Genomic DNA, 71,614 nt, shown 5'->3' on the forward strand with positions numbered 1-71,614 from the left:
TCACCATCGAAAAGTATAACAAAGACTTAACTATTACTACTAAGATTTAAAATTTTTACTTTGAACACTCAAATATCACCAATCAAGATTTGAAAACTTAGACTTTGAACACTCGGATATCACCACTGAGTGTTGAATAAAGTTTGAAGTTTTGAGTACTCAGATATCGTCACCAAGATTTGAAAACTTGAAACTTGACCACTTGGATATCACTATCAAAGAATCCTACAAAAACTGTCATAAAAAAATTTAATGAAATTCATATTTGAATTCTCAAATGTTACCATTGAGTACTTTTGAAAAAGCTCGAATATCACCACTAAGAAATTTTAAAGATATTCAAACATGAATACTTGGATATCACTACCAAGTGATTTTGAAAAAGCTAGGATATCACTACTGAAAAGTTTTAATAAAATTCATGTCCTCACCAAAACATATAAAGAGCTCGGATATCACCTCTGACTTATTTTGAAAGCTTAGAGTTTGAACATTCAAATATTACCACCAAGAAAAATGAATAAAATCATATAAAAACATGTAGAAAACTCGAATATCACTATTGAAAAAATTGAATAAAAAATGGTATTATCATAAAAAAAAAACCTTGACACTTTTTTTTAAGAATTGTTGTTCATTATTTTTGCTTCCATTTCCATTCTTCTTAATTTCTCTCTTTTTTTAACCTTTTTCTTAAAAACTTCCTTCTTTACCTTTTTATAACTTAAAGTGTTTATGTAATGAACTTCCCTTCCTCAAGGGTATAAAGCACGAAAGGTGTATCTCAATCCCTTTTCAAAAGAGAAAAAGTCTTTGTCTATTTCTGTTGGTGATGATAAGCTCTTATTTTTTTTTTACCTAGATGTCGAAAGTGAAAGTGAAATGCAATCTTTATCAACAAATGAAGAAAGCCAATTTCTTCTTCTTTTGTGGGCTATTAAAGTAACTTTTCTTCTATCTCATTCCTGTGGCATAAGATAAATTTCTTTCTTCTTTGATTGAATATCATCCATATATCGACTTTTTTTAGGGCTGGATACATAAAAATTCTTTCTCATTATTCAATATTTACAAAATTGGCAAATGCAACCATGACACAAATGTCAATTCTCAATAAATGATGCGAATGCACGTCTTTTTGCAAATACAAAAATCCATGGTAGACTTTTTCATGATGCAAAATACTTAATGGAAATGCTAGTGACTTTTTTATGATGCGAATGCCAATGTTCTTTCAATGTAGATGATCTACAATGATTCAAATGCAAATTTCTTTTTATGACACCAATGTACTTTAAAAGATGCATGACAAATTTTCTTATCAGCAAACTTATTTTTTATGATGCAAATGCCAATGTTCATACATGATAAATGCAGATTTTGTAAGTTCAAATATTTTTTAATGACGCAAATGCTATTGTAGAATTTCATTTAAAAAATACCAATGCCCATACTAATGTAAAAACTCCTTGATGTATATGCCCCAATCATGGATGCAAACATAAAAAATACTTCTTTTTTCAAAAGGAAGTTCTTTTTCAATTCAGTTGATCTCTCATTGCCCATTTAATCAGATATTTTATTTCTTTCTAAAATGGTTTCAACTTACCATTTTCCTATTCCTTCATTTACTTCATCTTGTTTCTTTACTAGTTTCCACCTTGTTTACTTTTAGACAAGTTCTCTTGACTTTTTTTTCATTTTCAACATGCTTTCTTTTATTTCTAGTTTCAACACACAAACAAGCAACATGTAACACGCAACATGTTTTTGGATTTTAATTGTAAAAACAAGAAGACAAATCATCATTTTTATAAATATTTTTCCTTTTCTCTTCTCTTTTCTTTTTAACACCATTAATTCTTTAATGAACTACAATTTTCTTCTTTGAATCCAAACTGGTCTAAAGACTATTACAATTCAACAATTTTTTTTTTACACCAAATATGATTTCTTTATTTTTCACAAAAATGCATAATCAGTTATTTAAAAATTTTCCAAAATGGTCAATAAAATTACCCCATAATTAAATTCCTTAGTCAAAGAGATAGAAATATCTAAACAAACTATAACTTTAAGAATATCTTAAAAATTGGCATTCCTTATTAGAAATAAAAAAGGTAAAAATTTTTTTTTAAATGGATTAAATGGTTCAACACGTGAAGCTTTTAATTCATTAAAAAAAGGCTTCAACATTTGAAGGGATAAAAGAGATGTATACTTTTTAATGTAAGCTCATAAACTAAACATAAATTTTCCTAAAAAGCATAAATTCTTTGAAAACCATAGCATGTTTAATAGTTTCTTTAGTATCCAAATGTGAAATTTAGATAGATGTTAAAGTCAATTGTGATGGGCTCAAAATCTAAGGTCATTTAGGGATAAGAGAAGAAGGCTCAAATTTTCAAAATCAACCCCTTTAGTATCAGTAGTGACTTTAAAGCCTTAAGGTTTGCTTTAAACTATCTTTTTTCAAGGTTTTCACCCTAAAGCCACATTCATCCTTATTTTTTTTATTATCACAACATGCATTCAAGAATTCAAATTTATCCACAATGAGTTCATGGTTCAAATGAGTAATTAGGTAATAAATGGAGACAAAATGGTTCATGGGTTTTATGGTCATTCCTTAAAGAAAAGCTCTTCAATTTTAAGCATCCAACTTGATCCAATATAAACTTTTCTTGGGATGTAACATAGGCCAAAGTTCAGAGTTTTCAAGGAAAAAGATAGATATACCCAAAATAAGTGTTTAAATGTGATTTAATTCAAAGATCATTCTTTCTCATTTGAAGAGATCACTTTAGGGTATTTGTTCTTTCATTTTCCAAATTTTCCACTATCATTCATTTTTTTTCCTTCTCTTTTCTTTTCCTTCTTTTTTTGTTCTTTTGGTCTTTTATTTTCTTTCTTTCACTTTCTTTCCCAATTCTTATTTTCTCATCCTTTTTTTTTCCTTTTTCTTAAATGGATTTAAAACTTTGGCAACCTTTTTATTGGATATTTGCCCTCAATATATAGGCTTTCCCCTAAGTACATTTCTTTTGCCTTCTAGTATGGTGGGTGATCCTTGATCAGGGCTTATTGTGGAAGAATTTTATTAGGCTTAAAAGGGTAGCAAAAGATAAATTTCTATAAATTTCTATCTCTTAAGCACAGTTACTTAATTTTTAAGAACTATTCTTTTTTAAAAAAAATTTTTTTGATTTTTTCTTTCTTTTTTTTTCAAAATTTTCTTTGTTTTGGACTTTCCTAGTCTTTCTAACTTTCTTTAAACTCTTTAGTTTTCTCTCCTTAGTCTTTTCATAATTTTGTTGAAATCTTTTCATTTTTAAATTTATTAAAATGCTTCAAGTGCATGATGTCATAACCAAATATTGATTTTTTCTTTTTCTCTTCTTTTTTTTTCTTTCTTTTCATCTCATTTTATTTTATTTCTTTTTATTTCTTCTCTTTTTTTCTTTTTTTTTCTTTACATGCCTTTTATCACAATTCGAGAAAAATATCTTATTTTGACAAATCAACTCTAATGAAGGTTAATGTGCAAAAAAGTCATGTGAAATGAACTCGTTTAAAGTATCAAATGGTTTATGTCACTCACCAAAAAGGGAATAAATGTGTTAATCAAAACTCAAGCTGTCTTAAGGAAATGAGGTCTTTTTTTTTTTTTTTTTTGTTAATATACCCCATGGCACTAGACAAGGATAATTTAGGTGTAGATAACTGAAAGGCTGTATGTTTGAAATCATTTTAAAAGATTGAGGTGCCTTCGATTTTAAAAATTTTTGAAACTACAACATACCCTTGACACATCAAATCACCATATTCGAATTCTTAAAAAATTATCGTGTTTGATTGATTTTCTAGGGATCCTAATTTTTTTTTTGTTTGAAATTGACTATCTCATTATTCATTACCTAGGAAAATATTATTACACTTTTACATCAAATACTGTCAATCAGAAGCAAGGCTTACAAATTCAAGTTCATGTCTTTGGAGGGGTTATGGATGATAAGTGACATCATTTAAGTGGTTTAAAAAAAATGTGAAGGTATTTGATGAGTTCATCTCTAATCGAGATTGCCAACTCTTTTGAGATTCTTTTCACCTTTTATTACAAAAGAAAACTTTCTTTTCCTCTCTTATTTTTTCTTTTCTTTCTCTTTGTTCTTTTTTTTAAAACACTTTCTTTTCTTTTTTATGACTTTGTAAATTAATTATATGGTGTTATATTCTTATCCAATTATTTTTTTCTAGGAAAAATCCTACAAATCTAGAATTTAAAAGGAATTAAAAACCTCAAATGACAATATTCACAAAGTTATGAGACAACATGATGCACTATGTCTATTTATTCAAAGCAAACATTCAAACTTAATTCAAAATTCACATCCTCAATGGTGCTCTTGAGATGATATACAAGCTTAAAAAAAAAAGAACCCCTACCCAGTGCCTTACCTTTAAAATCTTAACCCTTAATTCTATTACTATCAATTATCATAGCCACCAACCATTTTTTTTTTTTAATTTTGTAGGATTAGAATCTATCAAAGACTAAATTGTATCCTTAAAAGTAGAGCAATTTCTTATGGAGTGTTATTTGACCCATCATGTTATTCACATTTAGCATTAGGATCATACCACTTTATGTATGGAGGTTTCATAGGCTTTGAAGGCACGAGGGCAACAAAATGTGCTTGGACTAGAAAGGGAAAAAGTTCTCCATATGAGATGGGAATAGAATCTAACTAGGAATTTTTTTTTTAAGGTACCAAGCAAAATAGATAGTTCCATTTGGGATACAAAATATTGTTACTTTTGTTTACGAAAAGAATTGCAGACAGGATGAGGCAAAAGGTATAAAGCTGGAGTCAGAAATGAATATCTAATGGAGGCAAAAAGGTTTTTGTCAAAGTTGTGTTGCAATCAATGCCATCATATGCAATGTCATGCTTTATGTTTCCAAAAGGGCTAAGTAAAGAGATAAATATGACAATGAGCAGCTATTTGTAGAGTTGAGGCACGGAAAGGAAAGGAAAGGAATACATTGGTTGTCTTGGAGGAAAATGTGCAGCGGGAAATGGGTTAGTAGTATGGGGTTTAGGGATATGGGGCATTTCAACAAAACCTGATTAGCCAAGCAGGGTTGGCGTTTGCTGCATAACACATCATCATTGGTGCATAAGGTACTAAAAGAAAAATACTTCCCCAAGACGTCATTTCTTGAAGCAAGTGTGGGACACTCCCTATCGTATATATGGAAAAGTATTTGCATAGGGAGAAAACTGTTACGGCATGAAGTAAGAATGGAGAGTAAGAATCGGGGAAAAGATTAAAGTATGGAGTAACCTATGGATACCGAGGGAAGGTAGCTTTGTCCAAATCCCAAAAAAAAAAAAATGTCAACCTAGTGGAGACTAAGGTAAACAAGTTGATAAACGAGAGCACCAAACAATGCGATGTGTATGATCCCAAAAGAAACTATTACATATATCATGGCGATACCACTCAGTAGCATTAAAGCCCAGGACGAGTAGATATGGCACTATAACAAGGATGGAAAGTACAATGTAAGAAGCGGTTATCAGCTCCTAATATCAGAGGAGCTTGTATCTCATGCAGGCCACGAAGCTAGAGGCAAAGAAAATAGTGTGGGTGGATCTGAACTATGGAGGAAATTATGGAAGACTAATCCCCCAAACAAAATAAAGGTTTCTGCATGGAAAATGTGACATGAGATTCTACCGATGTATGCTCATCTGAAGAAAGAAAGATACTGGATGCAGCGACATGCCCGTGATGCATTCAAGCAGAAGAAACGGTTCTGCATTCAATAACAGAATGCACGTATGCGGCTGAAATATGGAGGGAAGCAAGAATGAGCTCGAGTGAGGAAGGGCAACAATGTAGGATGCAAGAGAGTGGATGGCTTCAACGGTCAAGATTGTTGATACAGAAAAGGTGGAAAAGGTCACAACACTATCCTGGGCAATATGGGCTAGCAAAAATGATGCAATAATAAACAATGGGCAGAGGACATATCAAGAAACTAGTAAATTCTCAAGTAAATATATGGAGGTATACCAGTAGGTACAAGAACGACAAGATAAGCCAGAACCGAAGCAAAATACAACGTGGCAAGCACCCTCCGATAGCGTAATTAAACTAAACTTTGATGGTGCACTTGATACGGAAGAGGGTTTTGAATGGACAGGAGGGGTGGCCAGAAATTATAATGGGATGTGATGGGAGCTAGGCACAAGCAAGTAAGAGGGTGCAAGGATCCTACAATAATTGAAGCACTAGCAGTAGTCGAGGCAGTGAAGCTTGCAACTAAGTTGGGATTCTAGATAATCATAATCGAAGGTGATACATTGGGGATTATAAAGCAGATCATGTAAAAGGATAAAAACTTGCCTCCAATAAGTAATTTTATTGACGAAATAAAGTAAAGGTTGAATACTTTCGTAAATTGGAAATGCAAGTATGCAAACCATGAGGCAAATATGGGCTCCCACCTTTTAGCAAAAATGACTTTAAGATACAACGAGATGATATACAGGGTAAAGGAATGTCCAGATATTATTACTGTAGTTGTTGAACAAAGACAATCTTTGCATATGAGTAATGAAACTTATTCTGTTTCAAAAAAAAAATTTAATGGATTTAAATTAATTAATCGGATTACTTCAATTTTATCCTTCTAGGTTTAATTATCATGAGCGAGTTAAAATAGGTTTGAGTTTAGATCCAATTTTTCAAATCTAATGGTAATAGATAATTTTTCGGAAAAATCAAAACAAGTCCACCATGTCGTGAAGCCCATAAACAGATCGGCGGGTCTCAGCCCATTGGCATCTTAAACTTTCTGGCGCATATTTTCCGCATTAAATAAATAAATAAATCAATCGACGTTAGTAATAATTTAGCGTGATTAAAATTGGGTTTGGGGTTGGGTGCCAAGCAGTGAAACTCTGAAAACCATTACTCCGATTTGTTTCACACTCTGCTTCTTCAAGCTCAAGGTTAGTTCTTTCATATCCCTTTACTCTCTTTTCTATTCTCTTTTTCTTGGGTTCCATTTTCTTTACTCTATTTGTTTGTTCATTCTTATAAATGCCAATCATCATTTTTCTAGACAATCTTAGGGTTTATCTATGTCTTAAAAATCCAGACATTGCAACTTATGAAAACAATTAGAATCAAAATTGCTCAATTTTGATGCATTTAGAGACTTAAAAACATGTCTCTTGATCCCAGTGCACCAATGAATTATGTGGATGACGATGCTTCTTCGGGCTCTGCTGATGATGTGAACATGCTAGATGGGCATAACAAGCGTCAGTCTGTGACGCCATCAACTTCTGGCCGGCGCAAGAGAAGTCGTAAGGCTACTGGAGATGCCATTGTCGATGCTATGCTAGAAATTGCAGCTGCTTCAAAAATGAGGGCGTCCACGATTATGAATAATGAGGACCGATTTTCTATAAGCAAATGCATAAAAGTGTTAGATGAGATGCAAGGTGTTGATCAACGGATTTACTTTCTTGCCTTGGATTTGTTTGAGAACCCAAATGCTAGAGAAATATTTATCTCTCTTAAAAGTGATAAAAGGTTGCCATGGTTGCAGGGCAAGTGTAGTTCATTGTCTAGTTGATTGATGAATAGTTAATGATATTATTAGTTGTGCAACCTTTAGTTTGATCATTTGGTTTTGTTTTGTAGGATTGTAGAGCTGCTTATGTAGTTCTATCAATGTAACACTTTCACTTCATGGTTTCTTGATTTGGATTAGTGATCTTAAATGATAATTAGCAGTTTATTGTGTTAAGATTTTTTTTTTTTTAAAAAAAAATCATTACTTGGTTTTGTGGATTGGATGTGTGATTGGTTTTCTTTTAAGAGTGATTCACTGTTTGTATTGCATTACACAGGCTTCATTTGATTTTATTTCACAGATATGTCAACTGGCTTGGATGACCTTGATTTAGAATTGGACGAAATGGAACTAATTGCAGCAGCTGCTGGTTGCTATTACTATAATAGCATAACTAGGCAAATTCGTTGTAGTTCATCACCTAGTGGAAGTAGTTTTATGAATGAGGTGCTAGAAGGACCTGATGATCTGTGTCGTGAAATGTTTCGGATGGATAAGCATGTTTTTCACAAGCTATGTTACACACTCCGACATAGAGGTATGTTACGTGATACAGCTGGTGTTATGATCGAGGAGCAGCTGGCCATTTTCTTAAATATTGTGGGTCATAATGAACGCAACAGAGTAATCCAAGAGCGGTTTCAGCATTCAGGTGAAACCATAAGTCGGCATTTTAATAATGTTTTGAAGGCAATCAAGTCATTTTCGCGGGAATTCTTACAACCCCCAAATATCAGTACTCCTAAGGAAATTCTTAACAGTGCTAGATTTTTCCCATATTTCAAGGTTCATATCTATAACCCTGTTTCTTTCTCATTACATCTCTATCATTGGTGATTTCCTTAACTTTTGTGCACTCAGGATTGTGTTGGTGTCATAGATGGAATGCATATCCCTGCACATGTCCCAGCAAAAGATCAGTCTCGTTTTCGAAATAGGAAAGGTGTTTTATCACAAAATATTTTGGCAGCCTGCACATTTGATCTACAGTTTATATTTGTTTATCCTGGTTGGGAAGGATCTGCTGCTGATTCACGAGTATTAAGAGCAGTCTTAGATGATCCAGATCAGAATTTTCCTCACATTTCTGAAGGTTTTATGTTTGACTTTTATTCTTTTTCTGGAAAGCAGGGTTGGAATGGGCTGTGGTTTTGTGTTATGGAAATATAAGCTGCAAGTTGAAATTGGATGAAATTTATGATTGTCTCATTTCTAATGAATAAATATTAATATAATGGTAAGGATCTACATTGCTGTTCGATTCCATGTCCAATCATTTGTTACATGCACAGAAAGATAGCTAAATTTTCTATTAATCTTTATCTTTTTTTTGGCCAAAAGTTTCTATTTATCTTGCATGTCATGTGGATGGAAGTGAAACCAACTTACACTGGACGTTTCGCTTTTACAGGAAAATATTATTTGGTTGATACGGGTTACTCCAATATGGAAGGATTTCTTGCTCCATATTCAGGAGTTAGGTATCACCTGCATGAATATAGAGGTGCCAATCAACTACCCAGAAATGCAAAGGAGCTCTTTAATCATCGCCATTCTTCTCTAAGAAATGTCATACAGAGGTCTTTTAATGTGCTGAAAACTCGATTTCCTATTCTCAAACTTGCCCCACAATATGCCTTTCATATTCAAAGGGATATAGTTATAGCTGCATGTGTTCTACATAATTACATCCGACGTGAGGAAAGACATGATTGGTTGTTTTCTAGCATTGAGGGGGTTATAGTGGATGAATTGCCTGCTTTTGATGAGCAACCTGAGCTGCAGTTTGCCTCCTCAATTCAGGAACAAATTGCTTCATCTTTACGAGAATCAATAGCAGCAGCGATGTGGAATGATTTCTTAAATAAATGGGATCAGTGGTGATGATTAGCTACAATATTTAGAAGATTGTAGAATAGTTGTGTACATCTTTGTGTTTCCTCTCTTTCTTTGGTTGCCCGTTTGGAAATTTCCTTATCATTCAACGATGATCGATGCCAGATCTTTCTGGAGTAGAATCAACGGTCCAAGATGTTTGATGTAGTGCATAAAACGGTGTAGTTCTCTCCAAAAAGTAACTGCAGCCGTCTGATCCAGGCATTAACCTGCTTCTGTCCTCAATTTTGGTATACTTTTTGTGATGGAACGTAGTAGTGGTGAATTGTAGCATACAGAAGTTATCAACTGACTACTATGGTGTCTTCAACAGATAAAATTACTACGCGAGACTCTACTTTCTACATTAGCCCTTGTCAGTTGTTATTTAGAGATAAAAAATAGATATAATAATAGTACTAACAAGCTTTAAACTTCATTTTGGAAGGATTTCCATCGGGTTGGGATGCTAAAAGGGCATTAGACCTATGTGGCTTTTGTTTATTTGAGTATATATTTTTTTAACAATCTATCATTAAATTTAAAATTTAACTCAATTGATTTATGCAGACATTCTTAAAAGATTGTATTAAGTAAGTTTTGAGTTTAAATTTTAATTTTTATAATTTTTCTTCTTATTTTTAGACTACAATTCTTTTTAAAAGAAGTATGAATCTATCATTACAAAGGTTATCTTCACTTGATAATATAATTTATGAAAAATTTACATTAATAAATTGGCAAGTTATTGCAAAACAATTATGAAAAATTATATTGATGAAGTGGTTATTTATTGTTTAAAAAAAAAGGATAGTGACTCACTTATAGTAATGTAATTTTTACATTTTTTTAATCATTAGATTAAAATTAAATTTATGACTCATTGGAATTAAAATAATATTTTAAAATTTATTAATTTTGATCTAATGGTTTAAAAAAATGTAAGTGAATTTTTCTTTAAAAACTATATGAGTAAACGTAGAAAAAGAATAAATAATTAAAAAAAAAAGAAAAAAAGAAAAAGCAAGACAAAATGAAAGAATGAAAAACGAGTTAAAAGAGAACAATCTCGTAGGAGATAAGTGTGTCAATATCCCATCATGTTATAGGGTAGTAGTATAATTTAATAATGTATCATGGTAACAAGCTATCAAGCTTGTCACTTCTTTTAACAGCTAAATTCCAGTTATTATTATTGATCAAATTATGTTAATAGTCTTTGTATTTTATCAAAATTTTAATTTTAATTTTTTTATTGTAATTCATACAAATATAGTCCTTATACTATTTTAATTTAATAATATTAGTCTAACCATTAACTTTATCAAATTTTTATTGTTAAAAATGCTAGCATAATTGCTAACTTGATGATGTGGCATTGATTTTCCTAAAAAATGTAGACTTTATTAATGTAATTGACCTTATTGACGTGGTAATTTAAATGGACGAAATTAATTATTAAATTATGTAAATAATTTTGTACTTATTCAAATTTTGCTAATAGTTTATATACTCACACAAAATTTGAATTTTAGTGCCTCTAATATAATTCATAAAAATCATGTTTTCATATAAATTAAATTTGATAATGTTGATCCAATTACTAATGCAACCAATTACTCTTTGTTAACTTTTTAGCGTGATTGTTGAAAAATTTTAAAAATTAAAAAATCCAAAACTTAAAAAAATCTTATTTTTAAAATATTTCTAGATTTTCTAAAAATATTAAATTTAATTTTTTTCCAATATTTTAATTTTAAAAAAATTTGTTTCTTGAATTTTTTTAAAAATCAGATTTCCAATTTTTATAAAATTTAAATTTTAAATTATTTAGAATTTCCCTAATTCTTTAAAATATTAAATTTAATTTTTTGTAAAATATTTTAATTTTTGTATGTAATATTTCCTTTATTCTTTAAAAAATAAAATTTCAATCTAAAAAAATTCTATTTTTAATTTTTTTTAAAAAATTTTCAAATTTTCAAAGATATTAAATTTAATTATTTACAAATATTTTTATTTTTAAAAAAGAAATCATATTTTTTAATCATTAATAAAATCATAATTTATTTTTTAAAAATTTCAATAGTACAATTTTTTAAGAAATTTTAAGATTATTTAATAAAATTAAAATTAAAATTTTTCAATATTTTAATTTTTTAAATATATTTTTTGTAATTTTCAAATTTAAACATTTTTATTTAATCAAAATATTTCATTTTTGGTCAAAAATTAATTGTTTTTTAAAAAATAAATATTGAAAAAAATTAAATTTAATATTTTTAAAATTAAAAAAATTAAATTTTGTAATATTATTAAATTTAGTATTTTTAAAAATTTTAGAAAATTATAAAAAATTTTAAAAAATGACTTTTTATAAAATTGAAAACTTATTTTTTTATTGATCGCATTAGTAGTTGGACTAATATTATTAAATTCAATTTGTACGAGAATAAGATTTTTATAACTTATATTAGATTAACTAAAATTTAAATTTCATATAAGTACATGAATTATTTGTATAATATCATAGTTAATTTCATTCATCTAAGTTGACACGTCAGTAAAATCAATGTCATGTTAGCAAAATCAATATTATGTTAGCTAGTTAATGCCTATGTCATTAAATCAACAGTCATATTAGTTCTTTTAACGATAAAAATTTAACTAAATTAGTGATTAAACTAAGATAATTAAATCAAAATAATATAAGTACTACATTTATATAAGTTACAGATGATGGACAAAATTTAAATTTTGGTAGAGTATAAAGATTATTGACATGATTTGACCTTCATTATTAGTATGCTTTTGACATTTGAACAAAAATAGAGATGACAAAATTTGATTGAACCCGAAAAAAAGTTGAACCTAAGTTAATCCAAGTTTGAAAATATTTCGAATATGCAACGAACTAAAATGTAATTATTAAAGTAATTAAGTGGTTGATCTTTAAAATCGAAATCAAATTGAGTTCTATAGATCATTTCTAATTAAACCAAAATTTATCAATTATAATTAAATTTTATTTTAAAAAATTTATTTGCAACCACAATATTACTTGTTACAATCACTTTACTGATTACATTTATATTTTAAACTAGAATTTTTTCTTGGACAAATGCATTTTAAAATCTTTATTCTTAAAATATAGATATTTTAATTTTATTTCTCAATCCAAGACATTTTAAATCATGTCATCATCAAATCATTTTTATTTTGAATTTGAAAATTAAAAAAATTACAAATTAAATTACATTTAATTTTCTAAATAAGCATTTTTGAAAAACATTACAAATAAGCAAATAACATAAAAACAAGTAAAAAAGAGCAAATCCCTACAAAGAAGAAAAAATAAATAAAGTGAAGTGGTCTGATGAAACTTAAAATTGTGATTATGAAAAAGCATACTAGATGAAAGTTTTAGTTGACTCTCAAAAGCTTTTGGATTGGATGAAAGCCGAATGAGATTTTATGCGATTGGAAGCTGATAGATTGGTTTAGGAAATTGAAGCTTGCTAGAACTGAATGTTTTGGGTATTGATTATTCAATCAATTGGATTTGGAAATTGAAGCATATAGTCGGTTTAGGAAATTGATCGGTCGGCTTTATATCTTTTGGTGAAACTTCATCTTAGTGCAATGCTTTTATTTTTACAATATTAATCAATCAAATATTCTATTGTTGCTGATTGTTGGTGCAGTTTGGATACTTTTCTTTTCTTTTCTTTTTTAAAAAAAAAAACATATAGGACTGATTCTTTGTAATTGAGTTGAAAGAATGTAAAGAAAATAAAGAAAGAAAACTAGTTTCAAGAGGAAAAAAAAAAAAAAAAAGGAAAAGACTTCCAAATCTTTGTTGAAAAGTCTTGTTAATTTAACTTTAGATAAAAAACTGAAGTGTTGATTGCCTACTTTTTTAGAGATTTGCATTTGATTTTTCCTTGAAAAACGTATACTGGTTTTATTGCTTTATTTGAATGAAAATTTCAATTAAATATGCGATAAATTTAACAATTCCATTCATTTTTATATAAATGAATAATTATAAAAATGACGTGACATGTTAACACTGAGTCGTTTCTCAAACTCAGGTCTTTTTTAATCTTAATTCTTTAACTAGAACATTCAAAATATAAGTACTTTTACTCAATTAAATTTTATGTCAGTATTTTATTACAGGTTAACCTCTCCATCTTTAACTCCTCTCTCCTGCCTCTCCTTATAAGGTTGTGCTTGCAAGCTAAAGTCAATGTACAAAAGTATCTGAATCAAATCGATTTACAACTTTCATTAAATGCGCAAAAATAAAACATTAACTCTTCTAATTCCATCAAATCTCCCACAAATTTTCGTTTCAATTTAAATCCCCTAAAATCAATTCTACGGTCCATATCTCAATGCCAAAATGCAACCAAAAATTCTTTAAAAAAGAACCAAATTGGCATGGCTTTTTTCAACCTGAAGAAGCCCAAATAAATGGCATAGGTTCCTTCCCATTTCAAATCCTTTTCTTCATCTTTTTCACAACCTACAACCCTAGCCAAAACCCATTTCAGAATGGCTAAACACTCCCCTGAATCCACCATGAATGATAGGCACTTGTCATCTTTGTTAGCCTTGAATTGATAAAATATTTTAAAATAACAAAACAAAAATTTACTAAAATTGAATTTAAATTATTTGAACTTAATTTGAATAATTTTTCAATTTTGTATCCAATTAAAAATGTGTTCAATTCATCTGGCATAGTTTAAAAATAAAATTGGGCAAAATAATATAGAAGGGATCGATCCCTTTTTAAAAGGATCGATTGATTTTTTGGCCATAAAGAAATTCATGCAATTTTAATGAAAGCCAATCAATCACTTCCTTGTATAGATCGATTGGTTTAAGACTTTTAAAAATAAGATAGATCCCATCATGAAGGGATCGATTGATTTTTTACACAAAATGAAATTTTGGTTCCAAACTTTGAAAAAGGACCAATCACCTAGATTAGGGGATTCATCACCTGAAAAAGGGATTGATTGGTAACTTGCATAGATCGATTGGTTGCGACTTTTCATGCATGAATTTGTTTGAATTCTAACTGATCCAATCGATCCCCCATATGAAGGAATCAATCCTCTTGTGCCTCGAAAGCTTGCAACGGCTATTTTTATTTAAAATTTTGCAAAGCCTCCAAACAATTAATGCAAGCAATGACTATCTTCCACTCTCAACATATAAATGAGGGTTTTCCATTGCATTTGAAGCTATGAAGAGCCAAGAAAACTTATTGCTTTCATTTACCACCTTCTACAAGCATTAAAGAGCTTTTTACTGTGTTAAATGTGTAGAACTCTTCTTGTATTTGTTTTTGTGTTGATATTCTTCTTAATATTGATTTGTACTTCATATTAGCAAACACCCAACTTTAGAGAGATTCTTTGATTTTGCAAAACACTTAAAAGTTTGTATTGTGAGGTTATGAGCTTAAAGGGGAGGATAACCCTTAAAAGATTGTGTTGTTGATTGTTTAGAGCCTTAAAGAGCTAGGTTATAACATTCAACACATTGTGAATTAAACTCCTTAACAAGTGAGGCTAACGAAAAGGATGTAGGCGTCTAAAGGAAGGGTCGAACCTCTATAAATTTTGTTGTTTGATTTTTTATCTCTATCTCTTGCTTTTAAAATTATTAGTATACTCATATTTGTTGAGTTTATTTGCTTAGAAAAATTGATTTGTAAATTTTTTGATTATTGGATATTGAATTTGAAGAATTTTATTATCAACCAATTCATTACCCCTATCAGTTATTTCAATTCTTTAAGCTAACAATCTTGTCCCGTTTTAACTAAAACCTATGAAAGTTCAAAACTTTAATAGTAACCTTTTTTTCAAATTGCATTACCACCACAATCACTGCCACTCCTTCGGTAGTTCACAATTGGTTATTCAAAGTTCTTCATAACTATCATATTGTCGTTGAGAGAAGCAAATTAGTAAGTATTTGTTTATGGAGACGTTGGCTAAGATATTTTTGGTTGCTAATGAGGTTAAGAAATGTAAAAGGTTGGATAAGTGCTTATTATGCTTGTTGGCTTTCTTTAAAACAGGTCTAGTAAGCTTGTGTTGGTGTTTTTGTTAGTTGTGAAGTGGGAGGATTGAGGAGTAAAGAATGAAAAAGGTTTAGGCATCTTTACTTCAATGGCGAGCAAAGGATTATTATTTGTTTTCAAGATTGAATATTTTTATGTATTTTTTTCACCAAAGACTTTTATTTGATTTGATCCAAATATTTTTTTAGCATTTTCAATTCGCAAGTGACTTTGCAAAGGCAGTCTGGGAAAGGAATGAAGAAGAAGTAATTGACATGTAATAAAATACTGATGTGGAATCTAATTAAGTGAAAGTACTCATATTTTGGAATAAAGTTTTAAAATATTTTATTTAAGGAATTAAGATTAAAAAATATCTAGGCATGAGAAAAAAACTATGTTAACATCGTTTAAATACATTAATTTAAAAAAAAAAGATTAAAAGTACCTTATTTTAGGAATAAAAATTTTATAATACTTTGATTTGAAAAATAAAACCTCTTTAAAACTAACGAGCATTTCACCTACAACTCTGTTTATTATAATATTTCAATTAGCTAATCACAATAAAAAAATTATATAAGAGTTCATTATTTAAAAGTGTAGGTTCCATATATTTTTTATAGACCATATACGATACTAACTTGTTCTTTCTTAATTGCACTACAATAAGTGATATGCTCTCTTTAAAATAACTTTTAAAAATTACTCAACATAGCCAAATAAATATTTTTGCACTTACATTATATCTCTCACAACTAAAATCAGCACTCTTGCACTCACACACTAGAACACAAAAAATTTTCATAGGCAAAAGCATCCAAACTTTCAATGATAGATGACATCTATAATGCTTTCCAGTGGCTAAACACACAATAAAAAATTGAGATATTTTTTCCTCTTTCAATTTTTCTTATGAATATTGAATTACAAGTTGGGGATATAAGTGTGTTAAAAGTTGATAAAATGTGATTTTAAATAAGAAAAATTTATTTGCCTAGAGTATAAACTTTTCGAAATCTAAATTATTGGAATAAATAACATTTATGGACCCATAGTTTTGGACATATATCATTTTGATTTCTAAACTTCAAAGAATAACCTATTGGCTTCTTGTTGGTAAATATAATAATGAATTAATCTTTCCATCAATTTATCCACTAACTTTATAGTTAAGTTTCCAATAAATAGCATTTGTGGTTTCAAAATTTAAATCCATCATATTTCTTTTTGCCTTTATAAACAATGAGTCCTATTAATGATGAGATTGATTGCCAATTAAGGCAAAATTACACCAACGTACCAAATTTTACCATATTATCAATCTATACTACTTATCTAAGAAGGATCCCAAAAGATTTTGGGGCTACCACATGTATGATTTTTTGGGTTTAGTTTCTATGATTTTTTTTTTCTCTTTTTTAAAGAATTGTTTTTTGGGTTTTATCAATTTAGTTATGCAAAAGTTTCCTTTTACTTTCTTTGCATAGTTCATACGAAAACATTTGTTTTTTTTTTTTTTTTTGCTTCTTTTAGAATTTTTTTTAACTAACATTAAATGAGATATGACCAACATTAAATGAGATTCGACTAAATTCGTATTTTAAGTTCATTTCAAAGACCTATACAAATCCACTTCTTGAAAAGTTCATACTTTAAAGCCAGCTATCCACTTAAAAATTATTTAAATTAGTTTAAACATTAGCATGGAATGAAATTTGGCATTCATGGAAGATATTAAAAGGTCACGTGGCAAGCCAATGAAAAAAATGTTAAAAGGCTTAGGAGAAAGTAAAAAATAGGATACGTGCAAAAATAAGAGTAAGAAAATAAGAAAAAAAAAAGAGTAGTTTTATGTTTAAAAAGCTTTCTTTAAAGTTTTTTTTTTTTTCTCAATCAAGTCATCTTTAAGAAAATAAAGAATTCTTTTTGTTTTTTTGTTTCTTAAAAAGACTTAACTAGTGATTCTTGCCGAAAAAAACCACATGTAAAAATATGGTAAATTTTATAATCAAAAGAACACCTAAGAAATAGGGTTTTTTATGGTTTTGTTTTCTAGGTTTTTTGGTGAAGAAAATTTAAAATCAAAGAGAGAGAAAAAAGACCTAGATGTTAAAATGGTGGTGTTTCCATTGTTAGATTGACCAAAGCCAAAAAAAAATTTGTACTTTGATGGAGCAAGAGATGCGATAATGGATACTTTAATAGATATGCATAAAAGTGGATTATATTATTAGCATTGTTATTTAATAGAAAAAGTAGTTTTGGGGTGGTAATAAGGGTGGCGATGGCAACTTGTGCAATGGCAGCATTGGTCATAGGAAAGAGAGTAAGGAGTATAAAGAAGTGGAAGAGAATAATTGGGGTTCTGAAATAGTTGAAAGAAATTTGTGAAACCACAGTTGGGAGGTTAAGATAAGTAGTGGATGCTATGGTTATTGAGATGCATGCTACTTTAGCTTCTAAAGGAAGATTCAAACTTAATATTGTCGCTCACTTTTGTTGATAATTTCCCTTCTAAGTAATCAAAACTCATTTTTTTTATTTTTTTAAAATTTTTGTTACTTTTAATTTTGTTGTTTTTTTTTTTTTTTGTTATTATGGTGAATAAAATTTGTAGTTTTTAAAGAGATTAAAAATGTGTTCATATAGGTTTGGTTATTGGTACATTATTCAAATTGGTTGATTCAGCATTCAATTTAAAAACCATAAGAAGCAAAAACTTTTACCCAAAAACAAAATGCAAAAGAAAAAAAAAAGAGAAAACCAAATTTGAAAGAAAAAGGTATAAAAAAACCTAAGAATATAACTATCTGAAAACTTAATTTGACTTCGGTTTATCGAAATTATCATGTTTTTTTTTTAAAGAAAATAAGAAAAAAAAGGAGAAGATTGTTTGAATATGGAAGAAGGTAATTGGAAGATCATTCATCGCTTACGTAAATATTCAAAACATAAAGCCAACCTATGTCTTTAATGCTGTTGGTTTGATTGGTAGACCCAATGTTAATTGGTGTGAGTCCCACAAAACAGGAATAATTTACACCAATGTGGCTGGAACCTTAACCTCGGTAAATGTTTGCAATGAGAATGGGCTTTTGATGATGAATTTCATTACTGGGTGTACATTTAAGTATGATGTCACACTAATGGTTTTGGCATTGGCTTTAAAGAGGAAGACAAACCCAATTTCATTGGTTTCTTTTATTCAAAAACCAAGGCTATGGTACCTACATTGGATATCTTTAGTTTGATTCACATTTTGTTTGTTAGTTTATCTTTTAAGTACTCATAAATTTCCTCCATATATTTTAGGTTGGTTGCTGGAAGAATATGACAATGTCAAACCCTTAGAACTTGAATGCCAATGTTATTTGACCTAAGCAACCCACAAAAATTTATCACTAAGATTTACACTATAATAGGGTAGTCAATATTCCCAATAGCATGACAATCTTGGATGAACTTATACCGATATCCATTAAGATGGCAAAAAGGAACATGAGGGGCTTATGGAACTTTACAAACCTTAGGGTTGTAAGCCATAATGAGATTTTGGAGTTATACAAGACTTACATTGACCCTAAGTCGATGAATTTCACATTGGAAGAACAAGCCAAGTTGGTAGTTGCCCCTTGAACCATTAATGAGTTAGATGTGTTCAAGTTGAAAAGAGTTCCCTAAGTTGCTATCAATTAGGGAATCACTAATTAATAATGTCTTTAAACCCTACAAGAGAACCTAAGCCTAATAAATAGGTTTCAACTATAGAACCTAAGCAAACGTTGACCTCTATTTTTTTGTATTTAGTAGTATGGCTAGGAATATAAAGACTTGAAACTTTAAAATTCTCATTCAAGAAAGCTCTTTCTCAACAAAGGCTTTAAACTTTAAACATTCTCATCCAAGAAAACTCCTTCTCAATGAAGGCTTGAAACTTTAAAATTCTCATCCAAGAAAGCTCATTCACAACAAAGGCTTGAAACTTTAAATAACATAGACATCTAGAATTATCAAGACCATACCTTAAGGTTTTATAAATCATTCTTACCTTCGACAAAACTCCCCCTTAATAGAAGCATTAAAACTTAAAAAAAAAAATTACCTTAATTGCTTCTATATATCTCATCTAAATCATCATTAATGTCTTTCAATGTCTCTTCTAAAAATTATTTCATCATCTAGTTTTTCCTTTTTGCTTTCCAAGCTTATGCAATGAATACATATAATGAGTGAAAAGATTTAATTTCAAGATTCAAACTTTAATTTTTTTTTCATTTCAAACATGCATGATCCATGGAATGAATATGATGAACACAATGCAAGCATCCATTGAATTCATGAGCCAAAGACTTTTCAAAATTTCATCCTAATTTCACAACTCAAACTTTGATGTTTCTTTTCTAAACATGTAATGCATGAGTGCAATAAATGTGATGATATATGCAACATATAATTATTGCAGTGACTACAGTGAATGTGATGCATCAAATGCAAAAATCTTATCATGATGCATGAATACAATGACTATAATGCATACAATGCAAAGGCCATGTATCTCTAATTGTGGTAAATGATTATCAAACTACCATATTGTATTTTCCTTTTCACATACCAATATAGTTGGGCTTAAATTCTCAATTGGTGCCATGGGCTTAATATGAGCTTAAGTCAAGTTTTTTTGTTTCTTTCTTCACCTCAAAGTTTGTAAAATGCAAATGAATGCTAATGTATCCTACCTAAATGCCAATGCAAATGTTTCCATAACAAATGCAAATACAAATATCCATCCCACTAAACTAGATGTAAATGTTCCTTTTCATCATCTTTCTTAACATATTCAAAAATGTAAAAAATTTAAATGTTCATCAAATGGTGCAAATATGTAGTTCTAACTATGATGCAAATGCAATATTCAAACAATGATTTATATACTCACCAAATAATGCAATGCATAGAACAACAATGATGCAAATGAAATATTCAAAACAATGATTTAAATACTCATCAAATGATGCAAATGCATGGTACACACAATTATACAATTTATAAATTCCTTACATTATGTGAATATATATGCAAACAATTATGCAAATGTGATTATCAAAACAAGGATTTATACATTTACCAAATGATGCAAAAACAATTATCAAAACGAAAAATTTGTCGCCCCAAAAAGGTCACTCTTATTATATTGATTTAGAAATCAACTTTCTCCTACCCAACAAAATTCATGTATGCAACAATCTAAATTTGAAAATTTTCAAAAACAGCATGAATTACCCTAAAAGAAAAAAAAATTACCTCACATAACAATCTTTCATAACCAAAATGTATCAACATGTGCTATTTAAATCTCTTGAAAGGTGGTGATTACTACCCAAAATGAATTAGATGAATCACTTCTTAGTCTTTTCAAAAGGATGAAATGGTTTGGCACATCAAGATTTTAGTTATTAAAAAAAGACTTTGTCATTGAATGAGAAAGAAAAAATCAATGATATTTCATCTGGGCTCACAAATGAAAGTTTAAATTTATTGAAAAATTATTTGTTTCAAAGCATAATTATTTTGGCAACCCTTAGATCCTTAATATATGGCATTTTGATAAATGTCAAGACTAGTTATGATGTGTTCAAATTTTAGTAAAGAGAAAGAAATACTCAAAATTTCTAGAAAAAAAAAGCTTAAATTTCAAAACACATCTTCAGATTGGGGTTCATCTTTTTGGATTTCTCAAAAGTCTTCATTATTTATTGATTCCTTCAAAATCACTTCCTTTAATGACATTGCTTAAATTACTTTCAATCTTACTCTAAACTACCTTTTTGGGTTTTCATCCTAGTGCTTCATTCACTTTTTATTTTATTTTTTTTTGCTTTTTTTTTTTTTTTTACTATGACATCATGCATTTGAAAACTCAAAATTCATTCAAAATCGAAATGTGATGGTGATTTCCTAAAGAAAATTTTTTCAATTTAGATATCACACTTGATCAAAATAGACTTTTCAAGAAACATAATGTAGGCCAAGGTTTAGGGTTCTGAAAGAAACAATAAATAAGCTTAAAAATGTGTTTAAAGATAATTAAATCAAACATCATTTCTTTTCTCAATGACATTTTCCTTTCCACACTTTCTATATTTCTTTTTTCATTTTTTTTCACATGTCCTTTTCTTGACAAATTAAGTCCAAAATTTTAGAACTGGCCTTTTAACTCTAGGCATTCTTTCATTTCCTTAGCTTTGGATCTAATATTTTCTCAAAGATATCTATGTTCATGCTTGCCTCCTAAGGTAGAGGGTGATCATTGGTCAAGGTTTATTCAAAAAGAATTTAATAGACTCAAAAATGGTAGCAAATGGATTTTTTTTTTTTTTATGAAAGGAATATGAAAGATTGTCATTTATCATATCAAATATGGATACATTTACTAAAAAGCAATTCTCAAAAGTAGATTTTTCTTTGATTTTGGAATCCTTTAAATGTCTCATTTGCATAATGTTACAATCAATTTTTTTCATTTTTCATTTTTTTTTTTTTTTTTGCAACTTAAGCCTAAAATATATGAAATGAAGTTCCAATGTAACAATCTTCATTTTCATAATTCACACCAAAAGATAAAATCAATGCTATCCAGAAGAAAGGATACAAGAAAATTGGATAATTTAAGGAAACGATACTAGAAAATTGGATAATTTGACTTTTTGGTAAATTTTTCCTAAGGTATGGGCAAAGAAAAATTTTAAGGCAATGAATGAAAGAGAAAATGAATGTTGCATAAATTAAAATGTCAAACAAGGATATTTAAGGGATATGGTTTTTTCAATAATTCTGCCTTAAGGAAGAAATTGGAAAAGTTTAGGTTTTGTGAGAAACATAGGCAATGATCTATTTGGAATAGTTATGACACTTATCAAATTGTCAAAATCTAGAATTTTTAAGAGAGAGCCTTATGTATTAGCTTACAAAGAATTTTTTATACAAGATTTTTCTAACTATGTTGCTCATAGCCTTAATGAAGATCACTAACTTGGAAATCCGTCTTGTCAAGTGCAAATTTAAATCATGGGACTTGAAAAGCTAGGCTTTGAGTGGTGTGATGCTCAACTGAATTGAGGTATGAAATGGTAAGTGAAACAACTAGGTATCTTCATTCTTGATAGTAATCTCCAATTCTCTTAAGATTGCTTCCAAAAAATTTTTCTTTACAAAACAATATTTTTCAATCATGGAAAGAAATCAAGTGGGCTTTTATTGTCAAACGATTCAAATGGATAAAGAAAATATATACAAATACCTATATGCAAATCATAATGAAAAACAAGAATTCATATTTTCATACTAAATAATGTACATACAAAGATATTTACATGGATGCATGTATGCAAAACATAGTAAAAAAAAAGATTCATATTCACAACTATATAAAAAAACTAAAAAAAAATGTTACTCTTTAATTTACAATTAGGCATTCATATCTTTTATTATATGAAAAAGTGAAATGGAATAATGCATGAATGAATGTATGCATAAGTGCAATAAAAGATTCAATAATGTAAATGCATGCATATACAATAAAAAAAAATGATTAGTAAACATAATATATACAATGAACAATATAAAGGGTTAGTATATACATAATATTTACAAGAAACAATATATAAATTTACAAGCAAAATAAATGTCCCATCATGTATCTTATTTAGGGTTTCGTGTAAAAGGAAGAATTAGGCTCTAACTTAGGTTTAGATCCTTAGGATTTATTTACATGCTGGACTTAAAAGTCTAACACTCTAAAGGTTCTCAAATTGTTTCTTACATTATCATGCATTATAGACTAGAAAAGGCATCTCAATCCCCACCCACCATTATAAGCTCAAATAGAAATGGTTCAATTTGGGTGAGAGTTTTCATTAACTTATATAAAAGTTATCAGCTCATGAAAGTATAGGTATTTGCTCTCTCCTAATAAAGGACAAAACCCGGGTTTATAGCTTAAGCATGAATACATAAGTGGTTTGTGTAAAAAGACATGCAAAACAATCAAATAAATTGGTGCACATAGAAAAATTAAAATCCATAAAACAAACAAATAGATTAGTACACATAAAAAATCATAAGCTACAAAATAAACAAATAGTTTAGTACACATGAAAAATCATTACATAATAAAAACCATCAAAACAAAGCTTAAGATAACACATAACTAATTAATGGCTTGACTCCCTATTGTCCTCAGTGGAGTCGCCAAACTATCATAACATTTAGGTTAAGAGAACCTATCCATCAGACATAAAACTATGGAGTTGCCATCAATCTTTTTATCTAGGTGTGATTGGCTACCTATGTGAATTTATCCTTTATAAGGTTATCCTAAGTATAAACTAAGGGTCTTTAAAAAGAATAAGTTATGGTTTACATCCAAATTAAGGTTTGGAAGTTGGTTACGTGCAGGAAAGATATTAGTATCCCTTTATGCCAAAAATTGATACAAATTAATTATGTGTTTTCTTACCAAGCCTTAATAAAAAATGGTTTTATCATGTAAATAAATCAATTACAATCCATTTATTATTTACAAAACATGGTGATATAAAAATTCCATCAAAATATCAAGCAATCATGCAATAAATTATGCAATAATATAAAATTATATCATGTAATAAATCATGCAATAAGTAAAATCATATCATGCAATAAATCGTGCAATCAAATATAATCACACTAATAAATATATTAATAATTATGTAATACAATATAATTATACAAATAAATATATTAATAATCAAGTAATTGAATATATTAACAATCATGCAATCCAATTAAATATAATCATACAAATAAATATATTAATAATCATGCAATTAAAAATATTAATAATCATGTAATCAAATTAAATATAATCATACAAATAAATATATTAATAATCATGCAAATATATTAATAAATCACACAAATAAATATATTAATCATGCAAATAAATACATTAATAACATGCAATCACACACACAAATATATTAGGTAATCATGCAAATAAATATATTAATAATCATAAAATTAAATTAATAAATCGTGCAATTAAATAAAATCATGCAAATAAATATATTAGACAAATAAATTATCATACAAATATAATATTAGTCATGTAAATTCATGTAAAAATAAATACCATGTAATAAATATAAAAATAAGAGTAAGCAATTAAATATTATAAAAGTTATGCCAAAAAATAAATAAATATTACCTTAATGGATCACAAGTTCCAACAACTTTTTACTTTTCAAAATTTGATACTTTCTACTATAAATCTTAACCTTCTTTCCAAAAACTTCAATTGAATCTTCTTGCAATTTTTTGCTTGATTGTTTCTTTCTTGTTGATTTAAAACTTTGTCCAATTTTTTTTTTTTTAATGACCTTTATTTGATTTTGAAGTAAATTGTTATGAGACTGCCCTTTGATCACAAATTTAAGGTCTTTATCTAGGGATTGAATCCTTTTTTTTATTTGAAAGAAATTAATTCAACCAAATCTAGGATTTCTTTTCAAATTTTATTTTAAATCTTCCATTTTTCAATAGATTAATCCCAAAGTCTTTCCAAAATTGTTCAATCATTAAAGTTAAAATCTGACATAGAATCTATGAGTTAAATTGAATCAAAGATTTTTCATGCAAAATCTCACATTTTTCTTTTTTTTATCTTTTTTTTAATTTTTTTTTTTTACTAATTGACTTGACTCATTTGACTAAAAAACAAAAATTAAACTAAAGAATTAAAATATAAATAAAATTAGAACCTAATATTTGGGCCAAAAATTTACTTTTTCAATTAAGGTCTAATTGCATAATCAAAATCAAAATTCGAAACCCAATGAATTTCAAAAAATTTTCAGATAAAATGGAGTGTTTACAACATTAAGAATTATATTCATATATAAATGACGTGTTAATATTTTTATTTAATATTTTTTCAAATTTATAAAACATCAAATAAAATATGAAATATATATTAAAACAATTTATTTGTAAACTTCCAACTTAATATCTTTAATGATAATTTTCAGTTCTAAAATTTCTAATCTGAACCAATCTAAATTATAATAGAAACCAAACCAAACCCAAATAATTTGGTTTAGTTTCTTATTTTATTTGTCATTTTAACAATGTAAATTAAAATATAAAAACAAAGAACATGGAATTTCATTCAATATCTCTTATTTGATGTCAATGTAAAATTTCAAAGATTTAAACATAAATAATAGATAAAAAAGTATACTACATTGGTGTAAAAAGACAAATTCTAGCAAAAATTATTCTAAAACTAAATCCTCTACCCAATGTTCAAATTTAAAAACTTAAAATAGAAATTTGAGTTTTAAATGTAGTATTTTTAAGTAAAGGTACTTGTAATAACGTTCGAGTCAAAAAATTCAATCATTAAACTTGAAAAAAAAATAACACTTATCTTTTTATTTAGGTGTGAATCACCTTAATTGAATTTACCTCTTTCAAAGAATTTCTAAATTTGATTTAGAGTTTTCAAAAAATTAATTATAATTTACATCTCATAATTAGGTTCGAAAGAATAATTACTATGTGAAAAAAGTATTAGCATCCCACTCGCGTCCAAAAGATAATAAAAATTAATCTTATGTTATCCTCTTTAACTTTAATACAAATAACTTTTAATTAATTCTTTTATTTCCATAGTTTATTATTATTTAGATATTGAGCATTTTCTTAGGTTATCCTAATATTTTTGGCTACATCTTTGGAATGTTATCTTAACTCAAGATTATTTAAGAAAATTACTTACTTCTCTTTAAGATGGTTATAGAATTCAATTGATATTTCATGAAAATGGAAGACTAAGAGCATTAAGAATCCACAATTGCTCTTAAACACTCACTTGTTTAGAGAACCATGTCAAGCCTTTGATGAAAAGATTGTTGGTCTCAACTTTTAAGTAAAAGTTGACGTGACTCTTTAAAAGTCATATGATGAAAAACGAGGCTCATTTTTAATTGTTTTTTAAAAATTTCCCTTGTAGATAATGAAAAACCTTTTAATATTGAACAATTTTTTAAATTCCTTAATACTTTTGGCAAAATGTAGAGAAACCATTCCTTGTTTAAGAATTTTCAAAAAAAAAATGCAAATGGACATAAATAATATAATTGGGATGTCAAATTAGTAATTAACCCAAAAATAAATTCAATTAAGTATTCTTAACTTCGTAGGAAACCAATTGTACATTAATTTTCTTCTTTTTTTTTTATAATTTTTAACCCTTTTAAGATAAGAAAATTTTGGTAATCCCCCTTTTTTTTTGGCTATTAAGTCACTCTTTGATTTTATTTTTAAGTGTCCTCCCAAACTTAGAGTGATATTTTATTTTCTGTAAATGGTATCAGAGCTTGTGTGAGACATATACCCTTTTTATCTTTTGTATTAGTATAAAGAAGATTGTATCAAGAGTAAATTAGATATATCAAAGAATAATGCTACTTAATTGTAAGTCTCTCTGACACTTTACTTTATTTCCTGTTTATTCCTTTATGTTTTGAAGCTCATACTTTGGATTTGTGGTTTCATTGCTGGTATTTATGGCTTTGTTGGCCTTCGGTTAATTGGCTTTAAAGAAACTTTTAAAAATCCAAAACCAGGTTTTAAGCACCTAAAATATAGAAGATCAAACAGAAAAAGAATTGTATTGGAACATACCAGATTTACAATCATAGCTTACATATAAATCCAATGTGTGAATCTCATAATATTGCTATAAGTAGAACTTTAAATGGTTTGGTTGATTTATCTACTTCATTCTTTAAAAAATTATTAGTTAAAGTAGACAATATTGAAGAAAAACTTGACAATATTATGGAAACCAAAACTAAATCGGACAATCCTTCTGATTTAGGACCTCTTTATTATGGAAACACCATTATGATTCTCCAAGACAAACCTTCATTTTCATAGAACAAAGAACAATAAAAACTTTTGGACTTCAAATCTTATAAATATATAATTAAAAATTTTAAAATAAAAATGAATGAAACTGAAGACCCTAAACAAAAAGTAAAATATCTAAAAGAAATTGAAAAGCTTTATGAAAAACATAAAGATCTTTTCAAAAACTACAACTATCATTACATGTTTAACTATGACACAATCAGTGAAAGTAGTAAAAATGAAGCTGTAGATGATAATTTTGAAATTTTAGCCACCAACCCAATGACTAAAATTGAATCAAATTCATCTAATGAAGAAACATGCGATGAAGAAACCTAATCTGTTCCACAACTTGTAAACAGAGGAAAAAGAAAAGTAGGTAAAGTTTCTTACCTAGAAATTGATGATCTACTTCGATTTTTAGCTTTTCAACAAAATCCTTAATTATACTAACCAATAAAAACATATCCAGTAGATCCAACTTATTTCTCTAAAAAAAAGGAAATAAAACAAACATCTACTGTTAAACAAACTAGCCAAAATCAAGAACATTCCTCTATGAATATAGATTTGTTAAACAAACGAATGGTAGCTCAATGAGGAACTTATCTAGATTTTTCAAAAGTCCCTCTTTCAGAATATTGAAAAACCATAAATGAATGGGCACAATCCATGTCTATTGTAGTAACCAACTACAAAGATATTTGGAATAAAGAAAGATTTTTAAATTATTTTTGTAAAACATGACAGGGTGATGCTCTGAAGTTTTTCAAACAATGAGAAACTATCGAGTTGGGAAAATCTCAAAAAACAGAACTTCTTAACTCTTCTACTATATCTACTTTTTTAAAACTTCTTACACAAATCATAAAAAATGAAATGTGTAGGATGATAGAAGAAATCGATGCCAATAATGAGGCTCAATATATTCTTTCTAAACTTAAACTTTGTAACATCCTAAATCTAGATGAATTTTCTAAAAAATATCTTGGTGAATATCAATGTTTGGATGAAAAACAATCCAAATTTTGGTTAGAACAATATTTTCACAAACTTCCCTCACTATGGGATGAATTATGTTCACAAAATTACTCTATTTTTTTAAAAACCAAATTAGAAAAATCTAGTTTAACAAATCCCAGTATTGCTTTGTACGATACTTTAGGTAGTCATGTACAATATATACAAAATCACGTAATAGAATACTGCTTGAAACAAGAAGGATCCAAGCAAGTCAAAAGCAAACTTAGTCATAAACAATGTTTTAAGATTTTGTAAGATGAGTTTAATTTTAGTTGTAAAAAACCAATCAAAATACTCAAGCAAACGTTTTAAAAAGAAACATTATTTTATGAAAAAATGGAAACCATATAAACAATATATAAATCCAAAAAGGAAGTATGTTGTAAAAAAAAAAAAAAATGCAAATGTTTTATCTATGATAAAAAAGATCATATTGTAACAAACTGTCCTAATAAAGGCAGAAGTGCAAAAAATATGATAAAAAATCTTGAACCACAAGAGCTTTATGTTGTTTATGAAGAAGAAATATCAAATACTGAACAAATTTTTTATGAAATATTTTTTGGAACAAAATCTGATACTTCTGATAATGAATATATTTTTATGATGCAAGAAGCTTCTTCTAATCAAAAAATAACTTCAGTAACATTGATACAATCCAATACTTCTACTAATCAAGTAAGAGAAGACATGACTTCATTAAGAAATGTTATAAGAAAAACTCATACTATTTCTGAAGAAAATTTGAAGCAAATACAACTCATCAAAAAAGATGAGATTTACAAAACCAATTATTTTAAAATTTTTAAACCTTGTTTTAAACGCCATATAGAAAAGGTATATGGCGACACTATCGCCAATGATTTTAAACAAGGATCGATAGAAATACTATTTTTTCAACGAAAAATAACCTATTTTTTGCATAAATACCCAAAAATCAAATATGTACATATAGGTATTATTATGATTACTATAAAACCACTCTTTATATATGGTAAGGATATACCCATTCTTGTTGTTTTAATGGATCAAAGATTTTCAAACCCAATCAATGTTGTAATTGGAGAAATCCAATCCAATTTAGCATCAGGACTTGTAGCTTTTAAAGTCAAACCAAATTATTTTCTTTCTATAACAAATCCTTTAATTTAAAAAAAGTCTTTGTTTACATATCAGAACAAAAAATTCTGATATAAACATTAGATCTCATGATTTGTCAGTCAACTGAACTGTCGTATGAGTTTACAAATACTACCACAGTTTTTATCAAAAAGATAGATCCTTAGCTGATTGAAATTTTTAAACCACAAAAATTTGAATAAAAAATAAAACCCAAATTTATGGACATACGTGATTTATCTATCCTAACAAGATGGCTTATACCTAATAAAAAGACTAAAGAGGAATTTAGAGTCAAAATACTTCTCTTGAATTTTTCTCTTCAAGAAAAACTCTTTATTTCAAAAATACTAGTTCTTATAATCCAAATCTTGAATTAGTACTTCCTCCATCATTTTCTAATTAAGAAGATGATTTAGAAAGTTTAAGTAGTCAACAATCATTTGCTACTCCATATATAAATTCTTTTTTAAGATTTCAAACGAATAGTACAACCAATACTCGAATTCCTATTTTTCTTAGAGATAACCAATCTCAACCATCATATTATCAAACAATCAATTCTGTATTAAACTTTGTATCTTCCACTAGAAAAACTAGAATAGAAGAAACAAAATCTTTGGTTTTAAAAATTAATTTAATTAGTTTTAGTAATAAAAAAGCAAATAGCTTTTTTACCTTTGTTGAAGGTAATTTTTGTTTTCAAAACTATAAACCTATTCTCTACATATTTTACTTGACACTGGGGCAACACTCTCTAGCTGTCGCAATAATGCTTTACCATTAAACAAATGGGAACCAATGAAGCATCCTATTATTGTAATAGGAATAGAAAGAAAAGAAACCCTCATTGGATACAAGGCAAAAAATGTCCTTGTATATTTCAATAATACTAAGTTTATAATCCCAAAAATATTATGTTTTCCTCATATGCATAGAGACATGTTACTAAGGAATAATTTTTTTATAAAATATTTACCATTTTCAATATACCCTGATAATGTTTTTCTTACAATGGATAATCAATCCATTAAAATAAATTTAACAAAGAACCACAAAACATTTGTGATAAAAATTTTCAACTAAAAACTCAATTTTCACAAATCCAGTTCATCAATTAAAAACATTGGTTATATACTATTTAAAAGAAAATTTTTCTGAATAACCTTTAAAACTATGGGCAAAAAGTCCTAGATTTTGTTCTCTCCAACATATTGATCCCTTTAAAATTATTAGAGTAAAACCTATGATCTACACCAAATAGGATATAGATAAATTTGAAATTCAAATTTTTTTTCTACTTTTAAAAAGGTTAATTCAAACCACAACTAGCCCTCATTCAAGCCCGCGTTTTTAGTAAGAAATTATGTAGAAATCAAATGAGGAAAACCTCAAATGGTAATCAACTATAAACGATTAAATCAAAACCTCATTTTTTATGGCTACTATATTCCTAAAAAAGATGTTTTGATTAATTTAGCAAAAACTGCTAAATATTTTTCAAATTTTGATTATAAATTAGGCTTTTGGCAAATTAAACTCAAACAAGAATCAAAAGCTTTCACTGCTTTCAGTGCACCAATAGGACACTATTAGTGGATTGTTATGCCATTTGGCTTTTGCAAAGTACCTTAAATTTTTCAAAGATGGATGGATGAAATTTTTGAAAAACACAAAAATTTCTGTTGTGTTTATATTGATGATATTTTAGTTTTCTTATCAACTCTAGATGATCATAGAAAACATCTTAATATCATTTTTCAAGAATTCATTTAGCATGGTATCATACTCAATCCAAAAAAGATTGAGTTAGAAAAAACACAAATAGAGTTTTTAGGATTAAAACTCTCTTTTGATGGTCTTGAATTACAAGATCATATTATAATAAAAATTAGAGAATTTTTAGAAAAACTAGATACCAAAAAATAACTACAACAGTTTCTAGGTCTTTTGAATTATGGAAGACCGTTTTTCAAAAATCTCTCAAAAAGAGAGAAAATTCTTCAAGAAAAACTGAAAAATGATGTAGAAATTTCATGGAATGTTTCTGATACTGATATTATTAAACAAATAAAATCAGACCTTACTAATATTTCAAAGGTATATCTTCCTAAACAAGGAGATTTACTTATTTTAGAAACTAATGCTAGCGAAGAATATTAGGGTTGTGTTCTAAAAACAAAAAATTTTCATAAAAAAGATGAATTACTTTGTGGTTGTAACTTTGAAAATTTTAAACCAAATGAAATCAAGTATATTATTTTTGAAAAAGAGTTATTAGCTACAAAAAATGTTGTTTCCAGATTTTATATCTTTTTAGCCTTAGAAAATTTTATCATCCGAACTGATAATCAATTTGTTCAAGATTTTTTAAAAAATAGAAAACTTTTTTATAATCCACGAAGAATAAAATGATATAATTTTTTATGCCAATATAACTTTACTATTGAATATATTAATGGAGATAAAAATTTTCTTGTAGATTATCTTAGCAGACCAGATGGATTGAGGTAAAAAACCTTAGCAAAATCTCAAAGGGCAGAGAACTATACAAAAGAAGAAGCAAACTAAAAAGGTTTCTTCTTCCTCCTTTTTCTCAAAAATAGATTTCCCTTATAATCCTAACCCAGGATTATTCATCTACCAACCTTATGGATATCTACCTCCCCAACTCCCTCAACAACTATACTATCATTAGAGAATTCAACCAGACTTCTCTCAATTTGCCCAAAATCCAAATCAATGAACCTTTATGTCTTATTCTCAAATAGTATCATCTGTAGAACAAGTTCTTCGCGAAGTCCAAGTTTCTAATCAAGAAATTAAAGACTTCTATAATCTTGGATTTCAACCAAAAGTTTATAATTTATTAAATCATATCTGGAAATCTCATTTATCCCAAAACAAATCTCAATTTAGAAAAAGGATGACCAAATCAGCTGAATTTTTTTTTAATCAAACCAAAAAGTTTCAAAACTTTCAAAAAGCAACTTTCCAAAGTCTTTTTTCATCTAATATGTTAAAACAAACAGATATAGATTTCTTTGCTTTGGAAGAAAATCAATATTCAATATAAGAAATAAACAATTTCCTGTCCCTTTGTGAGTATTTTAAATCATAAAATTCTTCAAAAATATGAAAATTATTCTATACACTTCTTTTTGAAAAAGCTACAGTATTCCTAACAAAAGAATTATTTCAACAAATAAATTTACATATCCTTCATACAATAGAAAAACTGTTGATTGAAAATTTTTTTGAGTTTTACTTTGCCACTTATATTTTCACCACAGAACTTAGAGACCAAATCCCCAAACTCAAATTCATATTAAATCATGATCATTTTGATATAATCAGTATCGAATTAAGCATAGTTAGACAAATTCTTGTTCAAAATTTTTCTTTTAAATTAATCAAAGACTTCTCAGCCTTCATAAAACACCATTTTCATCAAATGACTAAATACGCTAAACACTTTTCTATATTCAGTTCCATATCACCAATCTTCTTGAAGTCTTTCAAAGAGAGATTCTATCAACTTTATCAAATATGGAAAGCACAAAAAATCTCTTATGGATTTATGTTGGAACCATCAATGGATGCTTTCAAAAATTCAACTAACTTAAACAAAGTCATTCAAAAATTTTTAATCCTTCACAATATCAATTCCAAACATGAATTTTCATGATGCAAAAAGCAAAAACATTGTTTGATCTTACCACCAAACAACAATTTCCACGAACAATTTTCACGAATCACTGCATAGATTGATGGCAGATGAATTTTTGTATTAACATATTATGCTCTACATGAAGATTTAGGGTCGAATTTGAACCAAAAGCTTTAAAACTTCTGCATTAATTGTTAGAAATGGAAGATCTTGATCACCCTCAAGAACTTCTTTTTCAATATCAAAAAAGATGACAAACGTGAAACAAATCAAAATTAACCTCTCCTTAATCTTTCAATCTAGAAGATGAAAAGCTCCAGAATCTAGATAATCGATTTGATGGATAAGCTATTTTACACCAGAATAAGCTTACTCTCAAAGCCGCCGACAGAAGCAAACAAAGCTAACTGAAACCCAGGATCAACCAACAAAAATTATTGTAACAATCACTATAATAGAAGTCACTGTAATAGTTACGTAACAGACAAATTTAATCTTCTACAATGAACAGATAAGCAATCAATCACTGTTTTCAACCTTTTTCTTGTTATAAATAATGAAGCTATTTCTCAACGAGGGGTTAGGCTTCCTTTCCTTTTCTTCTGTATTTTCTCTTTCTTTCCTTCCTTTCGCTCCTCCCAAACTGAGAGTGATCCTTTATTTTCTGTAAATAAAATGATGTTTTATTTTCTATAAATGGTATCCATGCATTACCGCTAAATCTAATGCTTAGGGTTCAAACTTGTGTTAATCCATCTTTATCGTATACAGTTGTTACGCAAAGAATTATAACGTTTTATCTGAATTTAGCGTTTTCAATACTATTTTTAGTTTTAATTTTATTTGATGTAAAAATATACCATTTTCGATCCTCTCCTCTAAGACAAGAACTAAATTACTTGAATTTAGTGGTTTTCATTACTATTTTACTGTTCATTTATATTTTTATTTAAATATGTATTAATTTTATCCCTACTGTAGTAATATATTACTTAATCATATACTAACAGAAGGTACTATAGTAACCCTTCATTATAACTCCGGTTAAGTTGATTACATATGTATATGTATATATGCCGTAGATAATAGAATACCACCTTATTTGTTAACGAAAAAGACCAAAGTGCAATTGGTATGTCAAATTTGTGGCTTTTGGGAGGGGCCAAAAAAAAAAAAAAAAAAGGCTGAAGGAGCAATAATCGGATCCCAAAGGACCGACAACCATACTATCTACACTGTAGGAATAGAGTTTTAAACGGAGGAATCGAACACACGGATAAACGGAGGAATTGAACACGGATCATTTATTCTAAGCTTTTCAAAAGCCTAAACAAACCGGCTGCTTCTCTAATCCTTGAGAACTCAATGCAGAAGGCTTGTACTTCAATAAACAGATCCGTAACTGCAAAATAATAATAAAAACAACAATCCAAATAAACAAAAGGCTGACTGCGAACATCAATAACTTCCGGCAACAAACAAATCAAAGCATATGACAGATATCCAAATAGCAGAACATTGAAAAAAGAAACTTGTTAAATATGTCTCAAGAAACAACCACACTTATTACATCATAAAATCATAGATTAAGATCTGAAGGATGCAGATAAAAAAATTCAACATTTGCCCCATCTCTAGTTGTTTCATGGTGTGTGGTACTTGTTAGAAATTTCTTCATAACCATATACCACCATGCAGTCACTTCCATGACAACAGCAGTCAATAAGCAAACACACTCCTACAACTACCATTAAGGCCACTCAAGAACTCAGAAGGAAAGACATAACCACGAAGTAACATCACTATTGATGTTTGATCAATGGATTATTATTCTACATATCACCGGCAGATATCAAAAACTTTCACAAGTAGAGCCACAATCTTGCCGCATAGAATAGAGCAACATAAAAGGCCAGCATCAAACACACACACATACATGCATCCACGTATTGCACACACTCGCAGACACACAACCCTTATGTTGTCTGCATCAGACCACATTAGAGGAGTTCTACCATATTTATGTGTTTTTTTTTTGTGGCCGACTACAGTATTTAATTTAGTGACCAAATGGAGGAACCTACTAATAATCATCTCAGCATGCCTGCATATATGTTCATGTTGTACATCAAAATGACAAATGGTAAAACATCTTTGACTAAAAGTGAAAGACCATACTTACCATCAATTATTCTGTTTCTGATTAAACTCTGCAAAAAAACACATACAAGTCGCACGAGTCTGTTCTGCATGTACTTATCCTGAAATTTAAAATGATTGTAACAAGTGATACACTAAACGTAGTTTAACAGAAGAGCAAACTGAAATGCAACGAGAAAGTTGAACATTTAATAAGTAGAAATACTCAACAGATATTCTACCCATTTGGAAACAGCATCAGTAAAGTCAATTGCAAACAGATACAGCTTTGACATAACGAACAGCATGCCTAATTTTGAAAATAGAGAAGTCCAGTTACATCTCAGAAGCCCCTTTTCTTATTCAGCTGGAAAAGCATATTGTTTGATTATATTATACACTTTAAATATTGAAAAAAATAATAAGAAAATTCAACCAAAAAGAGCTCGCTAAGCAAGCATCCAGTAATCATAAAAGAACTATTTCATTCTGTACAATGAAATAGTAAAATTAAATAAAACATTCAAATAAAGAAAGGAAGCCTCTTAGTAGACCTGAAGAATCAAAGGAATAAATACTGCTCTAGTAGCGAAAGACCAAATGGGTCAAGTGAAAAGCAATTATGACTCAAATGAAAATGACTCAAATGAAAAATAAAGTAAAAACTTGGAAGAAAACTCAACTTTTGATGGTAAGGTAGATAAGAAAAAAAATAATAACAGTAAGAAAATCAGAAAAAAGAAGGAAAAACTTAGACAGAAAGAAAATCAGACAATAAAAAATGTGGTCAAAATGATGTGCACCAAAAAGCTTAATGTCAAACGAGGCATGGCATCAGTATGACAGTTGACATAGCAGATTTCACAACCTTTCTAGCAGGTGACCAAAGACAAAAAAAAGATTTGATTGTTAAATATTTCTTAAAATTCTGTTTAACTGACTGTTGAAATTAGAAAAATGGGAATATCTAGTTAAGAGGATAAAAATGGAGACATAATTTGTGTGATTTGCCCTTGTTATAAGCTAGTACAAGCACATTAAAATAACAGATAGCAGAGAAGTTCAGTCATTGTCCCTAACCCGCTCTACATTTGAAAACAAACTACATTTTAGGTGTCTACAGAGAATAATCTTAAAAAGGTTTAAGGAATTTTTCCACCAATTGATGAAACTTTCTCTAGGAACTTTAAAGGCCCAAGAAACAACTGTAGCTATTCGGTTATCTTTCCCGTACTGGTCTTGCCTTCCACTTTATCATGTCATTTTACTCTTTCTTGAGGTCCTATTCTTCGCTCTGTCAAACACCTAGATTGGCATCTTTTCTCTTCCACCAATCCAGTCCCATGTCACCAAACCATTAGAATTAATTCCACAACCCAACAAAAATGTAGGAGACACATCCTAGATGAATCTTTCATCTTCAATTACAAAGAATGCCACACATATCCAAACCAGTTGAAAAAAAAAACAAAAAAAAAAACAAAAACAAAAACAAAAGCAAAAATATACAACACACAAGACACAATCTAATATATATATATATATATATATATTGGAAGTACCTTGATGTTCTCGCAGGATGATATACAATTAGTTATGTACATACGTACAAATTCCTTCGGAAGTTCAACGACAGTTGTGAGCCTGTTCACAACTTCCATGGAGTGTAGACTCATGTCCATGTTAACAAGAACTGTAAAATACCTGGATACACATTCACAGAAAAAGAAATTTCAAATGTTAGAAAGGGATTGTTGGTTAGAATGCATTAAACAGAAATTTCACTGATTCACCAAATACATACTCTGCAATTTCAGGAGAATTTATCAACTTGGTCAGAACCTCAACAGCAATAAGCGGATTGTTTTCCACCAATTCCTGAAATTAAGGGGGTTGAATGTTAAGATAGCATAATTATAACTTACAAGCCAAAATGTAGAACTCTCAAATAACATACAGGTAGCTTCCTTGGAGTCAATCCACAGTGATACACAAGCTTGGGGTCATTAACAAGCTCAACCAGGACTTGCTGAAGAGAAAGAGACAAGTTCAGTCTGTTTCCAACCACAAGACCATAAGTGTGCCAGATAATAAACGCAAGGAAAGGTTCAGCCATTAGAAATATGTATCTTTTGCATTTTTCCATAAATAAGATGAACCATGTTAAACAAGCCACTACTTTACCAAGTAGCACATTTTGACATATACTTTAATGGGATCTGCATCCAAAGACAAACTCAATACACCAGCTATAAAACCCAAACAAAATCAAATCACAAACATTATACATAAAACCAGCTATTGCTAGAACAGTTTGCACATATCACAACATGTGTACCTCTTCCAATGAATGTAAATCAGAATTAATCACCATCTTCAACAGTGGCATATCGAGTCTAACAGATTTATATAAGGTAGGCTTAATTGTGTATTTAAGTCTTTTACCAACAAATGGATTCTTTCTAGCACAGGACATGTAAGGATTTCTTCATGATAACACATGGAAATTGAGACATAATGCTTTTAATTCAAAAAGGGGGAGATCAACAATCCACTTTCTTTTATAAATACCAAACTACCACATACTGGTGCAACACAATTAAAAGTGAGTAACAACTACCAAGCCTTTTCCCATTACATATTTCATACTGAGCCACTTACAGCCATATCCTACTTAGAAACATATCCACAATAACTTGATTAAATATGAGGTCCTTTTTCTAGAATCCACCTATCCTCTTTGGTCTTGATTTCCCTCTCCTGAAATAGGTATCCTCCATTAAATCACATCTTCTAAAAGGAGCATCTGTAGGTCGTTCATTACATGTATAAAGGAACTTGGCCATGTTCCCCTAATTTTGTCCTTGTTTGGTGCAACCAACAAGAAAACAGAGAGCCCAAAAAGTGGAAAAGGAAAAAAAAAAAAACAAAAACAAAAACAAAAAACTTAGGGTGATTGTCAAAGTTTACAAGTCAATTGTAAATGGACAGACCAGTTGCAAGCCAGAAAGGAAGAATAAGAGCAGAAAAAGGGAAAAACAAAATATTAAAAAATAATAATAAAGATGAGCAGAATAATGAGCTGCAAACAGCAGCACTCAAGAAGCTAGAGTCTGTCAGTGGATAGAGAAGGAATGGAAGGACAAACTGCCAAATGCTTTTCCTTTATCCTTTTCTTTATCAAAGGCCAAGTTGAGTTTATTAGTTGAGTAATTAGTTTGACTTCTGTTCAATTTTTTATTTTCAGTGTTGCAAGACTTATGGCATGTAAATGGAATTGGCAAATTCTAGCCACATAATTCCATGTGCTCCAATTAAGCAAAAGATGCATGTTTACAGATGCAATCTATTCCGCCACAAAACTGCCCTAATGCGAAGAAGTTTGTAAGATGAAGGCTTCAATTGGACTGACTCAAAGGTCAGATTCTACAATGAAAATCTTACTAAGAGTTAGATCCTAACTGCAGCTTTGGTTCTTATAAAAGACTCGATCACATCACGATGAGTCCCACCATTGAATTCCTCTATGCTATATGAGAAGTCTCAGATATTAAGGTTGTTAAGGTTCAAAAATCTCTGAATATATGCTCAACAGCACACAACTTAAGCATATTTAGAATGTATGTTTTATTATGATACCATAGGTATCATGAATGTTTAAATTAATTGATATTCATTAGAAGCAGTCCCAATGAACTAATCACTCGATGCAAATAAAAGCAGGTCCATCACATCCAAGACCAAACCAGTGATGTCATGTAGTTTTTACATAAATAAATGTACAACGCATGGTTATTAGATGTGCAAATAATAATATTAAAAGGGTACAAAACCTGTTGTTGGTTAGGTGCAAGTGATCCCTTCAAAGCTTCTGCAATTAAGTCTTTGACTGCTGCTCCTCTGCTAGTATCAGCACACATCCCTTGATCCCATTGAAGCTCATGATTGTTATCAGGGTTGAGCCACACTAGCTGAAAAATTCTTGACAGGTAAAACATGTAAACTCCACTAACCAATTAAATAACAGCACCTGAAAAAATGTTTTACCTCCTCATCCACTGGGAACCTAGGTGGAAGAGGCCTGATCCAATGAGGAATTAACCCCTCCAATGAAAAATTCGCTATCAATCCACTTAGGGCTTCATCTCTGTCCCCAGATCCAAGTTTAGATTTAGCTCCAGGTTGTAAATCCAACCTAATGAGAAAAAATAAAGCATGAAACAATATTATGGATCATCGTATAAGGAATACAAAATAAAAATAAATAAACATTTTGAGAAACATACTCTGCTGGATTTGCATCACAACCATGAGGAACATCAGGATCTGCCAACACATTTTTCACAGAAGTGTTTTTTAATAAGCAAGCATATGGTTCTGGATGGTGTTTCTCAAGATATTGTTGCTGTAACTGCTCTCCTTGTGGGAAAGCCTAATATAAGACAGATAAAAAGGGATCTATAAGATGAATTGAAACACTAAAAATCTTAAAGAGAAAGGGTTATTAATAGAGAAAAGGGGGAGAGGGCTGGATGGAGAATTAATTTTCAACAAATGCAATTGAAGCCCCCCCCCCCCCCCCCCCCACAACAGTGAACAAAAAAGTAAAGAAAAGCCCAGCATCGGTTATTTCATCAAAAACAAGATTACATAGACAAAGTTTGCACCAACTTAGTAGAAGAATAAAAAATTAGCGCAAACAAGAGCTCAACATTTTTTTTTTATCAAAAAAAGTTGTAACTACATGAAGAACTTACTTGGGATGAAGGATCAAAATTCTTGATGTAATCTGAAGCAGACTGTTTAAGAAACTGCAAGACAAAATTCAACAGCAATGTGAACTCCCTCAACTATGGGAATTACTTTGTAACTATAATCAGCTATAGACATAAAAAAGCATCTACCCAACCCAAGGCAAAGCACAGCAACAAACTCTTACACGATAAACTCCCAATAAAATCTAACAAATATCCATCAAAGTAATGTACATAATAACACACACAACAAATGCACACATTTTTGAGAACCAAAACTCTGACATGTTTGGCATACCAGAGCCCTGCAAACGTCAAAATGAAGTAAAATAAATTGTTAGGACAGGGAAGTCCAAAATGATTTTCCCTTGGTTTAATTCCATTCTTCCCTTTTATGCACTTAATAGTTAAAGACATATAGGTTTCTCAAAGCAGATTCCTAAAAACAATTCAAATGGCCATCTTCAGTTGGTGACTAACACTTGTCACACATGAATGCGAGTCCAATACACAGCAAATTTAAAAATATACCAACTTCTTGCAAATGTTTGGGGGAAGAGAGAGAGAGAGAGAATCAACCTCTTTACTACTGTTGGAGTTGCCAATGCCTAGCAAAAGGAAGATAAATGCCCTCTCATATTTTTCAGCTCCATCATCACATGCAGCCTGTAATATCCAGAAGACATAAAAGACATACAAAAGAAAGGTATAAAAAAATATAAAAAAAGATTTAATTGAAAAAAGAAATGGGTATTACATGATTGTTGATGTCATATAAGCACTAGGTGAAAAATAAGAGGAGATGAGGGAAAAAAGACACGATGATATATGACAACCACAAGAGGAAACAACTTGTTTATATTCTTCTTTCTTTTATTTCTCATGAGGTCAGAAGCAACACAAGAAGAGAACTCAGTGCCTTCCTTAAAATATTAGAATAATAACAGTGATGCAAGTTAAGGGGTTTTTTTTTTTTTCCCTTTTTTTAAGAAAAAATCATCTATTGTTCCACTCATAAAGAAGCAAACCTCTTTGAGACTTTGACTATCAAAGATGTGCCAATATGGTGGAATAGTTGCATCCAAAGGAACAAGAATTTTCAATTTTTAATTCTTAAAGCAAAGCAAAATCAGTCAGAAAATTTTGCAGTGACAAGCTTGCTTGCCCCTAATAGTCTAGCACGTTTGCCTGCACGCCTCCCCAGAAATGTATGGCATTTGTTAACCTAAATAAGCAACATACATGGATAGGCTCAAGTGAGCTCACTCAATACATGGTTATCTTAGCATATGAAAATATATAAAGAGAAAAACATTCACCAAACTTTCTAACATGAAACATAATGAGGACCAAAAATTCACTTACATTCACAAGAAAAGAAATAAATGGGTTTGCAGTAGACTCTTGAGAGGAATAGCTTTGATTAAGAATAGCAAACGCAACCAATCGTTCAGTAGAACTGAGCATCATTTTGTCCTGGAATTATTCAAGCTCCAGTTAGTCAGCAATCAATTCAAACCTGCTAGTACGACATCCTGGCTTTGTGAAGAACTATTACAAAACTTGATTAAAAGTTACAAGTATAATCTAGTAGGCAGCCTTGCATCATGTAAGAACCAAATGCTAAAAAGCAAGCTATTACCTCCAACAGGAAGTTACACATGGATAATACTATGTTATACTTTATGCTTAAAAAAAGTCACTTGTATTTTCATTATTTTCAATTGAAATCATAGCTTGCATAAAATAATAAAAGGTTCAATAAAACAGAAGGACAATAAAAGGTTCAGTCAAAGCACAAGAGAGAAGTGCAAAGGAAAGAAATTATCACTCACAATTTGCGGCAAACCAATTAAGTATATTCAAAAGTGAAGATATGTGGAGAAAAATAACCCAACAAAAAAGGAGTCCTTTGTCATTTTAGGTGTTCTATTTCTCACACTCATGAATAAAACTTGAGCAAAAAAACACTCAAATAAAATTTGGTAATGTTTCTCCTCATCACTTGACACAAAAACAAACAATAAAGTAAATTCAATTTCACTTTAAGTTAGTCCTCTAATCTCTTTACTCCTATTATATCTCCCACCAAACAAAACACACCAAATATATACTTAGAACTCTATTTATTTAGAATATCTTTGGTATGAAAGAAAAGAGCAAGGATGGAGGAGGGTGGATGGAAATTGGAAAAGAGGAAATAAAATGAATTTTAGTCAAATTTGGTAGGAGTGATTGATTATTTTGTCCATATTAAGCAAAAAAAAAAAAAAAGTCTTCCCAAATTGGAAGACTACAGAAAAATTAAGCATCATGTATGTTAAGTATTGTCGATTAAAAGTATCATCCACTTCTTTTAAAAATAAAAACCACTTGTCAATGCTACCAAGCAATGGATTAAAACAATTTTTTTTTTTTCTTTCCATCACCATGAATCCATATTTCCTACCAAGTATGGTTGATAAAAGAGAAACCAATTTTTCTTTCCTTTCAGTTTTTTATCCCTCCTAAGTCTTTGTCTTTCCCTTCGAAATTACTCCTACAAAGCAAGGCTTACCAACAAATTATAAGAATGCTGAAGCCTATAAATCTTAGGAAGGAAAAAAAATGATTGAATGATCACCATAAATGAACTCATTAACCAGAGACTAACTTTCATTTGCCAAACAAACAAAACAACCTAAACTACATTGAACTGTAGGTCTAAACCAATTACGAAGTTTAGCAGTCTATCCGGTTTCTATTCAATTCCTGTTTCACTATCCCAATTTTCAAGTTCACATTCTATAGTACCGTAATCTAACACTATGCTACTGAATTCCCCAAAATCCAGCACAAGTAAGTAAACAAATTTCATAGTGATTCGCTAGCCTTTTCGATTTCAATGGAAAAATAAAAAAGTTAACAGTTTCTGAACAGCTAGAAAGGAATTCCGAAATAAACCCTAAAAGTTGTAAACAAACCCTAAAAACCTAGAGAGAGAGAGAAAGGAGATTTAAAAGAGAGAGAAGAGAGAGAGAAGCGAAATGACCTGCAGTAAGAGAGAGAGAGAATAGGAGACATTGAAATGGCGGAGCTTGGAATTGCTGAAGAATTCAGTGGCCGTCTCTTCGATTGATTTTTGTTCAGATGAGGATTTCAACAAGTTCAGTATGTTACACTGTTCTTCCAAATTCAGCAATTTCTTCCCCATTCTGTCCCTTTTTTTTTTTTTTTAATTTAGCAAACGGCTAAAGATTTTGTCGACCTGAAGCAAGTATTTATAAGGATTAATAAGCAAAATGGCTAATGTAATATTATTTTTTATTGGAAAAATCTAAACGTACTCTTTTTTTTATATGTATCTTTTTTTTTTAATATTTTGTAAGTAAAATTATTTAACTAATCTTCTCGTAAGTTTTATATCTTTAAAAAATTTATTCTTAAAAAATTATAATACCTTTTAAAAATATATTTTAGAAAAATTATAACATTTTTTGAAACAAAATTTTATAAAAAATTATTTATAAATAAATATAATAAAAAGTTATTATTAGAAAATTCATAAATTTAAAATTAATTCAAAAATTTTTTTTATTATTTTTATCTTAGAGAAAGGATAATAACTTATGAGATCTTAATTAAGTTAAAAATAAAATAATCAATATAATTTTTTTATAAATTTAAGATTTATTATTTTTCAATAAATAATTTTTATATCGATTATTAAAATTTTATAATAATTTTAATTAAACTAAATTTTTTGAAGAAAATTTTTCATCTACTTATCATGACAAGTTTTTTCGATTAGTGTATTAGATTTTGATAAAATTATGTAATATTTAATAATATTATGTATATAGCTTTAAGGAGTTTTAACTCTTATTTATTAATTAGATCTATAGTATTTTTATCATTTTTTATACAATGAAGAGATAATATATTTAATTAGGACTTATAAGATTTTATTATTTCTTTAAAATCAAAATAGAAAAAGTAACTTTTTATTAATTTTAAAATTTACTTCTTTAATAATAATTTTTTATTACACTAGTTTATAAATAATTTTAACAAAATTTACGTTTTTGTCATTATTCATAAAAATTTTAACTATTGAAAATACATTTTCGATAAGTGTTATAATTTCTCATAAATACATTTTTCAGAAATGATATAACTTTTTAAAAATTGTAGATATTTAAAAACTTGTAAGAAAAATATTTAAGTAATTTTACTTATAAAATTTTTTTTTAAAAAGTGAGGTGTGGAGAGAATAAAGGTGAAATGCATTTAGTCACTCACTTTTTTATAAGTTTGATATCAAAAAAATAAAATTTTTACTTTAGTATTTTAAGGCTCTGTTTGGTAAGCATGAAAATAATTTATTGAAGTTCATTTCTTCCATTTTCATTATTTATATGACTTATAATAGTATGGTCAACAGAAAATAACTTCTAGTCAACAAAAAAAAAAGGCAAAATACGAAAATTGTCTTCCATTTTCTTTTTTTTTTTTAGGCAAAAGATAATTTTCATAACATATCAACTCCAAATCTTCCATCCATCAAGCAATCATGAACCCATCCCTTTCCAACAACCAACCAATGACACTTTCCTCCCTATTCGTCAAAAATAGCCTCGATCGAATATCTTGGATCCATCTCCTTTGTGAAAAGACCATCAAGATTGAGACAAACATTTTTCTTGCTCACCTTTATAAGAGCTGAGTTAGAGATTACATCATAGATGGGGCCATTGATTATAAAGTATATGGGTTTTAATAGGTAGTTGACATTAAATTGGCAAATTTCTTACTTGCTGTCAAATCCATTAAAAGGTAGGTAGGTATGGCAAATCAAGAACCAAAAGAGAATAATGAAGAACAAGTTTGTGGTGGTTCTTCAACGCACCCAAAACCTAAAAAATCTGCTTTATTTTGCTCTTTTTTTAATTAGTTTCAGATTTTTAAGTTAAAAAAGGTATAGTCAAGATTGTGAAATTTTGGATCTAAACTTATAGAATTTTTTATATTTTTGATTTAATACCAAACACAAAAAAAAACTTCCAATGAAGTTACCAAACAACTAAAATTATTTTTTTCAAGAAGTTCATTTCTCTTGAAAATATTTCTTTTTGAAAGCTCATTTGTCATTATCAAATAAAGCCAATTTCATTCCAACTAGCACTTTGGTACCTTACATTGTTTTTGTCAATTAAGTGGTTAATGTGGCATAAATATTCAATAACATCACGTCAAGTGTCATAAATGTTCAATTATCATCATTTATCACATTAATAAAAAATTAAAAAAATATAGAATATGATTTTTTTAAATAAAAAATTCAAAAAAAATAAAAAAAAAGATAACATGAAAAATAAACAATGTAGTGATGATCGCATATTTGTTTCATGTGTCATGATTTTATTAGGTATTATTGTCATGTAAGCAATTGACTAATGATGTTAGTCTAAAGTATCAAAGTGTTTGATGAAGTAAAAGTTTATGTAACAAAGTGAGAAATTTATTTTTTAAGTATTAAACTAACAAAAAAATATATAGTAGAGGAGACATTTTTATATTTAACCTTATTACAAATATGCTAATACAACTACGTAAGATTTACAAACATTATCAAGCCTAAAACGATTGCCTCTGCGTTTTGGGCTTAACACCCAATATGGTAGCTTAGGGATATTAAGCTTATCAACACCATTTTCTTTAACCTTAATCATATATATATATATATATATATATTATAGGGAAGTTATAAGTTACATCAGTGTTCAATCGACGACTAAGATTAACTTTTATTTTTGTTAATCTTTTCCTCTAGCTTTCACCATCTTCCTCTTTCCCCAATCTCACCCTCTTTCTCATATTTTTTCTTATTTCCCATTTCCTTAGGTGAGTACATCTCTTTCTCACTTTCAACAACTCATTTCAAAAATTTTTGTTTATCAATCCAAAGCTTATGCCTTCAGGTAAAATTATTTATTTTTTTATTTTTTTTCTTGTTCATTTATTTAATTCAAAAAGTTCATTATTTTTTTCCCTAATTTCACCCTTTTTCACAATTTCAAAAATCATGTCTCTACTTATCAAATCCATGTTCAAAAATTAAAATCTTTGAATATTAGACTTTCAAATTTTCACTTTGGATTTTTATGTTGTCTTAAGAATTTGTTTATTACCTATTATGAGCATTTTTTGTCAAAAAGGTATAATTGTCTTTTATCATAGAGAATGATTGCACAACTAGATTGGGACTATTTCGATCATTTGGTCCAAGCTAATATGGTAGACCAAGTTGACGTGACAAACCGACCTAAGCACACTTTACCAATGCCAACCTAGTAAATCACCAAGTTTTCAGGTATAAATTCGCCCTCATTCCCTGTAAGTATGAGCCATTTTTTTTCTCTTTATTCTCTCATTTCTATCTTTAAGCTTTTCCTATTCTCCTTTACTTCATTGACTTGAGCGTTGAAGTACAAACACTAGAAACAAACTTTAGCCTTTGCTCTTGACTAACCTCATACTTATGATTTCAAGTTCTTACCCTCTAGTTTGAGCTTAGCACCAATATTTTGGCACACCATGTAAGGACTTTTCTTAGCTAAATTCTAAATGACATCATGACAAAGAATAATAAAAAAGGGAAGGCATCCCATAATAACAAAAATCTCTAACACCCAGCTTGGTCAAAAACTATGGTGGCTAGCCTAAGGAAAAAGAAAAAAAAAGATTGATCACTTTTAGCTTTAGCTTTCAAATATCCACGATTGAAACCTATAATGATATTTTTAATCTTTTTAATCCATTGGATTTATTTTGTGTTAATATGTTGACACAAATAGAAATATCATGTAATGGGATTCAATATTGAAGCAACAAAAATGAATGAGCTATTCTACAATAATATGTGAAGCTACAAAAGTAGATAAGCTCTATAAAATAGCTTGGTAAAAAAACTCATCTTGATAAATTACTTGTATAAAGGTTTAGCTTAATCACTTCAATCAAATAGCTTATTTTGATAATTGTCTTTATAAAAGTTTAACTTGGTCACCTCGACAAAAAAGCTCATCTCGAGAAATTATCGTATAAAGGTTTAACATGACCTTTTCAGCCAAAATGCTTATATCAATAATTGTCTTCATAAAAGCTTAGCTAAACCACTTTAGCCAAATAGCAAATTGCCTTCATAAAAGTTCGTTTAAGAAAAAGAGTTCAAGTTAACAAATTGCCTTCAAAAAGGCCTAACTCAACAAATTATTTTCCTAAAGGCTTAGCTCCACCACATCAGCCAAAAAGTTCATCTAAATAAATTATCTTTATAAAAGCTTAGCTCGACAATAGAGTTCATCTAAGTAATTACTTTAATATAGGTTCGACCACCTCTGCAAAAAACTTTATTGTGGTAAATTATCTTCATAAAAGCTTGTTTGACAAAAAAGTTTAATTCAACAAATTGCCTTCATAAAAACTTAGCTCAACAAATTGCATTCATGAAAGCTTTGCTGCACCACCTCAACCAAAGAGCTTATCTAGATAAATTACCTTCGTAAAGACCTAGTTTGGTAAAAAAGTTAATATTAGTAAATTGCATTTATAAAGGTTTAGCTTGACCTATTTCGATCAAAAAGCTCATCTCGACAAACTGCCTTTATAAAAGTCTACTTTAGGAAAATATCTCAGTTCAACAAATTGCTTTTATAAAGCCTGGCTTGACAAAAGAACTTATTTCAACAAATTACATTTATAAAGGCTTACCTTGGCTACCTCAGCAAAAGAGCTTAGTTCGACAAATTACTTTCATAAAAGTCAGCTTGGCAAAAGAGCTCATCTTAATAAATTACTTCCATAAAAACTCACCTAGACAAAAAATGTCAACTCAATAAATTACCTTTACAAATGTTCAGTTTTATCAAAAAAGCTCAACTAGGCTAAATGTCATTGATAAAATATTAGTTTTATTATATTTTCTTAAAAAAATATTAGCTCAATGAAAAGAAATCAGCTTAGCTAAAAGAGCTCAGCTCTGCCAAATTTTATTAATAAAGTACTAATTTCACCATATTTTCTTAATAAATGATTAACTAGGCCAAAAAAGCTCAGCTCGATTAAAAATAGTTTAGCTTTACCAAATTTCATTGATAAAGTATTAACTTTTCTATATTTCCTTCAGAGTTAATAGTACCCGTAATCCTTAAATTTTGACCCAAATTTTATTTTGGTCTCTAAACTTTAAAAAATTTTAATCGGATCTTTAATTGCCTAAAATTTTCTTATTTTGATCTTTTCATCTATAAAATCGTTTAAATTGACGATAAATGCCAGCTGGCATCACATGATAAAGTCAGCTAATATTTTACGTGACAAACAAAAAATCAAAATAGAATTCTTTCAAAGTTAAAGGGTCAAAGATGAAACTATCTCAAAAATTTTATTAATTTCATATATATTTTATAACATATTAAATTGAAAATTATAAAAATTAATTATCATTTAAAAAAAAATTTTTATTAAAAATATTATTTTATTCATAAATCATAATAAAAATATTATTTTCTATCCATAAAATATACATTTTAAAATATTAAATATCTTTTATTTTTTTTCAAATATATTTTATAAAATAATATAATTTAAAATATTTTTATTTTTCTTACGATATGATTTATTAATAAAATAAAATTTTTAAGAGAAAATAAATTTTTAAAAATTAAAATTAAATTAAAATTTCCAAAATAATTTTGTTAATTTTATCGGTTTAAAAAGTTAAATAAAAACTCTGTATCTTATTAAAATATTTTATAAAAATTTTCATATCATTTTCAAAAATAGATTTATTAATCTATTCAAAAATATAAAAACTTTATATTCATATAAAATAAAAAAATATAATTTAAAACATTTTTTCTTTTTTCTTTTTTATGAAAATGTATTTTATAAAATATATTTTAAAAGAAAAAAATAAAAGATATTTACTATTTTAAAAAATAAAAGTTTTGGATAGAAAATAAATAGATTTATTATGACTTATGAGTAAAACAATATTTTTAGCAAATTTTTTTTTTGTTTTTAAAATGTATTAAATTTTTAAAAAGGGAATTTAAAATTTTAACTTAATTTTAAGTTTTGAATATCTATTTTCTATTTATAATAAAAATCTATCTAATAAGTTCTATTATAACAAAAATATGCAAATATAAATATAAATTTAATATTTTTATAACAAATGTATGAAATATATAAAATTTTGAGATAATTTTATCTTTGGTCCCTAAATTTGAAAGAATTCTATTTTGACCTTTCATCTGCCATGTAAGATGTTAGCTAACATCATCACGTGAAGCCAGATGGTATTTGCCATCAATTTAGATTGTTTCATAAATAGAATGACCAAAATAGGATAATTTTAGACAATGAAGGATCTCATTAGAACTTTTTAAATTTTAAAGACCAAAGTAGATTTTTGGTCAAAGTTTAGGGACTATGGATGTTATTAACCCTTAATAAAATACTCGCTCATCCAAATTGATCAATTCGGCTAAATTTTATTATAAAATATTAGCTTTGACATATTTCTTTAATAAATGATTGTTCAGCTAAAAAAGATCAATTAGGCCAAATTTTCTTTATAAATGGTCAACTTGATTAAATTTCTTAATAAATGATTAACTCAGTCAAATTTCTTTCATAAAAGGCTTAACTCAAGAAAAATACTTTAAAAGAGGCTTAACTTGGTAAAATTGCCTTCATAAAGGCTTGCTTGGCAATAAGCTCGACTCAACATTAAGTTCGACTTAAGTCAGCGAAAGATATCATCTTGGTGAATTTACATTCATAGAAAATCGGCTCAATAAAATCTTCTTGATAAAGGTTTAACTTGATAAAATTATAAAAGCTTAGCTCGACAAAAGAGCTCAGATTGGTAAAAGAGCTTACTCTAGCAAAAGTTGCAATCAAAAGAACTCACCTTGATAAATATTCTTTCAACAAAGCTCCGTTTAACAAAATTGTCTTCATAAGAGTTTAGTTTAACATAGGGCACTTAGGCATAAATTCACCTCGACTTGACATAAAAACACCTAAATATACATTACCTTGATCTAAATCTACCTCAACATAAAGTGAAAAAAAAAATATGCTCAAGTATAAATAATACAAGATTAGAATTCACCTTGATAAAAATCAGACCGACACAGATTAACCTTGATATAAATTACTTCGGTATATATTTGCATTATTATAAATCATCTCAACATAGATTCACCAAAATAACCTCGTGTAAATCATCTCAGCACATATTCACCTCAGTGTAAATCACTTAGGCATAGATTCACCTCGATATAAGTCACATTGCCGTAAATTCACCTCGATGTAAATCCTCTCTAATACAAATAGATTTAGAATCTCATTATAAAAACTATCAAGTGTCACCTCAATTATTGTATAACTAATTTAGACAACCTAAAGGCCCTTAGGTTAGTCGTCTATTAACATTGGTCAAAGTTAAATATTGAGCAAACAAAATCAAACATTATTGAAATCTTAATAGTCATTCAGGTTAAATAAATTATAAAATGATATCTCATCATGTCGACATCTCAGACCACTCGTGTTACTAAAAGGTTAGATAAAAAAATCGACAATCAAAGTCCCAACTCGGATGTAACCTTAAAGTTCAACAAATAAACTAAACCTAAAATAGGTTAAGCACCTTGACTTAAACCTCATTTGAATCTTAAAACTATTTGTTAGGAGGTTAGATTTTTAAGGGCATTTTTTGGCTATAAAGGTATAATTGCATTTTACTATAAAAGAATGACTCATAATTAGATTGAGGTTACTTTGGTCGTTTGGTTTGAATTGACATGGTAAACCTAGCTAACGTGGCAAATTGACCTAAACACACCTCATTAATGCCAGCCTAGCAAGTCACCAATTTTTCAAGTATAAATACCCTCCATTCACTTTAAGTGGCGGCTAGTTTTTTCTCTTAATTCTCTCGTTTTTATTTTTGAGCTTTTTCTCTGTCTTTTATTTCATTGACTTGAATGTCAGAATACAAACATAAAAACAATTTGGACTTTTGCTCTTAACAAACATCATACTTGTGATTTCAAGTTATTACCCTTCAATTTAAATTTTGCACCAACACTACTTATTTTAAGCTCTTCATACCATTTACAATTGAAGATAATGTAACCATGTACGACAGAAGAGGTAGGTGCTTTCCAAAGAAAAATAATGGAGAAATAATATAAAAAAGAGCATCTGGCTAAATGGAAAGATGTTGGGTATTAACCATTTGGTGATAATTTTACTTTTTTTAGTAAATTTTTTTATTAATTAAAAAATTATTGATTACTATCGAGTCTAATATTATTATTTTTTTAATCTTGGCACGATGAATGACTCATGAAATTTGCATCTTGGATAGTTAGTTACTTAGGTATTAATTGTAGAATTTTAATTTTAGACAATCCATGGATACATACCATGAATGAATAAGAGAAGAAAATGTATGGTGTGGTAGTAGGTTAATTAGGGTGGTTCAAAGAGAATGCATGTAACATTCTTTGTTTTTTGGTGGTTTTCTCTGGTTTTTGTACTAATTGAGAGTACTATATTCTTGTACCCACCTTTCTTAATAAAACAAACTCTTATTAGTAAAAAAAAAAAAATGATAAGAAAATAATACCACAATACCAAATTTTGATTGTGAAAAAGGTTTTGCATTGTACTTGGTTGTTCAATAAATCCAAAGTAAATTAACTTAAGGATATTAGCCAATCTTTTGTGCAAAGCCTAAGCATGATTATGATCAAAAGAAAATTTAAATGTAAGTTTCTTTTTTTACTTATTTTAGGAATGTGTAAGGAAGATTTTGATAATGATATTAGAAGCAACCACTGAATATGACAATATTTTTATTACTTGGCTTGTGATGATAAATGTGTAAATTGTCTTATAATAGTATTTAACTTTGCTTTATTTTGTTGCTCTTATTGTGAATTTGTCATTTTGAATTTGATTATATAGTGAATGTAGGTTACTCCAAAGCTATCTATGTACAATACACTTAAAACTTGAGGCAATGAGTATTATTATAATTATGTATTCCATATACAATATGGACAATATTTTTTTCTTTTGAATAACGATATTGGTTGTCCTTAAATGAACTAATTGAAATAAATTATTTATTTTATTTTAATTATAATATTGATTCCAGCAAAAAAAAATTTCTTTACTTAATCAACTTTAAGAATTACAAGAGATTCTAGAACACCACAAAGAAAACAATGCTGGTATTGAAAAATTGGGTTACGTCAAAATTAATAATAAAAGGTAGAAATTCATCAAGTATTATTCTAATCAAATACCAAACTAAATTGTAATTTATGGGCTATACCCCCTTTAGCCAAAAAAAAAAACCAAGAAGAACTACTCAAATAAATGTTTCTTTTATAACATTCTAAATAATATTAGTAAATATACTAATCTTAACCACCACTAAATAAATTTGTGAAACAACAACACCTTTGTTGACCTATTGAATGCTCTAAAACCATGAGCCCATCAAATATATTAGGAATAAAACTCAAGTTACTTACACTTCAACTAACTTCTTTCAAAAGTATTTTTCTTCATTTATCCCGACTCAAGATTATGCATCCATGTACAGAAGAAAACCTATAGCAAGAGATTAAATAAATATGCATACTCTAGTATATATAGCAGATAATGTAAATAAATCCACAATATTAAAAATCGTGCATTTTCCTCTACATTTCCAAATGTTGGCATATTGGTAGGCTTTTATATTTCTTTACTAAGCTACCCTTGTTATGACCATATGCTCCACAAATATGACATGATCATCTTTTCACAGTTGTATGATCCAAAGTTATCTTAAGACCATTTTTGAATCTTGCACTATTTGAATCATGGCTACCCTTTTTTTCACCCATAGTTTGTGAAATATGTAGATCACTAAGATTTGTTAGGCTAATTCTTCATCATCTCATAAATCTATTCATTCATTAACAATTGGCTTGAATCATTATCTTTCTCTATAATAGCAAGCACTTGGTTTTCCATCATGTTCAAAACTTCAAAACTTTGCCCATAATAAAAAATTCCATAACCTTTATTTGCATCATTTTGTCCAGTACTTCAAAATGTAATAATTTAAAATTCCAACAATATTTTTAAAATGAAAAATTGCCAACATATGTCTACATAAAATGCCCTTAAACTCAAAAGGATTACTTTCACAAGTATCGACCTTAGAGCTCAAATTGAAAATTTTTTTTGTGCCTTTTTATATTTCACAACAACCTCTTACAATGTAGTTGTTGAATCTACAAAAAGAATAAAAAAAAATTTATGTCCGCATTCTTTTCAGTAGCATTCATTTCTACAAAGAAAGTATTTTGATTATACACAATAATCAATGAAATTTGAAACTGGTACAACCATTGAAGCCATTCATTTTCCTTCAAATTGTTCTTAACAATCAGTTTATGTCACTCATTCTCAAACTTTTCCATAATAGATGATTCACGGATGCATATTTTTAATTCACAATTGAAAATAGATTTCTTATGATATATATGGGAAAGCTTCTTTAGAAATTTCTTTTTTATATGCCAAAGCATAGACAATGGTAAGATTTCAAAAATAACATAAGACAGTTGAACATCTTCAACATCTAATTTTTTCTCTTTAAATCTCTAAGATAATTTCAGCATTCCCTATCTAAAAATTGTTGGTTAGCATTACTAAATAATGCTGCTACTTTTTTTGTAGGAATTCTTTCTTCACTAAATTTCTCAATAAGACTCTTAGCAGCATAAGTCATTTTCTTATGGCATCTAAGATAATACACACTTTTGGGACTAACATATCATGATTATGTCCATTTGAAAATGATTTTATAGCCAAATCTTAATTTTCTTTATCCTTGCTACTTTAAACAATGCTCCATAACCAGTTCTTAAAGTTGAACACCTTATTTTAGTTATGTTGACCTCATCTTGAATGCCATCATTCTTTTCATTTTTTTATACTAACCTTTCTTGAAACAAACATATATGCGACTTATTAATTTGTCACTTTAAGAGCCTATTTTACTTGATTGATTGCCAATACCAAAACCTTGTTTCCTAGTAAAGATTTTATAAAACCTTTCAGCCACTTCCAAAAAGTCAAATTGGATTCCAATAAAGGGTTCATTTATGTCTATATTTTGACTATAAAAAATAAGTTAGGCATCCCCTTGTGGTGAACTCTCCATGACAAATTTTGTTTCATATGGATGCTGAAAAAAAAAAGAATTATAAAGAAAATATTAGCATATTGAGTTTGCATAGAAAATTTCACAAAAGCACATTGGATAAAATATTACAAAACCCATGTTGGGGCTTTGTTAAAACTAATATCTGTCCTTTAAAAATTAAAGGTCTCATTCGTATAACTACCTCTTTAATACCAATGTTAACATTAATCTTAATGGAAATTAAAGAAAAAATATAAGAAATATTTTTTAAAAAAGTAAAATTATGATTACTACCTAACACTTTTCTATTTACCAGATGCATGTTTCTACCAAATTCCTCCATTATTTTCCTTTGGAAAGCACCTGCCTCCTTTATTGTGTTATGGAATAAGAATCTTGATAGGGAAATAAGAAAAGAGAATAAGCAAACCAGAGGAGAATAAAGAATAAAGATAGCAAAGAAGATTAATCTAGATTTCATTCATGCTGAAAATGACGTACAAAAGTGGCTATATGCTTACAGTGTTGTTGACATCATTATTTAATCACATAAAATATAACCACTATTAAAAAAGGCATCTATCCAAGGATTTAAATAATGGTCGCGATTACGTTTTCAATCGTATTGTGTTTGTTGCGTTTTTTAATATAACGGAGATCATTACGGTATCAAGGTCATCGCGATCATGATTTTTTTTAATTTTTCACAATTTGTTATAAAATATAATAAATATAATTATAATCATAAAAACTCTTATTTAATGATTTTTAAAATAGTTTATCATACTATATTTTTTATTTTTTTAAAAAAATTATTCACAATTTTAGTTAGATTATAATAAAACATTCATATTTGGTTTAGCAACAAAATTTTTGCTTGAGCCAAGTTCATATTCAATATTAATTCTAGACAAATCAAGATATTAATAAAACATAATATATTAAATACCAAGCATCTATATTTAATAAAATTATAAACTTAAAAAATATAATAATTTTAAATTCTATCAACTATAACTATTGATACATATATTTTAAATTTTACCACATGGTAGAATGATAAGAATGATCAAATTCTCTATTTTCATTTTAAGAGTCAAATTGACTCCATCCCTATCCCTGTGACCTTTGTTCTTAATGCATTTGGGTGGAGGATATACTTAAGGATGATACATTTGTGGTTAAGGATACATTTGTGGTTAAGGATACATTTATGGTAAATGATACATTTAAGGTGGAGGATACATTTGAGGTGGAAGATACATTTGAGGTGGATGACAACTATATAAAGGTAGATAACCAGGAAAACTGTTAACCTTGAATTGATCCTTATTTTGAAATGACAAAACATTAAAGCTAAATAAACTTGATCAAGATTTTGAAAAAGATTTATTTAGTACATGTTCTTAAGTTTTATATTTTGGTACTAAATAAATAAAATGATTCTCAAAGTTTAAACAAACTTTTCTTGGTGTCACAATTCTCAAACCAAATCTACTTTTAAAGATTATTTTGGTCCAATTGTTGTTTTTAAAGTGAACTTATTCATTTTGGACTTAGTACAATTTTGATAAGATTGGTTTTGGGAAGTAGATTAACTTAGGAAAGTTGTTTTACGAGAACAAAGTTTTCCAACATTGAACTTATTTTATTTTTTTGTATAAATTCACAAGGTTTTAATATTTGAATTTTATATGGTTGGAAATCTCTTTGAGTCTACTTTCTAATGGATTAAACAAAATGAAAATCCAAATTTTCTAAGAAAAGATTTTGAATTTTTACTAGACACATTGCAGTTGTCCAGAAAACTGCATAAGGGGTAGATTTGAAAATTCACTATATTTCGTACACAATGAATTAGGTGATTAACTTTATATTGATCGAAAGCCCTTTAAGTCTAGTTTCTAAATCTTCACACGGTTTATGATTTGGATTTGTATAATTCAAGTTATGATCAAATTAGTGAGTAGAGTACAGAACGGGAAACAACCACCAGCTTGGACAGGATCGATCCCCTCTAGAAGGGATCGATTGCTTCCTCAAAAAGAATGCCTCTCAAGCTGAAAATCTAGAAAAGAGATCGATGCCCCCACATAGGGGATCGATCACCCAGGCAAGGGATCAATTTCCTCAAGGGAGGGATCGATTGGGTAAAGCTTTTCAAGCACAAAACCGTGCTTGAACCAACATGAACCAATCGATCCCCTCAAGAAGGGATCGATCGATTCTGGATGTGAAAACTCCAATGGCTACTTTTTGGTGCTTTCAATGGGCATTTCTTTACTCCAAGCTTCCCCAATGGCTAGTTCATCAATTTCTCTATAAATGGGGCACTCCAACACACTAAGAAGATAGATGAATCAAGAGAGCAAGAGCCAATAAGCCACATTTTCATTCTCTCAAAGAATCAAGAGTTTTTAGAGCTTCAAAGTCCATATCTTTGTATTTATTGTATCTAATTTTTATTTGTTATTCATTAATCATTTTCTTGTACTTAAACTTAGCAAACACTTAGCCTTAGAGAGGTTGTTCTATTGTTTGTAAAATTATCTTTGATATATAAGGGTGAAAGAGAACAAGAGGTGAGGTATCCTCTTGAGAGCTTTGTAGTGATATTAGGTAAAATATTACAAAAGGTAGAGGTTTCTATCTTAAGCCTTAGAAAGAAAAAGATAGGTTGTATTTTTAATTCAAGAATAGTGGATTGAAGCCTTGGTGTAGACTATCAAGAAAAGATGACGTAGGTGCCTTGTGAAAAAGGATCAAACTTCTATCAATCATTGTGTTTGATTTCTCTATCCTTATCTTCTTACAATTTATTATTGTTTATATTTGATTTTAGACTCATTAATTGTTATTGTTTTTTTTTTATATTTTCATCAAAATTGCTTATTGTTTTAATTTCCATTCAACTATATTGAAATCATTTATTTGGGAAGAATTTGAAGAAATCTAATTCACCCTCTCTCTTGGATCACCATCTAAACTATAAAGCTAACAATTGGTATCAGAGCTTTGGTCTCTTTTTGTAGCTTTAACCACCTTAAGTAAAGATCCTATAGCTCAATTTTGGTTCTAAGATGGTAAGAAAGTCCTCAAAGCTCTTATGGTTGATAAATTTGAATTTTATGAATGGAGAAGGAGGATAAAGGTGTTCATTATAGCCCAAGATTTTAGAGCTTAAAATGTGATTGAAAAAGAGCTTGAAACTCCTTCAAATGATGCAAAATACATGAGACAAGTGAAGGATGATGCCAAGGCCAAGTGCTTACTATATGGAGCTCTTGACTCTCACAAATTCAACTTGGTATCAAAGTGTCCAACCTCAAATGAGATATGAGAGAAGTTGAAAAAAATACATGAAAGACAATAATCCAACCGAAATGCATCATGCCTCGTGGCTCTTGAAGATTTGGAGGAAACTTTTAATTCTATTGATTCAAATTTATATGATTTTGTTGAATTGCAAGATACTTATAATGAGCTATATGTTGAATGTGAATCAATGAAGAGGAAATATAAAAAAATGATTTCAAAGTTGAATGTAGAGAATGAGTTTTTAATGAATGTAAAAATTATTTTGAAAAAAAAAATAAAAAATTGAAAATAGACTTTAAAACCTCTCAAAATAGGTATGAAATTCTAGAAAAAGAGAATTTAGAATTGAGAAAGAAATTTAAAGTTTTGATGAATGAAAAATAAGAGCTTTTAAATAAGAGTTTAAGTAGTAAAATGATTAAATGTAATTTTTGTAATTTTTATGGTCATACTACACATACTTATCCTATTAGAAGAAAAGTCCTATTTAGAATTAGGTAAGTATAGGTTCTGAAAGGAACAAGAGACTTGGTAACTAACTCTCAAGGACCCAAAGCAATTAGGGTACCAAAAATCAAATGAGATTGTCTCTTATAGATGTGCTAGAGTAAGGAGCTATAATGTGAGATTGAAGATTGAATACTCTAGACACACAATGGAATGGGTAACCTCTAAACTTTTATTTGAAGAGAATTTAAATTTGGTTACCTATTCTTGATAAAATTTGAATACTTGATTGATTTGGTTGCCTACTCTTGTTAGACATAGAATGCTTAATGGATATTGGTAGATGCTTTGTTGATATATCTTGAATATACCAATTTTACTTGATATATGTGAGCATGAATTGAATATGCATCTATTTTGTTCTTAAGTATGTTTGAGATGCTTGTTGAAATTGTTTGTGGTGAGCATATTTTTGTTGATGATTTTTTTTTATTTGTGATTGTTAAACATACCTATATGACCATGATGTTTAAAATTGCTCAAATTTGTTTATAATGCTTGGATAGTGTGAAACATTAAAAAAAAAAAAAACTTGATTGTTATATTCTAAATTGTTATAACTCTTGATTTGTGAATTGATGAACATCTTGTGCTTAATTCATATATAATGATGTTTGATTGTTCATCTCTTGACTTTTTATGAAACAATCTTGAAATATGTTTTAATTCCTTATCTTTATTAATTCAAGATTTATTTTTTCTCTTGTGTTGATGAATTGATGAACATTATGTGCTTAAATGAAATATATTGATTCTTGGTTCATCTCTAGTCTTGGTCAAGGTATATGCTTGTATGATCATTAATTCAATTTGACCTTAATGCTTGTGGTTTAAAATGCTTGAATTATTTATCTCTTAATTGTGAAAGATATTTCGTGAAATATACTTATTTTTGTGCTTAAAATGTTTTATTAATTTTGTAAAATATTTTGGATCTTGTGCTCAATTGATATATTTCATATTTGTGATTTTAAATATGATGAGTTACTTGTAAATGATATGTATTGTTGGTTCATCTATTGTTCTTGTCAAGTGTGTCCATATATGATAAATGTGATTTCTCTTTACTTGACATGCTTGTAACATGACTTAAGTGAGTGATTTTTTTATGATGTTTATTTTTAGCTTAAGTCATTATTGATTATGGCCTATACTTTGTGTAGACATATTTATCCTTTTGTGCTAAAATTTTTTTGAATATGTTTTTGATGATAAATATGTCTTCCTTGAGTTTTTAGTTTTCATATAGCCTAAATTTTATTTTGACATATTCTTTGGTGAGTTCTTGAATATACATGAATATTGAATATGTCTATTTTATGTTCATGAAAGATCTAAAAGGTTTGATTTTTGCACATTACATGAGAATTTTTGCTTTAGTGCCATTCTTATGCTATTTGATGTTTAAATTGATATATGACCTCTAGCTTAAGTATATATCTCCCTTGTAATTAGCAACTTGAGCTTAGTAAATAAATTTTCTTTTGTCTATAATGACTTAGAATATGCAATTGTTTTCTAACAATTGGTATAATTTTTATCAATTGATTTTCTTGGTGCTTCTAATGAAAATCTTTTGTCAAGAAAATTGTCTAAGTTTATGCTAGGAGAACTTGAAATGAGCATGAATGAGCCTACATTTGTGAAATTTCAAGTATAGCAAGCAAAGCATGTCATCCTCATCAATCAAGCTTAGTTTTGCTCAAATGAAGTGGATAGGAGAATTCAAAGCCAAATGAGCACAACAACAAAGCTTGACTGGATGGAGGTAAATGTATCAACTTTATGAAATGATGTATGAGTTTGAATACATATACATGCTTGCTTTAATATGTGTAAATATATGATTTTGTGATTGAAGATATGAACACATTGCACAAATTAATCATCAAGCTACTTGATAAAATTTATCTTAATATTTTTTTTAAAGCTTGGATTGATTAATTCACCTTCATTAATATTCATGCCTAGTTCTTGAATATTTTGATTACTAGTTTTTAATGCATGAATATTTGTTTGAATCTTTGAACATGAATATGAGTTGAATATATTGATTTCTTGATCTTTCAATTGCCTTGACTCATAGATTATGAATTATAAACTTGAAATTCACATACATGTTCATTGATTGACATTGAGATGGCATGTACCAAATTGTGCCTAAATGCTTGCATTTTTTTTTGGTATATTGCTTATATATTTTGCATATGCTTGTATGATTTTGATTGAAATAAATGATTGAATACTTGCATATGTTTGAGTTAAGTACATTGCTATGCATTGAAATAATTTCGATTATATTTGAATAATTATACTTTTATTATTTATTTGCTATAGCTTATGTTTTCATCATGTTTGGAAAATGCTTGAATAATCCTTATTATTACATAATGATAATTAAACCTTATTGCTCATTAGTATTCATGCTTTATTATATACATATGAGCTTTTGGGTTCTTGTTTGGATAGGATAGCTTATGAAAGATTACTATTTATGCATATATTGAATGAATCTTTTATATGTTTAAAGTATATGTGCTGTATGATAGTTATTGAATAAAATTGCTAACAATTGGTATCAAAATTATTAAAGATTTTTTTTAACTTTCATAGACACTTGTTTATGTGCATATCCTTGATATAGCTTATAAATTTCATGTAAAATTGTGTGTGCCTTAAATTGATTAATCCTTATTTTGAAATGAGGAGCAATATTAGAATATAATTTTGCTTGATTTGTTTTATGATAACAATTGGTATGCTTCTTGATGACATATCTTTAACAATTGGTATCCTTAATAATTGGTATGAGCTTGTATGCATGTGCTTGAATTTATGCTTAATTGCTATTGATGTTTTAAGTCTTAAGCACATCTTATGATAACATGATTTATGAGTAGATTGCATATCATCCATTATCTTTTACTCATAAATTTCATGTAGTAAATATGATGACTTGTGCTAAAATGCTAAAATTGGATACACTTATGTTTTTGTGCTTGAATACATGTATGTGAATTTCATTGTGTATATTATACTTGATTACATGCATTAAAAATACTCTTGATATTATTGATATCAAGCACTTTATCCCTTGCCTTGAATTGATCTCTCTTTCTTTTGAAATGACAAAAAAAGGGAGAGAGTTTAGAGATGTTTCTTCTTGTATGCTTATAGCAATAGATATGGGAGCTTAAACATTTGGTATAAAGAGCATAAATAAAAAGGAAGATAAATGTTTTATGAATATATTTGTTAATGGTACCTCTTTGTGTTTATTTGCTTATTAATTTGCTCATGCCTTTTTGCTATGACAAAAATAGAGAGAAATATCATATAGACAAATTTGCTTATGCTTGACATGCATATGTTTGATTGTGCTTATTTCATATTTTTGATTAGCATATGTTTGTTAAGTTGTGTTGGATTAGGATGCATAAATTGAGGGGGAGTTTTGCCATTGGATTAGGATGCACAAATTAAGGGGAGTTTTGCCATGCATTGATTAAGGGGGAGTTTTGCCATTGGATTAGGATGCACAAATTAAGGGGAGTTTTGCCATGCATTGATTAAGGGGGAGTTTTTCCAAAGTGTTTTTCAAAATCCTAAATGTTTCAAAGAAAGCTTTTCATCAAGCAAATTTATCTTTAAGTTTTGTCATATCAAAAAGGAAGAGATTGTTAACCTTGAATTGATCCTTATTTTGAAATGACAAAACATTAAAGCTAAATAAACTTGATCAAGATTTTGAAAAAGATTTATTTAGTACATGTTCTTAAGTTTTATATTTTGGTACTAAATAAATAAAATGATTTTCAAAGTTTAAACAAACCTTTCTTGGTGTCATATTTCTCAAACCAAATCTACTTTTAAAGATTATTTTGGTCCAATTGTTATTTTTAAACTGAACTTATTCATTTTGGACTTAATACAATTTTGATAATATTGGTTTTGGGAAATAGATTAACATAGGAAAGTTGTTTTACAAGAATAAAGTTTTTCAACATTGAACTTATTTTATTTTTCTGTATAAATTCACAAGGTTTTAATATTTAAATTTTATATGGTTGAAAAGCTCTTTGAGTCTACTTTCTAATGGATCAAACAAAATAAAAATCTAAATTTTTTAAGAAAATATTTTGAATTTTTACTAGACACACTGCAGTTGTCTAGAAAATTGCATAAGGGGTAGATTTGAAAATTCACTATATTCATACACAGTGAATTAAGTGATGAACTTTATATGGATCGAAAGCCCTTTAAGTCTAGTTTCTAAATCTTCAAACGCTTGTGGTTTGGATTTGTATAACTAAAGTTATGATCAAATTAGTGAGTAGAGTACAGAACAGGAAACAACCACCAACTTGGACAGGATCGATCCCCTCTAGAAGGGATCGATTGCTTCTTTAAACAGAATGCCCCTTAAGCTGAAAATCCAAAAAAATGATCGATCCCGCCATATAGGGGATCGATCACCCAGGCAAGGGATCAATCCCCTCAAGGAAGGGATCGATCGGGTAAGGCTTTTCAAGCACAAAATCGTGCTTGAACCAATAAGAACCAATCGATCCCCTCAAGAAGAAATCGATTGGTTCTGGGCGTGGGAACTCTAACGGCTACTTTTTGGCTCTTTCAACATACATTTCTTCACTCCAAGTTTCCCCAATGGCTAGTTCATCAATTTCTCTATAAAAGAGGCACTCCAACACACTAAGAAGATAGATGAATCAAGAGAGCAAGAGCCAATAAGCCACATTTTCATTCTTTCAAAGAATCAAGAGTTTTTAGAGCTTCAAAGTTCATATCTTTGTATTTATTGTATCCAATTTTTATATGTTGTTCATTAATCATTTTTTTTACTTAAACTTAGCAAACACTTAGCCTTAGAGAGGTTGTTCTATTGTTTGTAAAATTATCTTTGATATACAAAGATGGAAGAGAACAAGAGGTGAGGTATCCTCTTGAGAGCTTTGTAGTGATATTAGGTAAAATACTACAAAGGGTAGAGGTTTCTATCTTAAGCCTTAAAAAGAAAAAGAGAAGTTGTATTTTCAATTCAAGAATAGTGGATTGAAGCCTTGGTATGGACAACTAAGAAGAGAAGATGTAGGTACCTTGTGAAGAAGGATCGAACTTCTATAAATCATTGTGTTTGATTTCTCTATCCCTATCTCCTTACAATTTATTATTGTTTATATTTGATTTTAGATTCATTAATTGTTATTGTTTGCATTATATTTTCATCAAAAGTGCTTATTGTTTTAATTTCCATTCAATTATATTGAAATTATTTGTTTGGGAAGAATTTGGAGAAATCCAATTCACCTCCCCTCTTGGATCACCATCTAAACTATAGTGCTAACAAAGAGGTTGAAAATTAGGTTGTTTTGATGGATAGTAATGTCTTTAAGTACTAGCAGATGACTCACTATACTTAAAGTTACTAGAATTTAGTCTTCTACCTAAAAATGAAGAACCTTTAGAAATATCATAGCGGTGCTTCTTGACTTTTCCTTTTGATCGAGTTGTATGTGCACTTTGACCCCCACTAGATTTAGCAAATGAATTTGCTCTATATTTTATCGTGTCAATAAAAAGTCTACCAGTAGCAACAAGCCTAAATTCTCTTTCAAGTTGGCTATAAGGTCAATTTGCATCCATATTACCAACAAAATTTGCACCATCACCATCATTTGGACTTAAACCCCCACCAACATCACTCTAACTTGGTGTTAGACTTGAACTTGAATGAGACACATTCTTTTCTTGATATTGGCATGATTGTTCAACATTTATTTTATTATCAGAATTATTTGCAGGCAACCAATTAAAGTTTTGACCATTTAACAGAGGATTTTTTTTCTCTTGCAATCATTTTGTTAGTAGATCATCATCTTAAAAAATATGGTCAAGGCTAATAGGATTAAAACTATTATTTATCTCATCAATGCTCATTCTTTTTTTTTATGTTTCATCCTCAGCCTCATGTTGTAATGGGTATATACAAGTTTCTAAAGTTTTTCAAACTTGAATCTATTTCTTGCTTTGGTGTGAATATAGCTAAATGTGCTCCAGTTATGTTCATAATTTGTTACAAATGTTGTTTGACTGAGCACTTTGATTGTTAGTTTTTGTAATTCAGGAACACAAGTGTCATATATCATCCAACATTCAGCTATATAAAATTATTTAAATTAACTTTGAATGTGCTATTCAATTAAATAATATAAATAAGTACCAAATGTTTTATGCTTGTCTCAAAATAATAGCAACTACATCAATTGAAAATACAATAATAAATGAATAAAAAAATAATTCTATTTTTAATACATAAAATAAATGTCAAAGTTATAAAATAGTATTCAATACTAACCTGATTAATCATTCTGATATGAGTGTTTATATAAGGTTCTAATTTTTTAATAACTACTATTGTATCGTCTAATATTTCTTTAAATACATTTTTAGAATGCTTCACTCCAAATTGAAATTGTGGATTTAAATAGTAACTTAAACATAATTCATAACAATATTATATTAAAATAATAAAAAAAATAAATATATAAGCAATTTAAGCATAAAAATAAACATATTTTTTAAATACAATCTATATTCTTGGTTACTTACTAGCTGAATGTATGTCAGAATGCATAAAACTCCATCCATTATCAATAATCTTTTCATATTCAGCAAAATAATGATAATTTTGCTGAATTGCTTATTTAGCTCTATCCATAGCCTTGTAAATAAATCTCATTGTTGATTTTTCATCACCATCAACAAGGCGCAATACTTTTACCAAAAGCTCATAAACTTTTATTATATCACTTGTATTTTTTCAAAAATATTTTTCCAAAATGATTTTTTTGACTTCATAAACAAGCCCTGATTTTTGTTATCCCTATTTTGATTCTTTAAATTTTTATATATTCAACAATAAATTTTTAGAATAATATATTTTAAATTAATATTTTAAATAATGATATCATAAAAAGATGCTAGATTTAAATAGTTATACTAATTACTAAGTATTAACCTTTGAATTGAACATCTCTCTCAAACTTTACTTTTGCCTTGTTATTTTTTCTATCTATATGAAATGAGTGGCAAATTGGGTAATAGCAGAACGAAGTGTTTGCTTTCCTTGTGTATATTTCTTCATCAAATTAACAGTCAAAATGTGATTGTATATAAAATAAGTCACCTTTTTTGTATCATCCAAAACCTCTGCCACATTTTTTTTCTTGCCAATATCCTCAAGGTACAAATCCAAACAATGAGTTGAACATGCTGTCCAATACAAATATTATCTCTTTTCCATTAGTCTTTTTTCTGCAACCTTAAGTGTTGTCTCATTATCAGTGACTATTTGAATAATGTATTTTTTTTTTCAATTTCTTTCACATCTTCATCCAATAATTTGTAGTAAAAGTTTGCATCTTTACTATGAATACTTGATATATCTATAGATTTTAAAAAATGGTCCTTTTACTATAGTAAACAAGGAAATTAATGATATGCATTTGATTCAAACTATTGGTCCAACCATCACACATCAAAGTGGCACCTAATTCATTCTAATGAGCTTTTAATCCATTAACCCATTCATGAATTTATTGATACTCAGACTCTAAATACACATCTGAGATCTCATAAGGTGTTGTAAGTTTCACATGTTGGCCAATTTTTATTGTCACAAAAATAAAATTATGCAACCATTGAGAGTTTGCTAATTGAAAAAGAAATCGATCATATATAAAAAAATTTTATACTAATTCACCCATCTTTCTTCTTAATGTCTTTAAAAATAAATCACTTATTTTTGGTTGCTTTGAACTCTTACTTCTAACTAATTTAGGTATAGCTTCTCTTAATGAAAATTCAGACTCACTTGAAATTGATTTCCTTATTCATTCCTCAAAATATTCAGCAAATGAGCCATGAGAGCTTCGTCCCTCTTTATGTATGTTACTCCAACCACTAGTTCTTTATCTGAATTCTTATCTTCTGTGCCACTTATATTGTGATTGGATACTATTTCTCATGGCTTATTTAGTAGCGATGTCTTCATCAATAAAACCTTTATAGTCATAGTCTTTCCCTCTTAATTGTGATAAGAATTCATCATTTTCTCATTTTGTTCTCAACTTTCTTTGATTTACTTTCTTGAAGAAGTTTCACCATACTTTCTTTTACTAAACTTATTAATAATATAGTTAAAAAAAAAAAGAAAAAAATCAATTGCACTTGCTATGTAATTTTATAATTTTTATTGAGAAATTAACAATAATATTTTCAAAGAAATTACAAAAGCATAACGTACCAGTAACGTTGGGACATTGTGCAACATTGCGAGTTTTATAAGCAATGTATTCCTCGAAACGTGTTATTCATCATTTTATAATTTTACCACAAAGTTTGCATAAAACATTTCTTTTTATATTCCAAAATGCCAACCTATATCATCACTTGGTTCGCCCTTTACTCATTTGCTTGAGAACTTTTCATGTGGGGGCATGCTTGTTATTTTGTATAAAAACAAAATAAATTTATATTTAGAAAAATTAATGTTACTTATTCAATCATTAAAAATTGAATCTAAGTTAAATTTTTCCTTACTTTTTTCTTATTTTGATTGTTGATTGAAGATTTAAGGCTGATTTGAATTTGAATAGCTATTGATTGAATGGTTGATAGTTTATACTATTTTCTAAGATTTTTTAGATGAATTTTGAAATTGAGAAGAGAATATAAGAATGAGACTAACTAACTGAGTTATCTTTTCTTTTGGTTTTTTTTTTTACTTTTGCTTTTGCAGTCTTAATTATTTTATTTTGATCTTTTAGAATCTTGGCAAATTGTGTTGAAACTTGAAAGTTTTTTTTTTTTTTTTTAATTTGTATTGATGGAAAAATGGGATAATAGCAATAACGGACCATTATTATCGCTATCCCCCGTTACGTTATTTTTTAGCAGTCGTTACATACCGTTTTAAGAGATTAAATTTTTTAACCGTATTTTTCTCAATAATGATGGTGGGTGGTGGTACTACCGTAATTTTACGACCGCTATTCTGCTATAGCACCGCTATTTAAATCCTTGCATCTATCATTGACCAAAACTACCAGCAGCAATTCTTTTTAACAGACTTACTACTAATGCGTGCCTAAATCAACAACCATCATCCTAGCTATGTGGAATCCTGCTCTACCTCATGTGATGCCAACTTTGGACTGCTAGCATTTTCAATAATTGCAGCTCCTTCATGCAATTTAGCGACATACATCAGCTCATCATCGTCTCTCCTTTGCCCTTCAGCAATAATCATCAGCTCATTATTATTCTGCCTTTCTGATCCAACTGCGTTATCATGGCCACCTGGCATTCTCATCACATTACCCTCCCATTGAAAGGATCCTTGTTTCCAAGGATCAAGAAAGGGAAACTGGGACTTAAGAACAGAATAATCCTCCCACGTAGCATTTTCGGAGACCCAAGTTAGACTATTCAATCAACAATTAAGTTACTGCCTTGTTGTTCCTTTTCGCCATCCTTTTATCCTGACAGCAGCAGGATATACCAGGGGCCGGCCATCTTCACCTAGCTCAGGTGGAGCTATGCTAGCAATCACCTTAGCTCCAATTTTTTTCTTCAATAGGCTCATATGAAACACTGGGTGTAACCTTGAAGTAGCTGGCAGTTGAAGTTTATCAGCTACCTTCCCAACTTTGGCAATCACAGGATAGGGCCCATAATATCAAGATGACAGTTTCAAATTTTTTATCAACGCCAAGGAAGTTTGTTTGTATGGTTATAGCTTCAAGTATACTTCATCCCCAACCCCAAACTCCTTCTCTGTCATTTTTTTGTCAGCATAGAGCTTCATTCGCTGTTGTACTTTCTCCAGTTGATCCATTAAGAGCTTGCTCAGTTTCTCCTTTTCCTTCAACAATTCCTCAACAGTAGAAACTCTTGCCTTGCTGTTGACATCCCATGCAAAGCCTGGAGGTAGATAGCCATATAAAGCTTGGAAGGGTGTCATTTTTAAGGTTGGGTGATAGCTAGAAATATACCACCATTCAGTTATAGATAACCATTAAGCCCAGGATTTTGGTTTGAAGAAGCACATACATCTCAGATGTCCCTAACAGTTTCATTAATTCCTGCCACATAGAGTAGACAAATACCTTATCCCTATCAGATATGACTGACTTTGGAGTCCCATGAAGCTTTTGAACTTGATTAAGATTTAGCCTAGCTACATCCAATGTAGTGTAAGGATGAGATAAAGGAAGAGAATGTGCATATTTTGTGAATTTGTCAATAACGTCCGTGATGCAATTGAACTTCTGTGAACATGGTAGCTCTTCTACAAAATCCATAGTGATTATGTCCCGAACTTGTTTAGGAATGGGAATTGGTTCCAGCAAGTTAATAGCACTCGTATTCTCTAAATTTTGATCTAAATTTTACTTTGATATCTAAACTTTAAAAGTTTTAATCAAATCTCTAATTATCCAAAGTTATATTATTTTGATTCTTTCGTCCATGAAATCGTCTAAATTAATAATAAATACCAACTAACAACATGTGATTACATCAATTAACATGTTGTGTGACAAATGGAAACCAAAATAGAATTCTCTCAAAGTTTTATGAATTAAAGATGAAATTATTTCAAAATTTTATATATTTCATATGCATTTTATAAAATATAAAATATAAAATTATATTTTTATATTTTTTGATGAAATATAATTTATTAGTTATATTTTTTTAATATAAAACAGTTTTTTAAAATTAAAATTAAATTAAATTTCAAATTTTTTTTAAAATTCAATATCATTTTAAAAATAAAAAATTATTTTCTATTAAAAATATATTTTACTCATAAATCATAATAAAATATTTTTTCTATCCATGAAATATATATTTTAAAATAATAAATATCTTTTATTTTCCTTTTTCAAATATATTTTATAAAAAAATAAATAAAGGAAAAGATAAAAATAATTCAAGAAAAAATGACTTTTAAATATTTCAAATATATTTTATAAAATATTATAATTTTTATTATGATACGACTTATCAATAAAATAATATTTTAATAGAAATTACATTTTTAAAAAATCAAAATTAAGTTGAAATTTTCAAAATAATTTTGTTAAAATTACATATCATTTTAAAAATTTGAGCAAAAGTTTTTAATTGATTTAAGAAATTAAATAAAAACTCTATATCATGTTAAAATATTATGTAAAAATTTTCAGATCATTTTCAAAAATATATTTATTAATCTATTCAAAAATATAAAAATTTTATATTCATATAAAATATAAAATATAATGTAAAATATTTTTTCTTTTTTCTTTTTTTTATAAGATGTATTTTATAAAATATATTTAAAAAGAAAAAATAAAAGTTATTTAATATTTTAAAAAATAAATTTTTTGGATTAGAAAATAATATGTTTTTAAAAGGTATTAAATTTTTAAAAAAGGAATTTAAAATTTTTAACTTAATTTTAAGTTTTGAATATTTGTTTCCTATTTAAAACAAAATTCTATCTAATAAGTTATATTATAACAAAAAAATGCAAATATAACTTTAAATTTAATATTTTTATAAGACATGTATGAAATATATAAAATTTTGATATAGTTTCATCTTTGCTCCCTAAACTTTGAGATAATTTTATTTTAGTCCCTCATTTGACACATAAGAAGCTAACTAATGATATCACTTGATGTCAATTGGCATTTGCCTTCAATTTAAACGGTTCTATAGATGAAATAACCAAAATAGGATAACTTTGATTAATTAGGGATGCAATTAAAATTTTTTAAAGTATAGAGACCAAAGTAAAATTTGACTCAAAATTTAAGAACTATGAGTACTATTAACCCTTGTAGCAACTACGGAACAGCAATGTGTTCATCCTAGTTCCTCTAACAAACTTCACATTGCTGGATATAGTGCTGTACTTGTCTCATCATTCCAAGCCAATGGAAATAAAGCTTGAGCTTGTAATATGTAGCTTGGATCCCATAGTGGCCTCCCCTCTCTAAGGAGAATCATGAAGTAATTGCAATACTTGAAATCTCAAGTGTTTGTGGTCTCCCAAATAAACTTTGTCTTTGTCTTTGTACCTACGTTCTCCATTAATGAATGAGTACTGAGGGTCACCTGTAGGATTCATAGTTAATGAAGCAATCTTTCCCTGAGCCAATTCATCCCCTCTGTAACTTTGTTCGATATCAACCACACATTTTAGAATTATAGTAGTATTGTTCAGGCTTTTTAAAGTTCCAGCTACCTCATTTTGTTTTGACAAGGCATCTGCTATTAGACTTGGTAATCTAAAACACAACAAGATAATACGACACAAACACAATATGAAAATAGGACATGAAGGTAATACCGCTTAAAATTTTAGTAATAACTATATATGAGTTTAATAAAACTAAAAAATATTTTATATTTTCGTGTCGACATGAATTGTGACACATAATTTTCATATAAAATATGACACAAATATATGAATTTTAATATTTTACATGATACAGATACACAAATCACTAGATCTATTTGCTATTACATTTGTTTTTCCCTTCTTATACTAGATTAAGTAATTTAACCCCAACAACTTAGTCAATCCTTTTTTATATAGTTATAGACAGTTTCTGCTTAAGCAAGTACTTAAGAGCTTCATGATTTGTCTTAATGATGAATGGACGCTTTTCAAAATAGTTTCTTCATTTAGTCACAACCATTAAAAAGGCTAAATGTTCCTTTTTGTATATTGATAACTCAATGTGTCTTCTTTCTTGGATTAATACTGCCCCTATGCTAGTAGTGTAGGCATTTGTTTCCAAGCAAAAAGTTTTTGAAAAATCAGGTAAGGACAAAACACGTGCAGAACACGTAGCTTCCTTAAGCTATTTAAAAGATTCCAATGCTTGTGAGATCCAAACAGATCCATCCTTCTTCAACATGTTTGTTGAGGGCTTGCTCATCATATCATATCCCTTAATGAATTTCCTGTAATAGCTAGTTGACCCCAGAAAATCTCTCAAGGATTTCAAGCACTTAGGTAATGACTAATTCCTCATAGCTTCCACCTTTGATGGGTCAGTAGCAACCCCTCATTCTGAAATGATGTGTCTAAGGTACTCAACTTGTTTCTATCCAAAAAAGCATTTGCTTTTCTTGGCAAACAGCTGATTGAGTCTCAACACTT

General features: G+C 28.6%; 1 protein-coding gene and 1 pseudogene across 5 annotated transcripts; one reads left to right on the forward strand and one right to left on the reverse strand.

Annotated features, from left to right (window-relative positions):
- The first annotated feature begins 17,904 nt into the window (after positions 1 to 17,904).
- On the forward strand, positions 17,905 to 19,362 carry LOC111300971 (bifunctional dTDP-4-dehydrorhamnose 3,5-epimerase/dTDP-4-dehydrorhamnose reductase pseudogene; annotated as a pseudogene).
- A 15,023-nt stretch (positions 19,363 to 34,385) lies between these two features.
- On the reverse strand, positions 34,386 to 43,509 carry LOC111299718 (uncharacterized). Of its 5 annotated transcripts, none has more exons than XR_016329915.1 (13): positions 43,309 to 43,509; positions 41,643 to 41,753; positions 40,857 to 40,943; positions 40,281 to 40,334; positions 39,810 to 39,955; positions 39,571 to 39,718; positions 39,357 to 39,494; positions 37,481 to 37,552; positions 37,328 to 37,401; positions 37,086 to 37,227; positions 35,755 to 35,833; positions 35,567 to 35,645; positions 34,386 to 34,786 (listed from the first exon to the last, which is right to left on the reverse strand). XR_016329915.1 is itself a non-coding variant. In XM_022895109.2 (13 exons), the coding sequence occupies exons 1-12, from the start codon at positions 43,468 to 43,470 to the stop codon at positions 35,588 to 35,590; spliced, it is 1,260 nt and encodes a 419-aa protein (XP_022750844.1). In that variant the 5' UTR covers positions 43,471 to 43,509; the 3' UTR covers positions 34,549 to 34,786; positions 35,567 to 35,587. The 5 variants fall into 5 exon arrangements, 4 of the variants coding, with proteins under 4 accessions (XP_022750842.1, XP_022750849.1, XP_022750844.1 ...); XM_022895109.2 differs by having other exon boundaries at positions 34,549 to 34,786; positions 35,766 to 35,833; XM_022895107.2 differs by lacking the exon at positions 35,755 to 35,833.
- Positions 43,510 to 71,614: the final 28,105 nt, after the last annotated feature.

This window comes from Durio zibethinus, chromosome 18, assembly GCF_047325235.1.
Source record: "Durio zibethinus cultivar Kanyao isolate XHJ-2024 chromosome 18, ASM4732523v1, whole genome shotgun sequence".
In the NCBI taxonomy this organism is placed as follows: Eukaryota; Viridiplantae; Streptophyta; class Magnoliopsida; order Malvales; family Malvaceae; genus Durio; species Durio zibethinus.

Excerpts from the sequence above, each read along its gene's own strand:
- LOC111299718 (XM_022895107.2), bottom strand. The coding sequence starts at position 43,470 with ATGGGGAAGAAATTGCTGAATTTGGAAGAACAGTGTAACATACTGAAC. Across the intron at positions 40,335-40,856 it reads ACTCCAACAGTAGTAAAGAG|TTTCTTAAACAGTCTGCTTC; the intron begins GTTGATTCTCTC and ends TTTGTCTTGCAG. Across the intron at positions 39,956-40,280 it reads ATTTTGATCCTTCATCCCAA|GCTTTCCCACAAGGAGAGCA; the intron begins GTAAGTTCTTCA and ends GTCTTATATTAG.